This window comes from Oryza sativa, chromosome 1 (assembly GCF_034140825.1).
Source record: "Oryza sativa Japonica Group chromosome 1, ASM3414082v1".
Classification (NCBI taxonomy): Eukaryota; Viridiplantae; Streptophyta; class Magnoliopsida; order Poales; family Poaceae; genus Oryza; species Oryza sativa.
The window spans coordinates 27,381,780-27,453,499 of NC_089035.1; the positions used below are offsets into that span (position 1 = coordinate 27,381,780).

At 46.1% G+C, this 71,720-nt stretch overlaps 3 protein-coding genes and 1 long non-coding RNA gene across 5 annotated transcripts; 2 read left to right on the plus strand and 2 right to left on the minus strand.

Moving 5' to 3' along the window:
* Positions 1–747: 747 nt before the first annotated feature.
* LOC4327165 (common plant regulatory factor 1) lies at positions 748–6,163 on the minus strand. Of its 2 annotated transcripts, none has more exons than XM_015794975.3 (12): positions 6,016–6,163; positions 4,190–4,265; positions 3,903–3,947; positions 3,715–3,807; positions 3,552–3,635; positions 2,925–3,052; positions 2,767–2,812; positions 2,628–2,676; positions 2,255–2,412; positions 1,656–1,733; positions 1,407–1,532; positions 748–1,305 (listed from the first exon to the last, which is right to left on the minus strand). In XM_015794975.3, exons 2-12 carry the CDS (start codon positions 4,247–4,249, stop codon positions 1,090–1,092), a joined length of 1,083 nt encoding a protein of 360 aa, XP_015650461.1. In that variant the 5' UTR covers positions 4,250–4,265; positions 6,016–6,163; the 3' UTR covers positions 748–1,089. The 2 variants fall into 2 exon arrangements, with proteins under 2 accessions (XP_015650461.1, XP_015650471.1); XM_015794985.3 differs by lacking the exon at positions 6,016–6,163 and adding an exon at positions 4,441–4,557.
* A 6,323-nt stretch (positions 6,164–12,486) lies between these two features.
* On the plus strand, positions 12,487–17,177 carry LOC4327166 (V-type proton ATPase subunit E). Its single transcript, XM_015766313.2, has 6 exons — positions 12,487–12,827; positions 14,527–14,627; positions 15,273–15,429; positions 15,783–15,979; positions 16,585–16,684; positions 16,898–17,177. The coding sequence occupies exons 1-6, from the start codon at positions 12,726–12,728 to the stop codon at positions 16,931–16,933; spliced, it is 693 nt and encodes a 230-aa protein (XP_015621799.1). The 5' UTR covers positions 12,487–12,725; the 3' UTR covers positions 16,934–17,177.
* Positions 17,178–22,982: 5,805 nt separating this feature from the next.
* Positions 22,983–24,631, minus strand: LOC136357209 (uncharacterized). The gene is made up of 2 exons (XR_010742397.1): positions 24,346–24,631; positions 22,983–23,953 (listed from the first exon to the last, which is right to left on the minus strand). It is a non-coding gene; the product is annotated as an uncharacterized lncRNA (long non-coding RNA).
* Positions 24,632–62,909: 38,278 nt separating this feature from the next.
* Positions 62,910–64,111, plus strand: LOC4327168 (uncharacterized). Its single transcript, XM_015780076.3, has one exon. It carries the CDS (start codon positions 62,991–62,993, stop codon positions 63,879–63,881), a length of 891 nt encoding a protein of 296 aa, XP_015635562.3. The 5' UTR covers positions 62,910–62,990; the 3' UTR covers positions 63,882–64,111.
* Positions 64,112–71,720: the final 7,609 nt, after the last annotated feature.

A 71,720-nucleotide genomic window follows, 5' to 3' on the forward strand; every position in this document is an offset into this window, starting at 1 on the left:
GAGCTAGCGGCCGACCCGTTTGCAGCAATTGGATGCATCGATATTACCAATTCAGTCAAGGGTCACGCGGGTGCTAGTCGAGTCAAAAGAAAGCCGGCCTAATACCGTGCAGGGCCCAAGCTAACAGCACAGCACTGGACCATGCGTCAATCCAACCACGCAGTCAGATCAGCTCATCAGCACCGTACAAGTACGACCTCACCAAAACCATCACGAAATTCACGCACCTCTCTCTCGAGCCTGAATTTGCTGGCACAAACCATGGCACTTGAGTCACTCTGCCATACTGATACCGTTTTAAACGTAGGAGTAGTTAGAATGCCCAAGTTGTTTCAAGCCTGAATTTGCTGTCACAGTGTTGTCTCACACATGCCCATAGTCATGGCAACAGCATGGCGGATGTTTGGGAGGTGCAGGAGCAGCAACCGGAGATTCCCTTGCCTCTGTTCTCGCTTTCAACGGAGTACAGCGCTTCCGTCGACAAGACGAATGGCATAGGACGCCGGCGAGTAATTGCCCACCGGCCACCGCATAGTGATCATCGCTGATGCAACCGTGTGATCTTATCGATCATCAATAGAGAGCCGTATCAACAGAAAGCCGTAAAGAACATGTCGTACGCCAAGGACAGAAGCGAACAACCACCGGTGTTGATCGCATCGGCTACAATGTTATGTGTCGAACTAACCAAAGAAAAAGACGACGTTTACACCCGTAGGAGAGAAAAATGGATCATCCAAAAGCAGGTAAAGGTAAAAGATCAAAGTTAGAAGGCTTTCTGTCAGTGTTACAGTATTTACAGAGATCAGTTTGATATGAACAACGCGAGCCAGCACTGATGTTACAGATCTACGAGAGTAGAGTAAAAACTCAGGGAAGAACTGACGGCCAGGGGGGCATTCATATCCCGGTGGAGCGGTTGGAATGCTCGTCTAAAAGGCAGCTACTAGTAATTTACAAGGGCGAATACAGTGACAAAATCGTACCTAATACTTCGATGTTAATCGTGCGGGCAGGTTGAGCTTATAAAATTCACCAGGCCACATGCTGCGTTTGAGCACGAACGGCGGGAGGGTCAAGTCGTTAAGATTACCTTGCGGCTACAGCATCAGTCGCCAGACCAGAGCCCAGGAGTTGACGAAGCTTGGGCGTGGCAATGGCATGATCCATGTGCCCGCTGCTTCTCGGCGTGCCAGTCTTGTCTATCATTGACAGGAAATTTTCGACGCCTCGAGCTTGCTGTGCTTTTGTTTTGACTGGAGGCACTTCTTGTGCTTCATCAGGCCCGGTTTCCGTTAGTTTCTCCTGTTAAACAAGGCGCATTTGAGAGAAGAAAAAAAAGGACTAGTGCTCAATGAAAATAGCTCCAATACTCCAATGATCATATTGTTAGAAAAGATGTTTACCATTAGAGCAGAATTCTCTAATCTAAGTTTCTTGGAGCTTTCCGTTAGCCTGCTTATTTCACGTCTAAGGGATGTGTTCTCCGCAGTCAATAGCTCAACTTTTCTAGCCAGTTCCTCAGTCTCGGCCTGTTAGAATGAAAGAATATCATTATTGTACAAGTATGGTTTAAATTTCTACTAGAGTATGGAATACTGAAGGGGATACCACAAAACATTACAAGTTAAAACTAGCTAAGCATCTTATTATACCTGCTTCCTCAACCTTGACCTCCGAGCAGACTCCCTGTTTGATTGCTTCCTTCTCTCGCGCTTCGATTCCTTATCATCCTGACAATTTATTAAGGATTATAGGTCTATAGTTTAATTCAAGAAGAAACGATCCCATGAATCGAAAGCTGAAAATTCCTGATCTCAAGAGTGAATCTCATTTTTTATTGAGTATCTAGGTACTTTGCATTTAGGTGTCCTGACAGTGGTGTTTGGTGAGGTGTTTTGTTGCTATCTCAGGGTGTCCTTCTGGGACGGGTCTTGTTCTGTTTCTCTCTGGAATGAATGTGTAGTTCTTTTTTAAAAGAAAAAGAATGCAAAGAGCTCCAGCAATCTATTTAGCAAAACCATACTAGCGACTCGAGAATTAATCCCAAAAAATAACAGCAGTAATAAATAAGGGATGTTGTATTCTCAAAAAAAAAAGGATGTTCTACTGAAGTCGTGGTAGTGGAAACATTAAGAAATTTGATTGCTTCGTCCAAGTATGGATCATGGTTCACTCCACGAAGTTAGTGGCGCCTTTTCTAAATGATAATTTGCTGGCACTTTAACAAGAAAAAAAACTGCAACTGGCATACCTTAGTTGGCACTTCAGTTACTGGGGTGGCAATAACTCTGAAGTCACTAGCAGTGCTCACGTCTGGTTTGATTGCTGTAACCGGAATGCATAGATTTGGCAAAGCTGCTTGTTCGCTAGGTCTATCATTAGGTGTTAAAGCTCCACCAGTTTCCACGCCTGGAGAAAAGGAAAAACAAAAACCAAATCACCTCTTAGTGTTGCTTAGTGCTCAGAATATATGGCCTTCTTATCATCTGAAAACTTAAACAGAGGATTATATTATGTTTCAGTTATCAATTAGAGAAATAACAAGAAATGCCGCAAAATTCACGATGAGTCATTGAACTGGATATTATAAAAATCAAGTACCAGATGATACCAAGATTGAGTACCTGATTTAGGCCTATCATCTATGCTCCTTTTCTTGGGAGTTCCACTTGCCTGAATAATGATGAAATATATCAGCATGTTAAGTATAAGCTTGCTGGCTCAGAACATCTTCAATGGCATTAAATAACTACAGAACAATACCTTCTGGTTGTTTCCATCACTGGATCCTTCTAAGCTGCAATCTCCACTGCATTGGCAGCATCAGATGCACATGAAATCAGTTTGTCACTCATAATAGTTGTATATAAGTTGAACTATCAATCTGGTTATCGTTTTCATTTTGTAAAATCCTGTATCACCTTGTTTTTTCACTGTTGCCACTGCCAGTTGACACAGCCGCACCATCAATTTCCTTCATTTTCTTATTTGAACAGCTATCCTTGCTGTTGACAGACTTTGCTGGCTCCATGCTCAATGGGCTCACCATCTTGATAAAAAATATAAGATAAACAATCAATAACAGAAGCATAATTAAGATACTAGCAAAACGATTAGCAATTCAGCACAGAACGTTCACACAAGTGAAGCAAGAAAGACATTAAAGAAAAGAACAATTGAACAAATGATTTAAAAATACATATATACTTCCACAGAAGAAAAAAAAATAAAAAATCCAGCTTCCTTCTACAGAAAAAATGGCAATATATGAATGAATTTATTTTCATGTAGAGATAATTCGTCTGCAAGGATAGGTTTTCCAAGTTCCAACTACATATCATGAATACTTCGAACGGCAGAAATCATTCGTGTTAGTTCTGCTCATAGAGAAGTTTCCATGTTAACATGGCTTTATGCAAGCATTTTAACAAATTGGATATCGCTTTAATTCCAAAGCGTGATAGTTGACTCAAATCCATGGTGCCTTCCATGTTTAGTTAAATGCAATGTTCTGAAAAATAGATAGGTGAACAAAATGAAATGCTTACTAGGGGCATGAACGGATGTGAAAAAGCTCCACCAGGAGGATAAATTGCGGCATATGGCTTCCCAAAAGCGGATGGCACCAGAGGCTGTAGAGGCACAGGGAAATAACTTAGAACTCTTAAAGATAAGAATGACACCTGATACATGGAGAGTAAAGTCAAAAACCTGAGGACCCAAGATAAATGGAGGAGGGGTATGACCAGCGGCTATTCCAGGGCTAAAAAATGTTGGTGGCAAGATCCCTGGGCCGTAATATGCCTGTGTTGATTATGATACCTTAAATTTAGTTACTCAGTTCAAAGGAAAATCCAAACTTCAGTTATCAGGAAAATATAGATTGTCAGACACCTAACCTGCATATTTGACCAATCAAGGTATGGACTAAGGGCTGGATGATCCTGCAAAGTAATACAGTTGCTACTTAGGCACCTTTAAGGATTCCACCCCTTGTCAATAATGTGGCTAATTGACAAAATCATGCTTCGCAGCTGTTTGATGCAGCCCTAGCACATCTAAAACCTCAAAGCGGATTTATGTTGTCAAATAAAAGAAGAAATGCCAATAATCAATTTGACATCTTGCTCGTGCAATGTTGTCTGTGCCCATATTTGGCCTTGGTTATCTACTTATATGCGTTTACCTTAGGGGGCGATGGTGCTTTCCCCATCTTCTGAGTAACTACAGCTTCGTCATTTCCCATGACTTTTTATGAGTTCCTGCATATTTTCATCGTACAGATTGGTCATATGCTAAACCATATCATAAGTACTGAAAATAGTCACACAAAAAAGTATGTTTCAGTAAAAAATATAATTCACTAAATGCACAGATATGAAACTCTTGCAGGCCCATAGATATCGCACAATCATGTACAAAAACCACTAGACACACCTAGCTTGTGCAGGCATTCCTGTACAGCAATCCGACACTTAAAATTCCTCCTTTCCAGTGAGCCATCACGGCGTCACTGCTTCATCGTCTTACTCATCTCTAGTCTCTCCTACGCCATCCTCCTTCTTCGCCTCTAGCGGGATTGGGTGACATAGGGTAGACATGTCACAAGGTGACATAGGGTGAATCTTGGCCCTCCAAAACAAATCCAACGGCTGAGATTCGTCCACGTCATCACGAGTAAAAATTTTACTCGCAGATTTACTCAGGAGTAAAAATTTTACTAGGAGTAAAATTCCTGGAGTAAAAGTTTTACTGGGAATAAAATTTTTACTCATGATGACGTGGACGAATCTAAGCTGTTGGATTTGTTTTGGAGGGTCGAGATTCACCCTATGTCACCCAATCTGAATCCCTACTCCCCCTCCCCCCACAACCCACTCCCAACACCAACACCACCGTATACACCCCCTTGCCAACCCCCGCCTACCACCAGCGTAGGGCGCCACCTCTCCACACCAACCCACACTAATATACATTGTTGTGAGAGATTAGTGTGCCGGAGAAAGAACCGGAGTACCAATCCCTGCAACAAATTGGAGGGATGGAAATTCAAGCCCTCTAGCAATTTTCAAAAATATATAGTACAGAAATAAACTGGCCGTAGCTATGTTCAGTCATTTGACATGGTCCAGAAGTGCTTCACCATCCTCACATAAAAATCTAGTCGTGCTTTCAATACTGATAACAAGAGTACAGCACACTATCTCCAAGAAAATTAAATTAATCTAAGATTACGACAGCCACCATCCCCCCCCCCCCCCCCCCCAAAGCACTCCACAAACCGGACAGGATTAACCAGTTGAAAGCAATTCCAACCAAAAGCTGACTAGACTAGGTGAAAGCTCCGGTATCCAACGTATGCACAAGGCCAAGTGACACCTGACTACCTGAGACTGAGATGACAAGGGCAGCCAGGGCGGGCACCAATTTTACAGTCTTCCAAACCGCACAAACCAGGGGTCCTATGGAGCGCAATAATTTTACACGTAACAGTCCACTTGTTACCTAACAAATAGTGAAACCGGGAAAATCGGCGTTCCAATTACTCAACTCTCACCTTTTCCCATAAATAATTTCATTTCTGTTTGAAATAACGAAAAATATACTAGTAGTAAACTTAAGAAACGTGTACACGCTTCCTACGTGTGGCCATAGGATTCGCTTTTAAACCCAACAGGAAGCAAAAGAAAGCCGAACCAATGCATTTGAATCACTGCTACTACGACAGTTTTGTTTTTTTTTTTGGAGGTGAATTGCTACTACGACGACAGTAGAAGTATGATAATATACTCGCTACAAGATCGAACAGAGGATCTTCCGGAGTCCGGACGAAACGCGTTAAAATTTCAGGGACGAACGAGGGAGGGCTTGGGCTTCCTGGCTCCTGCTCTCCGCTACTACAAACCTTCACCCTCGCGGCGAAGTGCTAAAACGAAAGAGAAGACGAACCAGGGGCCGGGCATTGCGCGTGAACACGGAGAGGGAGGCAGAGATCGGCCGCGCCGCGCGTACCTTGGATGGATCGACGCCCGCGTACGGTGCAGATCGGTGCGGCGGCGCAGGAGCACGAAGCCGACGGCGCGAGCGTGGAGGTGGTGGGTACTGAGGCTGAGGCGCGCTTCCTTTCTCGTCTGCGTGCGGCGGGGTGCTTTGATTTGACGGGAGGGAGAAGGCCTTGCGGGGAAGGGGATGAGTGGGGAGGCGGCGCGGAAGGAAAGGGTACCACGTCAGGAGACACGTGTCGGCTCGTGATACACGGGGTAGGCCCGAGCGCGGGCTGTTTCGCTACGAGGCACCCGGTTCGTGTACCCACAGAGTTGGGTGCAGTTTCGTTAACAAAATCTGTTATTATACAGGTAAACAGATTCACAGATATGCGTCGATTTAGCAAATACTTTTTTAGTCGCTATCTCTAAATTGTAACTGTGAGACCTTAATAAAAAAATCACGCATTCTCTCATATGTCTATATTTCTTTATTCACTTTTAATAATTGTAATAGTTATTATCATCGTCATCATCATTATTCTCCGAGAAAAATAAAATATCATTGTTAGAGTACATGAGGATGACATGTGGGCCATCCTATGAATAATGGCGTTCGTTGGGTCCCTTGCGGAAGCGCCGGTGTAGAGTGGGTGGGTGAGCCGGGCAACGTGGCGGATAGTTTAATTTCTTGAGTCACGCTGTCACCCGTTGCTTCCGGCACACGTGTCTCTACCGGAGCGGCTCTACGCGTCCACCCGCGCCTCCCACGAGGGCCAGCTGGGTAGCCTAGTCATGTGGGTGACGTGGTTTGCTGCTCCGCCCCCTCCTGGGCCCCACCAACCCGGGGGCCGAAGGTTCTCCCCTGCGTACACGCACGCAGGAAAGGGTTCGGCGCCGTGGCATCTCGGTGATCAGCTGCATGCGGATTTGGCTTAACTAAAGTCAGCAGATCTGCTTTATCAGCACATAGAGTATAGAATTAGTTTTTTTTTCTATCGTTTCATTAGCAATGGTTATAGTATATTTGATAAAAATTCACGGGCCGGTTCGTGACATAGTCGTGGGCGGCAATTTGCAAAAAGTGTGCTCTTCTAGTGACAAATACGAACTAGTACTCGTGTTCTGTGTGTAGCTAAAAATATTACTAACTCTAGCTACTACGTGTTCCTTAGTTTTGATACACGTAGATCGCTAGCACGAGTGGCTGGTTGATCCCGTGCTTGATTTCGGTGGCACACGCTGCAACCAAGCTGGAAGTGCAACAGATTTCGAGATCACCATCTAACGTGCAATTGGAGCTCGGAGATGCCGTGCACGGCGCGCCACGTTGCACGGTAGCTAGGCCCTAGCTCGCGCGTGCGCGCAGCTGCAGCTGCGTCGCGATCGGGTTGCCTTCTGGCCACGTAGCCCGCTATTCGCGTGCCTGCGTGCGTGTTGCCCGTGGGGCCCAGAGGTAGCGTGCAAAAAGATTAGAGAAGAGCCAACGACAAGGCGCCAGATCGCGGGGCCTCCACATTATCAGCTTATCCTGTGCCGTGCCCGTCTCAGGATGGGAATGGGTAGGACATGGATCGAGTCTAAACCGTTTTAAATAAAATAAGTTTATTGTACTATGGTTTAATACGGTCAATCCATTATAAGTTCATTAGATCAATAGATTATCTATGAATATATAAATAGATCATCTACGCTCCTAATAGATAAAAAAAGAAGCTCTTATTGCATGCTTGTAAAACTTGGGCCTGAAATTTTTAGACTCACATTCACATTATAAAAACATATCAAATTTAGTTGAATTTTATAGAGATGATTTATTATATGGAGAAGCAACTTTGTTCAAATTTTAAGTCATTTAGACATACGGGGCCCACGAGCATTACTAAGATTTAAAAATTCTAGTTACATGCGTGTAAAACTCGAACACAAAATTTTTAAACTCACGTTCACACTATAAAAACTTGTTAAATTTAGTTGAATTTTATAGGAATGATTTATTATATAGAGAAGCAACTTTGTACAAATTTTTAAAATATTTATACATGTGAAGTTATTTTGGGTCGAACCTCTTAAACCTTAGGTTCTAATGCTTTGAGCCATTTGATCCATTTATATTTTTTGGACCGACCTTAAAATCCGTTAGGACAAATTTACGAATAGATTTAATGGATAAATGGATCGACTCTACCCATTCCCATCCTGATGCCCGTCTGACCGGCTATCATCGCCGGCGACACCTAATCACCTGCCCTGAAACGGCGGTATATACTAATTGGTGAAGGAGACGTGATGCTGCGCCACTCCACGGTGGCACACTTGAAGATTCCGTAAGAAGGCAGAGGCAAGATGCGATCTGGGCTCTTTCATACTTTTATGTAGACTCCCTCCTTTCCCTTTTTATCAGCGCCTAAACAAGATGAAACTATTCTCATTTAGAAAAGTAAGAATTAACCTCGCGAACTATCGCGGTCGATCGAATTAACCTCTTAACCCGAAAAACCAGACATTGCTCATCTTGAACTTTCAATACCGGACGAATTACCCCCTCAACCCAATCCAGAATGGTTTTGTTCTACGTAGCCTATGCGTGGCAATCTAGTTAGCCGTTCTCTTTTAAAAAAAATAATGGGACCCACTTATCATACCTCCTCTTCACCTATTCCTAATCTCTCTCTCCCTCTCTCTCTCCCCCCTTCTCTCTCTCTCTCGGAAGCACGTGCGCAAGACGAGGAGGGGGAACCGGTCAGCGGGCTCCGGTCGGTGGCAAGTAGCGGCGAGCGGTAGGGCACGAGCGGCGGCAGCGTTTTCGGGAAGAAAATGGTCGACGATGGGCGGCGCTTGGCAGTGCGATAGGCAACGATGGCGTGCGGCCTAGAGGTGGTGGTATTTGTGGTCAACGACGAGCGCTTCAGTTCTGTCGCGACAATGGAGCCAGCACTGGCGACCCCGGGGGCACCCTCCTTGAGTTCCTCCGCTCCCGCACCTAATTCACCAACGCCAAGCTTCACGGGTGTGCTGCTATCGGTGTCGGTCGCCCGACGACATCTTCACTACCTCCCACCTCCTCCTCGCCTCTCCGCCAGATCTGGATGAGACGGTGGATGCCCTCCATGAGCTAGCAGAGACGTCCCCCGAGCAAACTCGAGCTCCTACGCACGGGATCGACGAGCCCCCGCCTCAAGCCCACCTCACCGTTGCTCTGCTGTCTTCAACGCCCTCCTCGCCAATGGCCCACCATCTCCAACCCCTACCACGCCATCCCCGTCGCGCCCCACCATATCCTCCCAGCTATCGGCCGTCGACCGCCTACTCGCCATGCTAGGGATAGGCGAGCTCGTGCAGCCCCCTTCCTCCCCTTCCATTCGGACTGGACCTCGCCGCCGACGCTATGTCCTCCTCTCGCCGAGAAGCAAAGAAGGGGGACAATGGGGATATAGAAAAAACAACGCTGACAAGCGGGTTCCACTGGTTTTTATTTATTTTTGCTGACCGTATCGCCACGTGTCTGCCACGTAGGCTGAAAACCACTTTGATTTTTGTTAGGGGGATAATTAACCTGGATTCAAAAGTTTATGGTGTCAAATATCCCGTATTGCAGTTATGGGGGTAATTCAATCGACCTCCATAATTGAGGGGGTAATTCGTTCTTTTTTTTTTCTTTCATCAATGTATAAGCTTGATGGCTGTTCGGTTCATACACTGATTGTTTGATCTGCATGCAGTAATTGCTTTCACATGCATGGTTTGGTAGCTCTCCAGTTTACATGGCCAATTGGTTCGTATGCAAAGGAACACAGGGACAGTCTTTGCGCCCTGGAGTAAAATGGGTTACGGGGTTATGCCTCTTTTTTTTTTATCTTGTTGTCAGAACTCAAAACAAAAATACTGATTATCAGAAGAAAATAGAGGGAGTATATAGTTTGTTTTTCACCGGGACAGCCAATAATACGTTGTATAATTTTTATTAGACATGTACAATGGGATGTGAATGGGATGTGAGTGTTGTAAATAAAACAAGACATGTTTAATTTTCGCTAAGGTATATGAGAGAGATCGAAGAGAGAGAATGAAACTACTTCCTCCATTTTAAAATAAGTATACTCATCTATATCATATTGGTTTTAAATTAAGTGTACTATTTTGATACGAATAGAGCATATAAGGCATGTTTTTTCAGAAAAAAGATTTTTTTTTAGAAATGTAAATGGTTTTTTCTGGAATGTGGGACCGGTAAGAACGGGAGGAGGATATGACTCTCTTTTCATAGTACTAGTAGGAGAGAGATTTCAAGAATTAATGCCATACAAAGGATAAAAATGGGTTATTCGTTGGCTCGAATAGCTATCCAAACGACACCCAGGCTAAGCGTTCCAACATGTGCACAGGAAGTCAGAAACTACTCTAAAAACCAACCACCATACATGCATTAGGCTGTGTTCGCATGAGCTGGATAGGAACTTATTCCCTCCGCACGGAAAACGGAGCGGTCCATTAGCGTGTGATTAATGAGAGCAGTCCATTAGCGTGTGATTAATACTATTAACTCATTAATCACATGCTAATAGACCGCTCTATTTTTCGTGCGGGAAGGATTAGTTCCCATCCGTTGAATCCGAACACAGCCTTAGTTTGGATGCCTGAAGACCTCCATGCCGCCCTCTTCTCATAGAACACCTCCAGTTTAGTGATGAAGTTTAGTGATGTTCATAGAGATAGGGTGTGCGTCTATACATTCACAGGCGCGCTATGAGCACCTACGTGTATTCTGTGATTTTTTAGAAAAATGGTTATGATAGTTGATGATAATAAGTGAAATTGGGTTTATGATAATTATTCAATAGTATAAACGAGATATATAAATATTATAAAGTTGATAAGTTGATTTTAAAAGGTTTTGTAGTAAATACCGATGAAGAGTCCTTTCTTTCAAAGTAATTCACATCATTTAGAAGTTTATAAAATATATCCACGATAATTTATAATCTATAAAGAAATTGAACAAGCCCATTATCATGGTTGGTAGGTTGTGGAAGCTCTGGGTAAAAGCCTTGCTCAACCTCTAGCTATTGCTTGCATCGCCGATGCCTGCATGCGCCAGATCCCTATTTGGAGGTGTCGTTTAGAAGATAATACTCTATATTTTGGTGCTCACTGACTTGTGGTGGTGCATGTTTCGTTTCTTGTGGGTTTTATGACTTTTGTCGGTTCCCTTATAAATAATCATGATGTCGTAAGGTTTTTACCCGGTTTAAAAATAAAAACCATGCTAACTCCCTTGGTCTGAATTTTTTAAAAAAGAACTCATGCCTTGCCTAAAAGTAAAAAGAAGAGGATGCCCAATTAATCAACGATTTCAACAAAAAAATTATATTTAATTGACCGAGAGGATCTTGCATTTTGGTATAGTACGAAGCTAACATCTGTAGTATCATTTCTTGTTTTAACATATAGTAAAGGCCGTATTTCTTTAAAAAATACTTATCATCCATTCCCACACACAGCACTAAAGATGTATACTAGAGTCAAAATGGTTAAATCTAGTAAGAAATGATTGTCCGGTTTTATGTACTCTAGTCAAGTCAAGGGGAAAAAAAAAGGGGAGTGTTTATTTTGCCTTGCCTAATAAGCAATTGCAACAATAAGACAACCGAGAAAATAGGTACACGACTCATCCATTTTGCATGGTGAATGCGAGCTACAAATAGATAGACACTATGACCTAGTTCATTTCTTGTAAAGATAAAGATTTTACCTTAGTTTTTATTATCACGCTTTTTAAACTATTAAACGACTTGTTTTGAGTGAAAACTTTTTATATTAAAGTTGCTTCAAAATATTAAATGTATCCATTTTTCAAGTTTGTAATAATTAAAACTTAATTAATCATATGCTAATAGCTTTTTTTTTGCATGCCCATATTTAATCTGAATCTTTATAAGATTCGAACACAATCTATGTTTACAATGAATATGGAAAGGTACCTGTTCAAATTCGTTTGGACTAAACTCCATATTATATAACATCCCCAACTATGCTGTTTTTTTAAAAAGAGGGAATACCTTTTTACCAATATTTTTTCTTTTTATTATTTAAATAATCATGTCCAGATTCGTTAAACTATTGTGTCTCATTTTTAACTAGGTTGAGTTTTTTCTTTTACAAAAGGAGTACCCTTTTACGAACCATATATATATTTTTTCTGTCTCCCTTAATAGAGCCTTTTATTATCTAAAGGTTATATCCATGTACAACCCATCTCATTATGAATAAACATAAATATGTATACACCCTTTTGCAGCTCAGTATAACCTGCTATTAATACCAAAGTTGCCAAACGGAAATACTTATTCTGCGAAATTCTTTACTAAACCACACCTATCAAAGATGTTGTAACAGTGGCGCTCAACTTAACGAAAAAACAGCTGTCGACAAAGCCACAGCGCCACAGACAGCGACCGAAAACGAGAGAGAAAAGATCACGGACCCATGGACCGCGTCCACGGAATGATCGACAGGGCAGCGGCAACCAAGGGCGGCACGTTGCCCCGCGCGGCTAGACCGCTAGTAGACTAGTCCCACGACTCCCCATCCCTCCTCCCTCTCTCGACCACTCCCGTGGACTCCTCTCTCCTCCCCTTCCCTCCCCTCCCCCGCGCGCGGTGGTGGTTCGCCGGAGCGCAGCAGCAGCAGCAGCAAAAGGCCGCGAGGGCCGCCGTCGGGATCCCCGCCGCCGCCAAGATGAACGACGCCGATGTCGCCAAGCAGATCCAGCAGATGGTGCGGTTCATCCGCCAGGAGGCCGAGGAGAAGGCCAGCGAGATCTCCGTCTCCGCCGAGGAGGTCAGTACTTACCCCTCCCCTCGCCTCGCCTCTCCCCCGCGCGTCGAAGCTTCGGGAAGCCTCTCGATCCGCGCCTCCGAAGCTTTTCACCCGCCCGATCTGCCTGGTGCCCCCCCGTGATCTCGAAGCGTCGAGAGCTAGAAGTTGATACTTGATCCTACCTTGTTTCCGAGGATCCGAGCGGTTTGACTGTTAGGTTTCGGTTTCTGGGACGAGAATTTTGTAGTCGAAGCGTCTAGGCAATAGGCTCCCTGGTTCCGAGGTAGATCGAGAGGAATCGGGATCCGGGGTGTGTCGCTTGAGCAGATCTCGGTGCGTGGATCTAGAAGCTTCCAGATCACGAGTTTCTAGTCCAATAAAGCTCGTTTTCTTACTTTGGACTAGGAAGTACTGCCACACTGGATGGTCAATTGTTCCGTTTCCGCCCTTCTCTGCTACTGGTTAGTCCGTACCTGAATCCAGTTGTGGCTTGAATTGCGATAAGAGAGGCTAGTCTAATCCAAAGGTCTCTAGATCATTCTAGAAGCGAGATTTGGGCTTAAGATGAACTGAAACTTGAATAGGGTATGCTTGATCTGTTCACTCTCCCATTTCGCTTCTAGATTGTGCTAGAAGCACAATTGGAGGATAAGGTTAACAATGAGAAGACGGAAAGAGGTACTAATACATGGTTAAAGGAAATCCTTGCAACAACTGGTCACCACCCTCCATCACCTGCCAACTTATGAGCTGTAGTTATCCATTACCATTAACCAGCCATAAACTTTTTTATTCCTTTTTTTTATGTCAATGCAATCATAATGGAGATAGGATGCATGAACACCTCTATTGCTTGTTGGCATGATGGGTTGGCCATGATGAATGTCAAGCAACATACTTGCTGAGTGGGCTGCTACTGTTATGATCATTTTTACTTGCTCTAGCTTGTCATTTCAGCTGAATACAACTGATCCACCTGCATGGTTTGATCGATCACCCCTTGGTGTGCATGATTGGCAATCATGTTTGCTACCAACAAGCATCATCAATTGTGCAATCATGTATCACGCCTTTTACTATCATAAGGTCCAGCGGACATGAACATGTTTAATATGCTTTCTGACTACAACTGTGCTGGAAGTATGATTTATTCTTGAAGCAACAGGGGCATCCTCATGTTTGTAATAAAAGAAAGTTTCATTACAATGAGTTATTAATCTTCTGGAAATACATGCTTGTTTTGTTTGCGTGTCCATTCTTTTCAACCCCACCTTTTATCAATACCAATGACTGACAACAGGTACTTGTTTGACGAGTCAGTTGTTCAGATTTTAGTAGGCTGTTTGGCTTTAGAAACCAAACCATCCAGTATGTCTTGATAAATCATGGGATGATCCCATGAATTTTCGTGGGATGATCCTTTCCTCACTTCTCCACTAAGTGTGTTTTTGAGGGATAGGTGATGATGGTCAAACCCATTCCGTTCCTCAAAGTAAACAAGTCATATAGGACTGAGTTGTCAATTAGCTCCTTAGTTGGCTGTGTGCATCCTTATTTGATGCAAGGCAGAGTTATACTTCCATCATCCGAAAAAAAAGGCTCAATTAACCATCTCATTCCTCAAACCAGATAAACCACTATGCCTTTATCATTGCTGACAGTTGGTTAACCATTCTGATTTCCTTCCATATGTTAACTTATTTGTATAATGTGTTTGCAGGAGTTCAATATTGAGAAGCTTCAACTTGTTGAAGCTGAGAAAAAGAAGATCAGGCAAGAATATGAACGGAAAGAGAAGCAAGTCGAAGTTAGAAAGAAAATGTGAGACTTCGATTCCTCAAATTATTTATGTTTTCCTGTGTTCTCCGTATGGTCCCATTAACAGCATTTCATGTTGAGGATTTCTGCAGCATACAGTACATTACATCAATGCCTCAATACATTTTAGATACAGCTGGAATGCTGGATTCTCATTTGTGTGCAACATTAGTAGTAAAAGCTAGCTACAAACTACTTCAGCCACATGGTTAAATTGGCAGTAATCGTAATTTGACTGCACTGGTTGTTGAGACACTTAAAAATCAAATTCGGATGTGTAGTTCAGTGCAGTAAACTTCACTGATGAGTCGACTGTATTTTATTTTTTAGACAAAATTGTGTGAACTGCTGCTTGCAGTTCAATGTCTGTTGAAGTGAGAGTATGTATCAATCATGATCTGGATGTAATAAAAGTTGTACATTAACAATCTTACGATGGAAAAAGTTAGAGAACTATTTGACAAAATGGTAATACAAAGTACAAACTGACATAACATGCATACTCAAACATTGTTTACCTTCCTTGCGTATTACATTTAATATGGTACTGATTGCTTGTTAGCATAGGTTTCATAGAATCCACCTGTATCACTATTTCTGGGTTTATCCATTTGTTAACTGATGAGGCCTTGTTTTCTCCTTTATCAGTGAGTACTCTATGCAGCTGAATGCTTCTCGCATCAAAGTGCTTCAAGCTCAGGATGATTTGGTTAATTCCATGAAAGAGGATGCTACAAAGCAACTCCTGCGTGTCAGCCACAACCACCATGAATACAAGAACCTTTTGAAAGAACTCGTCGTTCAGGTTTGTATGAAATGTTGAATACATCATCTGCTAGATTCTTATCCATTAAGCCTTTTTGAGCGATCCTTCTGATAATTGTGGACCCCAAGAGGGTTTCACCTATATAGTTAAGTTCGATACGCAGAACTGAATTATTGGATATTGAAGTGTTAAATCACATTGTAGTTTTGCAACTCTAACTGCATGCACAAAAGAGCTAGTGCTAAAAGAACATCTGTTTATGATTCACCTTTAAACTTCTCTTATGGACGTGTCAATTTAATTGATGGAATTAAGTTTGAAATGCCATCTCCTTGTTTGTTCACTACTGTTATTAACAAAATAATCATTCATCATATTGACTGGAAATACAGGGTTTGCTTCGGTTGAAAGAGCCAGCGGTACTTCTCCGTTGCCGCAAAGAAGACCATCATCATGTGGAATCTGTACTGCATTCAGCAAAGAATGAATATGCGTCAAAAGCAGAAGTTCATCACCCAGAGATACTTGTTGACCACGATGTGTACCTACCGCCTTCTCCAAGCTCTCATGATTCCCATGAGAGGTTTTGGTAATAAATAGTTTCTTACCCTTGCAGCCTGCCAATTTGCTACTGTATATCTGTACTACTAGTAACAGTCTAGCAAATATACTAAAAGAAAGAAAGCTATCTTTTGGACTAACAGATAATCTGCTCAGTAACTCTACAAACATGTATAATTTGGAAAATAACATCAATATGAGTATACAGGTCGGTCTTGGGCCTGTTAATCAGAAGTTTAGTGCTGAAGACTTTAACTCTACCCTGACCTGGACAATCAGCTCTTATCTGGCTATTGCTTTGGCATACATTATGACATTTATTGAACAGTTGATATGCTGAATAGTGTAATACTGCACTAGGTTAAGCCACAAATACATCCGTCTACCTTAAAACTGATTGAATATGGGAAGAGAGCACTACAGCTCCTGATATAGCATAATGAAGTGATCATTGGCCTGTTGCAGCTCTCTCTCTCTCTCTCTCTCTCTCTCTCTCTCTCTCTGCATGTTCTAGTATAGGACAGCAGTTGGGATTTGAAATCCATAGCTTCGTTTCAATTTCAATACTTTTACTGTAGTTCTTAATCCTGATATGGATCCTGCTGTTTATGCTAATATAATGTGTTTATGCAGCTCTGGAGGTGTTGTGCTGGCTTCTCGAGATGGAAAGATTGTGTGTGAGAACACACTTGATGCCAGGCTGGAAGTTGTCTTCCGCAAGAAATTACCGGAGGTGCCTTCGTTTAGCTCGATTTTAATATTCATTTTGTTCCACCAATTCCAAAGTTTCAACCATGTATACAAGTAGTTCAGTACCACTAGAACATTTAAACATGATTTGCATGTTCTTATTTGTCAATTTAACAATGACCCTGATAGGCTACAGCACATGCAGAGCAAATGGTTATACCTTCATATTTTCATTCTTCTTCCCGTTTCCTTGCAGATCCGGAAGCTTCTTTTTGGTCAGGTGACGGCATAATCTGTGCATGTAATTTCAGCTGCGGTATAGCTGCTTCCATGTAATTAGCTGCAGGTTCGAACCTGCAGCTGCAAGGAATTTCACCTGTTTGTGCCAAATTGATTGTTTAAAGTATTCATCCGCTATGTAAAACACTACCTATTTGTTCATTATTATCGCCGAGCACCAACTATTCGCACGCTTGTTTGCTCAGAGGTATAATAATAATAATAAAGGACGGTCAAACGTTCCATTGCTGTGTAAACCTATTTGCCTGTTGTCCCTGGCCTGTTGGTCTGTAATTCCGTATAGTTTGTGTAACTCTGGTGTGGGCCTATTTGATTCTCTACCCTACCTATTTATTGGTAGTGCTAAAATCTAGGCATATTGTGGCACTACCAATTTTTTGGTAGGGTAAAGTTAATTAGCCTACTTTTAGTTTGATACCAATATGGAGCCAAATTTTAGTACTATGATGAAGAATATGGCCAAATTGAGTATCGGCCTTATCAATTGTTTGGCTTCAAACCAAACTAACATATTTACTATTTAAATTACCAAAATTTTGGTAGGGCACCGTTTTAGCTTTAATCCAAAACGGCCTATAGTTCTTAACTGTACTATCCGCCGCCGCCAGTTATACATTGCTGCTGCTGTTCAGCTGCAAATACTCACCAGCCCCAGAAGTTCTACAGAACTCTTGAGGCTTCAGATTTCAGAAGAGTCCAGTAACTATGGGTGGTTATTGTTTTCTACACCCCAACACTAGCGCTTAGTACTACTCAAGGGCTGAAGTCCTGGAAGTGCATTGAGCAAATACACTAGCAGTCCACCTGCGACATGACTGGCGGAAGCCACGGTCCTCGCCGCTCAGCACGAAACAAGCCGGCGGGTCGGGCCGGATGACGGTAAGGCCACTCTGGCGACCAGCGATGCGAAAGGGCGGCCGGCGGCAGACGAGACGAGTGAATCGAGCGGCGCAATGCTATCGATCTAAAGAAAGGAAAACGAACCATGTGGTCTCTCGTTGTCCTTGGTTGGGCAAACGCTCCTACCAGCACACCAGGCCTTCTTGCTTCTGGTCCTTGTCTAATAGGCCGATGGACAAGAACGTATAGGCCACGTATATGGGCCTAGGGAGCTTGGAAAACGGGGCCCTGCGAGAGCGCGCAGGCTGCACGCCCCGGGGACGGGCCTGAGGGTAGGGTGCTACGTACACCTTCCATTAAAAAAATCAACTTTGAAGATGAATATGGATATATGTTTATCCAATTTTGTCCTTAGAAATTGGCTCTCTATTAAAAAAAATAAATCTAAGATTGAATGTGGTGTAAGTGTTCCGATTTATTATACTAATTTATATCACATTTAATTTTAGACATGTTTTTCAAGGGACGGAAGGAGTACAGTGCACTGGTGTACCCACCAATCTGGCCTCCATTGTTAATTCGCTATGCTGTGGCAAATATGGAGTTCATCCATGACGCAAGAATATGGAATCTTGTAGTAACAGCACCTCCACGGCTCTACTATTGCCTGACACAGCGATTGGTGGTTTGTTTTGCGCGTATCTGAACAGGATTAGCATTTGGATTAACAGAAACTAATCTGAAGCTAGGAACGCTCCACCTGAGCTCCTCGATCTCGACCAATATCAAAGTCTTTTCAGTCTGATGGTCGTCTCTCTCTCCATCCCTCTCTCTTGACTGATTGATGCTGGTTAGATTAATCGAAGTGAGACCTGAGAGCGAGCACTATTTTATTGTTAGAAAACTATGGGACAAATTACTTATTTTCAGACCACGGTTCTTCCTCTGCAAGATTTCTATTTTATTACTGTTTTTGTGGGCGTCTGACATTAGTTAATTAGTTTCAAGTTGATACAGATTGCGTTTGACCATCTGCCTATCTAAAGATACGAATAAAACAGAATCGATGAAGATTTGTTGCGTTCAACAGTTAAATATGCAATAACATGGATTCAGCAGGTTGGTTCTGACCGATTCTATTCATGTAGGTGTGCGCATCTTCCGTGCAGTGACTTAAAAAAAAAACGTCTACTAATCGTGGACGTTGATTGAGAGAAGGATGATCTAGATCTTTTACGACAAACCTAGCCGTTGAAACGGGAAATACATATGATACGAATCCGTATCGGAAGTATGACCAGGGTATAAAAACAGTTTGGTCAGGTTTTTCTTTTGTTTTCTTTAGAACAAGTTTAATAGTATAGGTCACTACTAACTCCAAATCATCTATAATTAATGTAATAGCTAATTCATATAATATTTGCTTACTATACTATTAATATCTGGTCCCACCTGTCATACACACATTACGTCTTGGAGTCCGTGTTGCAGCTGGCTACAGATCTGTAGCCCGTTGCTCATCGCTCTTCCTTTATCTCTTTATAATATGTTTATAGCTGGTTTATAGTATGCTATTGTACTTGTTCTTATGCGACCTACTACTTCGAACGGTTGATATCAAAATCTCAATGGTGTGCTGCCCACCTGCAACAGTTAGCGGGTAAAGTCACTATTCTTAACAAACGGAAAGCGATCTCAGCGCCGCCATGATCTTACTAAAGTACAACAGTAAGCAACAGCTGCAAGCTCGCTACTCCGAGTAATAAAGCAGAGTTTGTGCGGCACACGTGATCACTTCGCTCGCCGTCGCTCCACACATCCACCGACGTGCATGCAGAGCATGGAATGCATCAGAGAGCGCCATGGCAGCTTTTGAACAAGGCAATTGTTGCCTACTGGAGTACTATTAGCTAGAATACGACCCACCCCACGCAGCACCTGCGCTGCGATGGTTGGATGGAGCGAATCTGGCCGCCCACCATGCAACCCCCCCGTGCATGGCTGGAAGCGCGCCATGTCACGCCCAGCTTTTCTTTAATCTCTCATCACTGGTCTGCTCACCATCACCCTTGGCAGCTTGCTTGCTCATGGTTCCGAACAAATTTATGGTGTTGTAAACAAGTTTAATGGCGTACACTTGTTCGAACTCCTCGGGAAAGCATGCATGGTGGCGGTGTGTGAGGAGGAGAGAGAGAGAGAGGCAACAACAACGTACAACAACGGGGGCATCGAACCGTGGAGAGCATGGCATGGGGAGGAGTAAACAATCTCGTGGGGGCAGCATATATAGGAATTGAAAAGAGGCAGCATACATAGGAAAAGACCACCACCACACGGTCCACACACCATACGTACCCCTCGTGCAGCGGTGGAGGAATTTTAGCCGAGCGAGAGCATCGATCCAACTCGCGTGGCGCAGCATCTGGGCGCGCGGGGGGAGCGGGAGCGGAGGGAGATTCGCCTTGGCGCTGGCTTAATTTGGCGCTAGCTGGCGGTGGTGGTGGCGCCGCGCGCGCGGGTGGCCATGGGCGGCGGCGCGCGGCAACGGCAGATGCGCGTCGGGATCGGCGCGGCAACGGCCGCGGGGCGGCACGTGTTACAAAACCGGCCGTGCGCCCGCGGATCATTGGCACCTGCCACCCCCCCTATCGACCGCGCGCGCGCAAGATCGGTCGATCTATCGGCTGCTTTATTAGGGTTTTCTCCGATCAGGCCGGGAGCTATGCACGTGGGACGCCGTACTTTTCCGCGGTGGCGGTGTTAGAAATTTTTTTAAGTACAGTCAAACCTAGCTATAACTTTTATTTGCTACAAAAATTTCATCACCAATTTATTCAAAAATATTAAAATCTAATAGAGTTTTCGCCGGTGAGACTGGGCTAACCGGAGCGGTGGCTCTGCACATGCTTTTCCGCTTCTACGGTATAGCGGGGACAGACAGGCGAGTTTTTTTTTTCTCTTTTAGAAAAGCTGAATTGATGTCGATAGTTTTATAGGGGAAATTTTCGATTAATAGACAATTATATTGGCTCTAAGATCAGTGCAAACAGGGATGAAAAAAAATCAAAACTTACTTGCGCTTATGATGGATCAAAACCGTGACCTTGCCTTCCTGCTAGGAGTGCGCTAACACTGCACTACGTGATTTTTGTGATGGAAATATGCCATACATGCAAGTTACAATATTATTACATCTAATTAATTACACTATAATTACATTTAAAAAGTTTTCAACCACCCCCCCCCCCCCCCAAAAAAATGTTTTCAACCAAAAATTTGTTGAATGTTTTCTAGATACTCCCTTTCCTTTTTTTTTTCTAATAACTAGCTGAATGTCCATGCTTTATGATGGATAAAAGAAATTATAATATTATCTAAAGCTTGTATATAAAATATATTTTAAATGTGTTACTCGTGTTTTTCCGTCTTAATTTGATTTTATACACGACTATCCATTCATATATTTAATTGAGGAGTAAAGATAAAGATTCACAATAATCACATGATGTTTCTGCAGAATGTGGAAAGGCTTATATGAAATAAGAGAACGAAGCACGCCCATCTACAGGACTATAGATTTGGCAGCTGCGGAAATGGTATATGATTTATGACAGAAGTTGTACAGCTATTGTCTCTGTTCAGCTCATTACGTTTGTTGAATTCTACGTTTCAATGTTGTGCTAATAAATTTAAGACCAGATACATGTAGATGCTTGATTTATTTCTCACACTATACATATATACATAAGAGGTTTCTTCATCCTCGCATATGTATATATTTTCACACTATTTGCAAGCTAGTAAAAAAATTAAGGGTGTGTTTAGTTCATGCTAAAATTGAAAGTTTGGTTGAAATTGGAACGATGTGAAGGAAAAGTTGGAAGTTTATGTGTGTAGAAAAGTTTTGATGTGATAACAAAAGTTGAAAGTTTGAAGAAAAAATTTGGAACTAAACTCGGCCTAAACCTTGAGGAACCGATTAATTAGATGAAGAAAGTCGACAATGTCATCTCAGGACTTCTCTAATACATTGAAGGAACTAATTAATAGAGAGGGATGCATACATACATACACTAAATATCTATTCCTGTTTTATATATATATATATATATATATATATATATATATATATATATATATATATATATATATATATATATATATATATATATATATATATATATATATATATATATATATATATATATATATATATATATATATATATATATATATATATATATATATATATATATATATATATATATATATATATATATATATATATATATATATATATATATATATATATATATATAACAAGAACAAGTGTAAAAGTGACTTTCCGATTATGTTCTCACTTGTGATATTAGTTTGTTTACCTTTCTTTATGAAGTGATATCGCTTAAATAACAAGGATGTGCACTCTCAAAACTGGTTTATACAATTACAGTACATTCCAAGTATGCTAATCTCATAATTTGGGATGGAGAGGACGGTAGCGAAGCTTATTGCTGAAGTCCCACCCTACAAGGCTTTTGCAGATGTTGCACGTACGGCTCTGTAATTTTTCCTTCTTTTTTCCCAGCCGTAACAGGCCGTACACATTTCTTTTCCTTCATTTATAAAAAGCCTGGATAAGATGGTTCGTCCCACACACACACACACACACACACACACACACACAACAAAAAATAATTCCACACCAGCAGAAACTGGGTCTTCTCGTGGACAGGCAAACAGCAACTACAGCTAGCAGTACATCTTGGACTGTGTTGAACACAATGTATGCCCTGCGACGGTTTACAATATTGCCATAACGTAATCACCCCGCTCTAAAAAAATAATAATCACGTAATCACTTGGTACTTCGAATATTAACTAAAACACATGCGCTTGAAATATGTATACTTATTATCATGAAAAAGGATTTAAGTCTCCCATTCCAGTAATTTCTGTTCATACGTTGTATCAGCTGGTAATCTGGAATCTCACATTCCAGCGTTACAGGAATTTCAGTTCATACGTTATATTCAAACGTTTCCAAATTCCAACACAGACCGGTAGTCGTCCTTGACTCCTCTCGCCATTTTTCGAGTATGCCTTTGAGTCATAACTGCAGCATACTGATACGAGAGGATACATTGACAAAATGAATTTGTCAGATGCCTGATACACAGAGAATATAATTGTGATGGAGATGCAAAAGAAAAATACTACATGATTGCTAATTTGATATATATGTTCCGGGAAAGCCATCCTTAACCATATAGTACTAGTATATGTCCTCTGGGTTTACATCCTCCTCTGATGATGTATACAACAGATCAATCTCAATGTGTCCAATGTGCATGCATGCATGTAAGCACCACTAATCCTTGAAGTTGCGTTTAATTCCCTACAACAGATCCTAGAGATAGTAGATCCAATCACTCTTTACACAAATATAACTCATCGATCTCTACCCAAATAGTAAATTAAATATAGGTCTTAATTTATACAATAGCTAGCTAGTTACAGAATGCCGTAAGAGAATTCATTAACAAACTGCCAACTTCTGAATTAACTGACCTGAAGAATCTGAGTAACAGAAAGTCAATGTTTAGCTGGCTAGCTGCCCCTGAAAGTGGATTTCGGCAATGATCTCAGTAAAACCTTCTAGGCCTCGTGGTAATCTGAGCACTTATGCAATATGTACGGGCCGCAGGATGTGAATAAAGAGATTTCCATGCATAGACACATTTACAATAATGTTAACGTTGACATTTTTAACTAATAATGCTTTACATGCCTGTAGTTTTGAACTGAGGCCGAGTTTACTTTCAAACTTTTTCTTCAAACTTCCAACTTTTCTATCACATTAAAACTTTCTTACACACAAACTTTCAACTTTTCCATCACATCGTTCCAATTTTAACTAAACTTTAAGTTTTAGCGTGAACTAAACACACCCTGAATATTGTATGTACAATAACAGCATACAGTTGGGGACATATATTCCTTCCTCACCAGTATAGTAAAAACACAAACCGAATCAAATCATACTTCAGTAGATACAGCTTAAGAATGATGATAAAGCACTGTTGATGACAAGCCATATCCAGACAGGCTTGGATAGTCTAGTCAATGCTTCAGTAGATTTCTGTCTGTAGATTTCCCAGGTCATTGACCACTGATATAAAAAAAAAGTCCAAATCTTGAAACTGAACACACTGGACATAAAACTCATATAGAAATCTGAAGATTATTATTAACATTAGGGCATGATTTTATGCACGAGTGCTTGAGCAAGGGAGCACCCTTCAGTCCAACCACAAACGGCGCAGAGCTAAATTTTAGCTCCCGCGTCATCCAGTCCGCTACCAAGAGATACACTCCTGCAACTTTCTTGGTAGGTGAATGGATGATTCGGCAGCTAATAAAACCCTACAGCCATCTGAGAGTGGACTGAAGAGAGCTCTCTTCTTACACATGTAGTCAAAGCCACAATCTTGGAGCACCAAATGAATTGCAAAACAAGAAATACAATGGAAATCTTAAACAACGCGGCAAAGAAAAGGAAACCTGGTAAATCTGCATCTGCTAATCCAATGGAGACGAGAATAGTGAGGGTGTTCATAAAGAACTTGTTTACTTCAGATTATTATCGCAAAGAACACCAATTAAGAAACTAACTAGGTCACGAAGATGACAGGAATAAAACATAAATGGAATGAGGGGGGCAAAGCATTGAGAGAAGCTACGCTGTAACCGGGCAAAAGAAAGAGCAGATGTATATTTGGGTTTAACTGGCTATCGGCCTGGAACTGAAGGAGAAGCTGGAAGGAGGCAAGGAGCAATGCCATGGCTCAGGAATCTGCACACAAGAGCTGCCTTAAATAGTCCGAAAGGATGGCTGAATCATTACGGTCAGTACAGCCTGTAGAGCTACTAGCCTATAGATGACTATGGCCTATACTGTACTCCCATGGTCCTAAAAATACTTAGAGAACCCGCAATAGTAAAGTAAGGTGTTCTCTATAAAACATATACATCTTAGCAATAGACTAGATTAACAGTAAACCACCTCAATAGTATGTCTACATGGGTATCTATAGCTCTCTAATACATTGCCTCGTTTTTCTCTATAAATTATCACCAGGTTAGTAGATAGTTTTGCTCTCTCACTTCATTTAATCTCTTCCAAATAGAAAAATATGCTGACATGGATCTTTTTTAAATAGCTATAGATAACCATTGCGGGTGCCCTTAGAGGGTGTTTGGGTTTGCCCCTCCCAAACACCCTCTTAACCTCAAAGAAAATGTGACCTTCTAGCGTAACAAATCTTGATAAAGAGCAGTCTAGATTTATAATCATAGAAGAGGTCATATTTCTTTCTGGATTAGATTTTTTTTAGACAGAAGGATGGATTAGATTGTTTTTAGACAGAAGGAGGAATATTATAGTGGTTCATGGTCGCCTTCAGAATTTTCTTTTTAAAATTTTATACCAAATTTTAAAATTAAATATCCCAACATTCTTACCGTGTTGAAAATACCGTTATACGATAGTAATATTTAGACAGTAACAACGATTATCCCATGTAATGATCACATACATTACCACAATATCTTAGATTGTTTTATTTTGAAAATATACTGGAAAATGGTTTTTCATGCTTTATCACTCCAAAGAATCCCTTCGTGATCACTGCAGCTGGGTACCGCTGTTTGACTAATATTTTCTACACGGAACTTGAAAAAATGTATTCTGTGTCCTACATAGCCCCATCCCCTTGTCAGCTTTCAGTTTAGCCGATTTTAAAGTACTTCTTGAAGCACAACAGTTCCGAGATGAATATATTAATCTCTTTAGTCTTCTTTTCACGCGGAGCTTTATATTAGTTAATTATACATAAAAGATCCTTATTGTGTGGTTAATTAAGTGTTTTCATGGAATATACTCGTAAACAAATGTTATAGCTAGTACTAGCTTACAACCATGGGGCACAAAAACTAAGGAAAGATCATGTAAAATTACAAAGGATGAAATATAATTTGTTTTTTTGAATGAATTTGCTTTGGTCCACTTCTGTTACCAAAGATTTAGTCCGGATCACATTTATCAAACTTTTTCACTTTGAACAATGTAATATTATCCCTTTCTTATTGCTTTGGATCATCCTAACCCCCTTTATCTCTTGATATCAGGCGCATCCCATATATAAAGGTGTGGCCTACATATAGCTTGACAAGTTTACTGGTATGCAAGACTGATGTAATTAAGGCAGAGTTAGGAGCGGTCTATGTACAACAAAAGTATTTTTTTATTTAATTATCTAAAGTGAAAACATTAATAATAAAGCGTGTGGTTCAAAGCGGAACTTTTATAACAAAAGAAAATCCAAACCATAATTTACTCATTCTTTTAATTGCATTTTTGGGCTTCAAGCACGTGTAAGAGCAAATTTAATAGTATAGCTAACTACTAGCTCTAATTTATTTATAGCAAATCTAATACTCCATCCGTCCTGTAATATAAGGGATTTTAGGGCGATGTGCCTGTCCAGATTTGTAGTCCTAGAAAGTATCACATCCCCAAAATCCCTTGTATTATGGGACGGAGGAAGTAGCTCATTCATACAATAGTTACATATAAACATATACTATAGTATTAATATATTGTCACACCTCTCATACTCACACAACGTATTAGAGTCCGTATTGCAGCTGGCTACAAATCTGTAGCCCGCTTTTCTTCTCTCTCTTGTCTTCTCTCCTCCACATGTGTTTACAGCAGACTTGTATATGCTACTGTACTCGCTCTAATTGTAACATGCTGTTGATGTGCTTTATGTTTTCAGACCAATTGTTCACCCTTGTCGCACTTTCCAATCTAAAAAAAGCTTGGCCTGTGCTCGATCTATCATTAAAGTTGTCATGTGTCTAATTTTGAATTTTAGAACTAGTTTTTTTTAAAGAAACATTTAACCACTTTGGCTCTAGAACCTTGAGTAGAAATTTGTTTTCATTTAATTTATTTTCGATGGATGACATACTACTATAGGCAAAATTTGCTACAGGACACATAAAATTTGTATAATTAGCTGAGGGACACCGTAAAAACGTGACATTGCTCTAGGACACTAAAAAACTGTGAAATTTACCGACCGGACGCATTATTTTATTATTTTCCAGCTAAAAGTGATGAGATTTTTTTCGAAATGCCCAGATTGCCCCCGCATGTCACCACACACCAAAAAAAAATCTCCATCGTCCGGAGGGGTGTGGCGAGCGGCAGCGGCACACCCGTGCGGCGGGGCGCGACCTGGCGGCGGCAGCGCCGGTGCGACGGGGGCGCGGCCGGGCGTCGGCACTAGGCGTGACGGACCGAGGATGGCGCGACGTAGCGGCGGGGCTAGGATAGTGCGGCGCGGCGATGCCAGCGGCTGGGCGGAGGTAGCGCGGCGTTTGCGGGATGTGTGGCTATGGAGGCGGCGTGGTGGCCCTACGGCGGCCGGCGACCTGGCCAGACAAGATGCCGGTGTCGCTGGGGAGCTCTTACGATGCGTCATGCCTAGCTGTCGTGGCACCCTCGCTGGCCGGCAGCTCAGCGCGGCACATCCCGCACCACAAGAAGACGCAACCGGCGTGGTACCACTTCCCGCCGGGCCGAAGCAGCTCCCTCGCAGCTGCAGCTGCCCCAACATCGGGCTGAGCAAGCTCCCACCTTCTTCGTGAGCCCCAGCCAAGGTGGTGGTCGCGTCGCTGCCAGACGAGCTCGCGGAGTTCTGTGGGGGCTTCAATAGCACGAGCGTTGCAGCATGAGGAGGTCTAGCATCAGCGCGTCCGACGTGATGCGGATAACCCCGTTGAGCTCCGCCTTACCTGCGCGCCGCCGACGCCCAACCGCGCCGGTACCACCTCCCATCCTGTTCTAGCGCCACCTCCACCGCGTCGAGCCAACCCCAACCCCTGCGCATGACCGCGCAGCGCCTCCCCGTCCGAGGCGCCACACTGGCCCACGCCTCGCTGTGCAGCCGTCCTCGGTTGAAGAAAGAGCAGGGAGAAAGAGAGAAAGAATGAGAGAGAAGATAAGGAAGAATAAAGAAAAAAAATTGAAGGTAAAACTATAGTTATACATGTGTTTATCTCTCCAATTTATTCGGATATAATAAAATAATCTGACAAGTGTCCAGCAGCTAATTACCGATTTTCTGTGGTGTCCTTCAACAAATTCATGTTTTTACTGTGTCTCTTAGCTAATTACACGTTTTTTTATGTCCCATAGTAAATATTGTCTACTATATATACACACCCTCTATCCTCAAGTGAATCAGCTTCTGGGGGTAAATCAGAAGATGATTCATTTTGTGGAGAAGGGAGTAGGTACGATTTTTTCGACAACACGTAATTAGTTTTACTTGTAACCCCCAAAAGTTAGTGTATTTAATCCTTTTAGAGCCCCTGTGAGAATTAGGCATAGGTGATCTTTGATCAGCGTAGGGACATGCATATCTTCCTGGTTGGTAGCTCGTTTCCAATCCTAGATTCTTTAGCAAGTTCCAACAAAAGCACATCATTCTAAGCAAACTCGTCGCGATTCAAACTACTACTACTGGTTGTCAATATTAATATATATGTGCGCGCCCTTAAAAGTTTATTTATGTTTTCTGGTTAGACAAAGAAATACCGCGATTCATGTTATTCGTACGAGTTATAGTACTTTGCTACTCCTATATCCTTTTGAAAGAAAAACGAGAGGCTGTATATTGTGTAATTGAAGAGACGATGATGATTAGATGTGCATGATGACGAAGAGCGTGTGCAGAGTACGGAGTGGAGTACTTCTAGTAGGAGTACAGTACGTGAGAGTAGTATATACTGTAGTGTACGTGAGAGCAGGTACACTAGCAGGCTATAAGCCAGCTATAAATATATTTTAAAAAGATAAAGAAAGAAAGAAGAGCAGCGAGCTACAGATCTGTAGCCAGCTACAACACGGACTTCAAGATGTAATGTGTATGACAGGTAGAACCATATATTAATAGTATAGTTAGTAACTATTGTATGAATTAACTATTACATTAGCTATAAATAATTTTAATCTAGTAGTGGACTGTACTATTGACCTTGCTATGAGAGTACTCCTACTAGGAGTAGTATACTGATCGTATTTCAGCAGAGCGGAATCAAATCAATATGAATCCAAAGTTCAGAATAGATTTTGTCGGGGAGAAAAGACAGCGCAACATGAGATTCATGACACCGCGGTTCGCAGCTGTCTTCATTTTCTTTGTTGATATGATAACCTCCTAGCTAGAGCATCAATTTTCACGACGTTCATCTCAGTCACTGTCGTTTGACCGATCATATATTCTGTTACAAGTAATGGATGCATTTCTATTACTCCTTCCGTACCATAATATAAGATATTTTAAGTTTTTATTTGCAATGTTTAACCACTCGTCTTATTTAATTTTTTTTAAAATTATTATTTATTTTATTTGTGACTTATTTTATTATCCACAGTACTTTAAGCACAACTTTTCGTTTTTTATATTTGCAAAAAAAATTTAAATAGGAAGAGTAGTTAAACATTGTAAACAAAAACTCAAAATACATTATATTGTGAAACAGAGGGAGTATAAGGTAAGATACATTATAAAAATGGTATAAACTACTACTATCAGGTATTAGCATTTTTATATATGGTGGGTCTCATCTATCATTTTAATTGTGGTATGATTCATGTTTGAAAGAAAATTTTAGATGAATCCCAACTTATTATCTAACATAAATACATTATGGTACGTGTCTCTCTAAACTACTATTACTACTTAATCAACAAGGCTTCGTTTTACTATATGCTACCTCCGTCTTAAGTTAGTGGTCGCTTTAACTTTTTCTTACAACATTTGACCATTCATTTTATTTAGAAATTAGTGCAAATATAAAAAAGATAAGACATACTTAAAGTATTTTTTAATAATAAAGTAAGTCAAAAAAAATAATTCCATATTTTTGAATAAGACGAATGGCTAAAAGTTACAAATAAAAACTCAAAGGACGGAGTTAGTAGTTTTGTAATAAATATTAAAGATACTCTGAGATTCCAAAGTCCCTGAGGGCTGAAATGGTTCGATCTTGACGGGATATGGGACCTGAAATCAAACATGTGATCGTGATGGACAGGATTTGCAATCGTACCAGATCGAACAGATTGTTCAAGAAAAACAAGAGAGAGAGAGAAAGAGAGAAAGAAAAGGGAGTACGAAGTATTCCAGTGACAATAATATTGCTCAGAAGTACAGTACTACTGTAGAAATTACTCCTCTCTTCATTCCAAAAATATAAAGAATTGTTGGATGAATGTGACACATTCTAATATGTGTTTAGTTCACGTCAAAATTAGAAGTTTGTTTGAAATTAAAACGATGTAACGAAAAAATGAAAGTTTATGTGTGTAGGAAAGTTTTGATGTGACAGAAAAGTTAAAAGTTTGAAGAAAAACTTTGGACCTAAACTAGGCCTAAGTTTGATTCGGTTAGAGGGAGTAGTACTCCTAAATGGCAACAGCATTATAAGTTACCGTGATATGTAATGTCCCTGTCGCTGATAAGATTCGAGCACTTGACAATCAATTTGTCCCCTAACCTTTCTCTGTAAAACTGATGGACCACCAACCATTTTGACAAGCGCAGCAAGAAAGAAGAAAAGCTGGTGGAAATCATACCAAACACGTACTCCAGCTTTTCGCCTTTGTAGCAGTTCAAAGCTTTAAAATACACCAAGCTACTCCACATTGCTGCAGCTAGGCGCTTTGCAACGAGCCTATCTCGCTGCAAACAAGTTCCATGCAATGCAAGTTCCCATGCAGCCACATGCACGTCCATCTACAGGCAAAGTTCATTGCATCGGTAGTGGGCTGTCCCCGTGAAACCCTCAGGCAACACTACAGCTGGTTTTGTCCCTAGTCTCTACCCTTATTTTTTTTATCTTTCCAAACTTTGATTAGCTAGAGTAGCTCTCTACTCCTTGCCGACAACTTCTTCGAAATGGTGGCAATGCAATCACCTGAGCCTGACATCCGGGACCTTTCTTTGGACGATGCATGGTCCTTGCAACTATCGGCTACTGTATGACCGGATTAAGTTTTTTCATGCGTGTATATGGCTGCATTTTGCACAGAGCCCGCAACTGCTTTCGGAGAGATGATCTAGGGCGTTCACGTGGAATATATTCGGCCTTTGTTCGGCAGGATAATTATGTCATCAGGATATAGAATGGCCCAACTGGGGTAGTAGTAGAGATGATGAGAAGATCTGTCTAGGGCCTTTTCAACAGCGGAGCATGTATATATGGTTGAGTTCAGTTACAAACTTTTTCTTCAAAATTCTAATTTTTTTATCGCATCAAAACTTTCGTACAACATAAACTTTCAATATTTTCATCACATCATTTTAATTTCAACCAAACTTTTAATTTTGACGTGAACTAAACACACCCTACATCAAACACTATAAAAAAAAAAGAAAATCGAGACATCCCATGCACGCAATTGTCTCAAATTACCAGGCTATTTTCTTCGCATATTCCGGCTCGCTTCAGACCTTCAGTTACCACGAATCTAAACAGATGAGCAGAACCGCAGATGCTCTGCACTCTGTAGTACATATAGTACTATGGATGCTTAGCGGAGAGGCCTGAACTTTGGAGCATTTCTTGTACACTTGGATCAGTTGGGGAAGTTACTGAATCATATAAGCTTGAACACACATGTTCGACGTGTTCAACAACTGGTGACCGGTTCTATTTTATACTGTACTATTATTATATTGCAGAAGTAACAGGAGTATGTTTTCTTCCCATTCCTAGTAGCTTCCTTCCCTGATAACACAAGGACTCCACAGTTCACACCATGCGAACATGTTCCATGCTGTCGACTGCAACATCAAATCCCACGATCTGTTTCCAATACTGTCTACTTACTGTAAGCAGGTCATGGCAGTAGACAGCCATTGTTGGCTCTGTGGTGCACAATAGTTGATGGCTACAAAACGGCTGCAATAGTCTCTTGCGGGAAGTAAATAAAATCCCAGCTAGCTGTGACTTGTAACACTGCGGTGGATGATACAAACCAGAGGCATCAAGGTAAAGTTATCACAAGCCACAACGGTCAACATAGCAGCAGAACTGATGGAATTAGATGAGGATATAAACGTAGCACTGAACCCTTCAAATAAACGTATAGCACTGAAGAGGGGAGCGCATGCAGCCACATGTGATGTACTTGAGTTTGTTCCAAGGCATTTCAATGGACAGGCAGTGTATTATTTGGTAGTATAGTTGGTTTTGAACTTGGCATCGCCAATGTTTACATAAATGGAACTTCCTCTATACAGTGTGTACTGTGCAAGATTTTTGCATTTCCTGTAATGAAAAATATATTTCAACTCCGACCTTTGCACATATATAGCTAGGGCACCCAGCTAAATTTCCAGATCAAATAAAAGGATTGTTGCATATGTGCACGAACGCCAACATTCTCGACTATCACACACAGAAGAAATGGCATATGTAAAGTAACTCTAAACATGAGAGGTAGACCAAAGATTAATTAACATGGTGCCTAAGATAAGTAATCGTGGCCTCTGTACCGTAATATAAAAGATTTTCTTTCTTTTATTTATTTTATAATATAAATAATTTTGGTGTACTATTTGTCACATCCATAAACACTAATTCAAATTTCTACCTATTTTAACCACCAATATATTATCCAATCACCCATAACCAAATCTCATTTAATGTGTATATTCTAGTTTTTTCTTGCTATCATTAGTATTATAAAAAAAGAGAATAATCTCTTATATTATGGGACAAAACGAGTAATAAAAAACCACATCCAAGCCTAAAAATTAGTAAATCTAAGAGAACTATGTCATCTAGAGAGAAAGTGAAACAAAAAAAAATCCTAATTAACACATTCCATTACACATAAATCTTTTCCCTTCAGTCGTAGCATCATATACCAGAAAAGAAACCAATGGGAACACACATAGATAATCTGTAATGAATTAGAAAACTACCCATTATCAAACAATATCATTTTGGCAACGTCATACCGACCAACAATCCTCTCTAATCTCCACAATATCGTTGTTCCGCCAAATCATGGTTCAATAAGGTGCTATATATCTAGACAGTAAGGTAGGCCACAACCTGGCCCGGTGGCCCCTATCTAGCGCACTACTAACCCCTCCGTCAATTCATGGTTAGTCTTATTGCCCAACTGTAGCACCCCTCTCAAACTATGCCCCTCCTTCCTCCGTCACTTTAGCCTGATTTAACTTCTTCTCCTTATCTGTTATTTCCCCTTCTCATAGGTGCCCCTACATTGTTCTTCTTCTATCACCGCCGAACGGCCCTTAACTGAGGTTTTCTTGATTCCCCTATTGCCCGCCATTGGGCCGTCATTGCACTGACCTCCCTCTAACCACCCCCACGTCCTACACTAGCTTTACCTGTAAAATCTTATTGTCATGTTTCGTTGTTGAAGGAATCACGAGAGTTAAAGGAGAAGATGGGTCCAGCGCATAAATCTGCAAAGTCCATCGGATATATCACTATAAGATTTCTTCATCAGTTTTCTCAATTTTCTATCACAAAGTAGTTACCAAATTGGTATGATATTAACTTATTATCATGATATATATTCGGCGGGGATGTGTGAACCCATCTCCCACATGCATAGGTTGAAAAAATATCCTTGAATTTACTCTCTTTTGGAATACAAGATTCTAGAACAACGAAAATAGGAAAAACTTTAGAACAGAATGTGACACTGTGAAATCCTATGGTATTCTAAAACATGTGAATACTAAAGTTTGTTCCTATAGATAGTTGTCAAGAAATAAATATATGAATTTCAAAGGAACTTGCTTGTGATAGAGACGGAAACTAAAGAGGTAAAGGAAGAGAGTTCACGAAGGAAAATAAAACATGAAGTTTGACTCATGTGTATTTTTCTATGGAATTGGGTTGGGTTGGGGTTGGGGGGGGGGCAAAGGAGGGCAATTTATAGGAATTCCAACATCCTATTCCTTTGCAATAAAGGGTTCAACAAAAAAATTCCCAAGGATTTGAATCCTCCATAAAGTCCATTAAAATTCCTTCAATCCAAAAGAGCCCCGCACGTCATATCACTACAGCATGCATGTTTCCTACATTAGTATGTACTCCCTTTGTTTCATATTAACTGTTATTTCAGCATTATTTTTTTGAAAAAATATTTATCGTTCTCACATCCCAAATCATTTATAGGTTGTGTAGGTTACCAACATCTCCTCCCTCGTTTTTCGCACGCACATTTTTAAAATTGCTAAATGTTAACCTTTTTTTGGCAAAAAAAAAACTTCTATAGGAAAGTTCTCCTAAAAATCATATTAATATATCTTTCAAGTTTTTTAGCTAATAATTAATTAATCATTCGCTAAACCACGGCTCTATTTTGCATGCTGTGAGGGAGGGGTTCGCAATCCCTGCAATCGAACACTGTCTCAGGGAATTCCCAACCCTATACCTCATCTAGTTTCCATAGCTTTAAGTACATTGTCATATAAGCCAAAAGGTTGAGTTGGCAATAGAGTTAACTAGGAGAGAGAGAGAGAGAGAAAAAAAAAAGATGAATAAACTATTTCTTATGCAGGAAACTAGCTCTACACATAAACAAGAATAAAAACAATGTGATAAATAGATAAAAGGAGAGAGGAGAGGTGAACGGATGAAAAATTGTTTTGAAGAAACCATCCGTTGAGTATATAGTTTCTACACGTAGCGACTATATGACATAGCAGATATAGAAATTACTTGCAGTTTATAGGTTGGAATTATCTTTCCTACCCATCTTTCATCAATTAATACAATCATATATTAATAATCACACAACTCTCATTCACTTGTGTCTCACGAAAAAATAATTATGGTTTACTTATGAAGTTAACAATGTAATTTACCATTTCTTCATGGTTTATGTAGAAATTTTACTGTAATGACAAGGAATTTGAATTAGAGGAAGTACTAATAGTAGGTTGTAGTAGTATTAATTTACTCACGACTCGTAATGACATTTTATTTAGGCTAAGTTCGAGCCTGTTTGGTAGAGTTTTAACTCTTAAATTTAGCTCTAGGAGTTGGGTCTGAAGATGAGTTGTAGAGCTGCCTAAACCCAGCTTCACCTCCTTAGTTTATTTTGTGAGAGAGTTCCACCTAAATCCACTCTCATTTTAGATGGAGGTAAAACTGTTTGGTTGAGCTCCAACTTCAGTAGAGATGGAGCTGGAGTTGTGCAAAACAGGCCCTTCGTTGCAATGTCCTACTACACCTTAAGCATGCAGGGAGAGATTCCTGTAGGCTACCCGCTACCATGTCAAGAAACACGTCACGTGTGGTAACGCGAAATCTGCCGCTCGTACGTACTTGAGCCCCTGTAGCCTGGCGCAGCAGGTTAGATGGAGTACTACCCGCGAACACGTCGACGTATTCTGCCACAAGCAATACACATGTACACACCTGCACGCGCGAGGACGTGCGGTACAGTAAACGCGCACTGTTCGGCACGGGCCGGTCGTACGCGTACGTTGATCAGTACGACGCGCGACGGCCTGCCTCTGACTGATGATGAGGTGACGGGAGCCAAAGCAGCGTGCGGTGCCTGCGGGGCGCAGCGCTGGCCTCGCCGCACTGGCAAATCAAAAGGGAGCAGCAGTGGCACGCGACGCAGCGTGTCGGCCGATCGCCTGCGTAGTCCCGGGTGGAAACGGGTGTTCGATCTCCCGGTGCATCGGCCGTGAAGGCCGTGGGGGGTGGTATGGTGGGGGAAGAGGAGGAGGAGTTGTCGACTCCAGCGGACAGGGGCGTGCAGGTGCAGATCCGTAGGGTGGCGATGGGACGTTGGAAGGGACGGGAGCTGGCGCTCGTGCCGTGTGGCGTGTTGAGTGGCTGGGCAGCGGGCGGGCTCAGCTCACACGTCCCATCGGGTCGACGGGTCGTGCCGTGCCGCGGTAGGCTGCAGCGGATCGCAAGCCTTGGTGCATCTCAATGGATACGGGACGCCAGGAGGTGGTAAATCCGTGAAGGAGCAGTGATAGTGTTTGAGAGATATTTAACTATTTATCACTCTTACAACTGATAGTTAAGAATTTATTATTGGACCCATATATTATAGATTATGTTGTAATTCTTAATTTTCACATCTTAAAAATAACAAACAGTTAAATGTCTCAGTATTTGATTTAGTTAGTTGGAAATTATAATAATTAACCTCAGCGTACCTCATATCTTTTGGAAAAGGTCAAATGGGAAAACCTTTGCATGAGAAAACCTTTTAGCAGTCTTACCCGAGACTCCTGCTTCCGGAAAAGACGGCCAAAACATAGGATCCGTCTGCTGAAATTTTTCACTGTTTGTGCAAAGCACTCTGCTAGTACCAATGCGAGGAACACGAACACCTTGAGAAAAAGTAACGACATTATGTAACTAGTCTGCGTTACAAGTGAACAGCACTAGAGCAGCATGCCACCTCCCACTTCCAGTAAAAGTTCGTCTTGGGACTTGGAGGTCGGGGAGATGCAGCCGTTGAATTTTTTTTATTTATAATTTTTTTTATTAAAAGTTTTACAAAAATAATTTTCCATTTTGAAAATTGACGGAAATAGTCGCCTACCGCCCTCTGGGAGGGCGATTTTTAAAAATCGCCCTCCCAGAGGGCGGCGAAAATGACGTGGCAGACGGCCGTTCGCTCTCGGGCGACGGCCGTCAACGAAATTTGCAGGCGGCCCCCTTGCCGCCCTCCGCGAGGGCGATTTTCTACTGTGCGGGGGGCCGCCTGCAAATGGGCGGCGAGGGGGGGCATGGAATTTTGCAGGCGGCCCCCTTGCCGCCCTCCGCTAGGGCGATTTTGCACTGTGCTGGGGGGCCGCCTGCAAATGGGCGGCGAGGGGGCATGGAATTTTGCAGGCGGCCCCCTTGCCGCCCTGGGGGAGGGCGATTTTTGCCTCCCCCCTATAAACCCCAGCCCCTCCCCTGTGAAATTTCATTATATTCACTAAAAATCCAAAAAAACGAAAGAGAGAGAGAGGGGAGGGCAGCAGAAGGGGAGCGGCGAAGCCCTGCTGGTTCGCTCACTTCATCACAGGTATGCTCCCATACATCTTTTGCATTTGTACTAATATATTACGTTTGAGTACATATGTTGCGTTTTAGTTTTAGTTCCATATATTTTAGCAGATCTGTAGCACACAGCACATATGTGTAGATCCAGAGCATAGAATATAATAGTATGAATTGAGACATAGACAGTAGTGTTAATTGTAAGATGTAGTTTAGTTTGATCTGGAGAATGTAACCTACTTTTAGAAATTTAGAGAACAGTATTGTAGAGAATGTAACTTAGGGCGTAGTACAGAAATGCGAGGTTAACGCAGTTATTGTTTTCATCAGGCACAATGTCAAGTAAGGTCACATTTCAGATAGTTCACGGTGAAGGAAATATTAGATTTGGTCCAGATGGTGTTGATCTGTCAGATTTTGTAATGACATCTAAGGGCATCGATAGGCCTGCGGAGAGAACATTTGAGTCAATTTATAGTTGGTTGTTGAGAGGATTTAGAATAGACCAAGAAGTCTACACAATGTCAGTATCTGTTGTAGTGAGTCGTGCAATAGAAGGTTATTTTTGGGAACTAATGCCGATGGACAGCACTGCTGCTTGGAGACGGTATGTGGAAATGGCTTTTGAACGGTCATGGCCCCTCATTATATTTGTGTCGGTACAAGAGAAAGATACAAATGTTTCAATGCAAACCGAAGATGTGGAGGGTCCTAGCAATGCAGGGGATGTTGTTGGACCATCGATGCAAAATGAGGAAAATCAACCAAGGGAGGAGCAGGCCATGGGCATGGCGGATGAGGGGGAGAGAGTCGGTATAATTGTTGATGAAATGGAGAGGGAAGATTCGGATAATGAGCAAGCGGAGGACGACGCATCATCCGATGAGGAAGGTGATGTAATGGCCACTGATTGGGCAAATGAGGACTTCTCTGGTCTTGTTATATCAGAGGGTGATCATGTACCCTGGGAGTATAAGGAGAACGAGATAATTGAGGGTGCAAGGTATGCTCATAAGGATGAGATGAAGGAGGCGGTGAAGCATTGGGCAGTTTCATTGCAGAGAGAGTTTAGGGTGGTCAAGTCAACAAATTATGTGTATGAAGTGAGGTGCATGAAGGAAGAATGTCCGTGGCGTGTCCATGCATATAAGGGTAAATGGAATGATTATTGGAAAGTTAGCATTGTGACCGAGCACAAGTGCTACTTACAAGGGGTGGAGAAGTATCACCGAAACATCACTTCAGTTTTTGTGGCAAGTGAGATGTACAGCAGTGTTGTTGGTAACATTGGCTTTGAACCAAAATCAATTATTAGGCACATCGAGAACAAATTCAAGTACACCATAAGCTATGCAAAGGCCTGGAGAGCCAAACAAAAGATCATTGAGATGAGGTATGGCACATTTGAAGCTTCTTATGATAATTTGCCTCGTTTGTTAGCCACCATTGCCCAGAGGAATAATAATACTTACTATGACCTACATACATTTACATCGGTTGAAGATCGAACAAAGAGTGTGCTGCAAAGAGCCTTTTTCTCATTGGGTGCTTGCATCAATGCTTTTGTGCATTGTCGACCTGTTCTATGCATAGATGGAACTTTTATGACAGGTAAATACCGAGGTCAGATATTGACAGCAATTGGGTGTGATGGGAACAACCAGGTTCTACCTATGGCTTTCGCATTTGTAGAGAGTGAGAACACTGAAAGCTGGTACTGGTTCCTAGAGAGAGTGCACATTGCAGTGGTGCGTATGAGGCCCAACGTTTGCCTTATACATGATCGTCATGCGGGTATGTTGCGGGCTATTGACTACTTGCAGAACGGTTGGGATGAGAAGGGACTTCCAGCTAAGTGGCCTGATGTTCGGAGTCGGTGGTGCATGCGTCACATGGGTGCAAATTTCTACAAGCAATTCAAGAACAAGCATCTTATGGATCTCTTTAAGAGGCTCTGTGCACAGAACCAAGAGAAGAAATTTAATGAGTTGTGGGACAAGTTGGATGAGTTGACAACGAAGCAAACAGATGAGCAATCTCGCAGACCACAAGTTGAAGGTGACGAGCCTCCCATACCTCTTGGTGCATTACATGATGACCCACCAACAATGAGAAGGAGGTCAGGTTCGGCCATCAGAAATTTCTCTCAGTGGATTGAGAATGAGCCTAAGGAGAAGTGGGCTCTATTGTTCGACACCGATGGATCTCGGTATGGCATAATGACAACCAATTTGGCAGAGGTGTACAACTGGGTAATGCGAGGAGTTCGGGTACTTCCATTGGTTGCTATTGTTGAATTCATCCTTCACGGCACGCAAGCCTACTTTAGGGATCGATACAAGAAAATTGGTCCGTCCATGGCCGATAACAACATAGTGTTTGGCAACGTAGTGACAAAGTACATGGAAGATAAAATCAAAAAGGCACGGAGACATAGAGTTGTTGCTCAAGGCACACAAGTGCATCGGTATGAAATAATGTGTGTTGATAGGAGCAGGCGTGGTATCTATCGCAAGCAAGCCGTGCAGGAATGTTTCTTGAAGGCGGATGGTGGATGTACCTGCAGTTGTATGAAGCCGAAGCTTCATCACCTTCCTTGCTCACACGTTCTTGCTGCTGCCGGTGATTGTGGCATATCTCCCAATGTGTACGTCTCAAATTATTTCAGGAAAGAAGCAATCTTTCATACATGGAGTAAGGAGATATATGGGTTCGGGATCTCAGGATCTTACACAACGCTGAGTGCCCAAGTTTTTTATATTCCAGATCCATCTAAGTTAAGGGTGAAAAAGGGTCGACGCCAAACTAGACGCATCAGAAATGATATGGATGAGTCAGAAGCAGGTGGGAGGACTTTACGCTGCAGCAAGTGTGATCTGCGCGGCCATACTTACAAGAAATGCCCGAAGAATGCAGAAGTTCCAAGCGGCGCTGATGCTAGTCCATCTGGACAGGCAAGTGATGGTAGGCGACCACCTGGTGAAGGAACAACAAGCAGGCGCGCAAGGCCAAGGCGTCGTCGCGCAGCAGGCGATTCCATGGTGTAACAATGCTTTCGATTTAGGAAATAAAATGATGTAATGAGTGTTCGGACTAAATACTTCTATCGTGTAATTTCAATTCAATCTTGTTGTAATGAGTACCTCCGACTATTGTTGTACTAGTAGTATTGCGAACTATTCGGTGTTGTGTCATAATGTTATCGTGATTAGTGTTCGGACTAAACACTTTTGTTTGTTTGTACTTTTGTTTAATATGTGTTAGTAATTCGCTTATGAACATTTATTACTTATGTTGAACTAATTATTTATATGTTTCTGATCAACCTATTTGATGCAGGTATGGCGTACGACACACCGGCGCTATTGAACCGTGGGATTGACAGGAACCACCGCTCGTTCCTGTCAGCAGTCGAGGGTGCACAGCTCGGCACCTTCCGTCCACGCACGTCGCGCGAGTGGTTGCGTGTCGACCCCCGTCACGTTCCTTGGTACGCGTATGTTCACATTTGAACTCAACTTTGCTTTGTTTTGCACTGATGTTTGAAGTTTGCTCTATACAGGTTGCGTGCGGCAGGCCTTCTACCACTTTGTAGGCTTGTTGAGGCGGCGGCGGACGACCGTGACCCAGCGAAGCGGTGGGATGCAGACCGGTCACTCCTTGCCGCTCTTGTAGACCGCTGGAGACCTGAGACGCACACGTTCCACCTTCCCTGTGGGGAGATGGCTCCGACACTGCAGGACGTGTCGTACCTGCTCGGGCTACCGCTGGCGGGAGCACCAGTTGGTCCCGTCGACGGTGTTTTTGGGTGGAAGGAGGATATCACTGCGCGCTTCGAGCAGGTGATGCGCCTTCCACACCTAGGACCGACCACCACCCTTCCTCCGTACTCTACAGTCGGGCCTAGCAAGGCTTGGTTGCTCCAGTTCACTGTAAGTAAATAAGTTGTTATTATCATACATGCTTATTTGCGACCGGATGAGTGTTTTGTACTAACATTTCATTCTTAACTGTAGGCGGACCTTCTGCACCCTGACGCTGATGATTACTCGGTCCGACGCTCCCTTGAGGCGTACCTGTTGTGGTTGTTCGGGTGGGTGATGTTCACTAGCACCCACGGGCACGCTGTGGACTTCCGGCTGGTCCACTACGCACGGTCCATCGCGGATGCTCAGCCACAGGACGTGCCGCAGTGGAGCTGGGGTTCTGCCGTGCTAGCAGCCACGTACCGTGCCCTCTGTGAGGCGTGCACGAAGACTGACGCGGGAGCGATCATCGCTGGCTGTCCTATGTTGCTTCAGCTTTGGGCAGCCGAGAGGTTTGCCATAGGGCGACCAGTGGTGGACAGCGCACCCTACGGGGTTGGTCGCAGCGCGCAGTGGCCAGAGGACGGTCCCACGATGGGGACTTACTGGTGTCGACGTGGGGTTAGTGCAACTTCGCTGCGTTATAAGTTTATCAGTCCTCTTCTTTTTTTTTCCTTCACATAACATGTCTAATTCCGATCATGTTTATTGCAGCGTCGTTACGCTCACGTCCAGGTGAGACGTGGTTACCCGGACTTCGTGTTCGAGTTTGACCGTCTCCAGCCGAGCGACGTCATCTGGGAGCCGTACACAGAAGAGGCCGTCGCTGCGAGAGCACCGCTAGGACTTTCGTCCTTGTGCACACGCGACCAGGCTTACTGGCTCACCATCCTGCCGATGGTGTTCGACATTTTCGTTGAGCCTCACTGCCCGCAGCGTGTGATGAGACAGTTCGGACTTAGGCAGGTGTTTCCGGGCAACGTGCAGCCGACCGTCCCCCCTGCCGACCACTCGTGAGTTCGGATTGTTCATTTCTAAATTTTTATGATAATTACATCATCGAGCCCTACAATTTACCTCTCTTCACAGGTTGACTCGACGGGGACAGCTAGCAGGCGCACTTTGGGCTCCACGTGTACAGCAGTACGTTGACGACTGGGTGTTAGCTACAGAGGAGGTGATCAACGAGCTCTTCCCACACACGGAGGAGAACTACCGTGACTACCTTCGCTGGTACCTTCCTCGCACTCGTGCGCGTGTGACCTTCACTCCAGACGCCCCAGAGCCGCACGTTGCCGCTGTCACGGACGCGTATCCCACGCACCGTGACCGAGACTACTTCGTGGCGGTACGTCCAATTTGTATTACTTTCAACAATTATGTCATTTATCTTGCATAATATAGGACAACTACTGAATTTTTTATTTCCATCTTGCATAGGCTGATGCGGCACGGGATATCAGTGCCGATATCACCGCAGTCCAGGTGAGGTTGAGCAGAGGTTTGCACTTGACTGACGTTGAGCAGAGGTCGACCTTCGACCGGATGCAGGAGAAGATGCGTGCGGTCATGCGCGTCTTCTCCTGTCGCAGCGCCGTGGACGTCGTACCTCCAGCTGGTCCGGTACACCCACGGCCTCGCGGTCCTACCGTCGGAGCAGGACCTCGTTTGTCTTCGAGCGCCCCTAGCTTCGGAGCAGTGCGACCTACAGCACCGGTTTCGCACGGTACAGTTCAGCCCAGATATTAGTTCATTTTTGTTTCAGCTTTTGCACGAATGTGTCACCATGTTTTAACTGCACGTTTCCTCATCGCAGGACCTCGTATGCCTTCGAGCGCGTTCGCAGGCACGACCGGCCCTTCCGCGAGCTCCGCAGGGGCGTTCGCCACCTCTTCGGGCGCGTTCGCCAGCTCTTCCTCTCACGGAGCGTCGATCCCTCACCCACACGGTACTTTACTTTTTATTAATACTGTTAAATACCTGTACGAAACTGATGGTCCTTGTCCAGCAGGATTTGCAGCCGGGATCTTCGGTACTGGGGCCTCTTCGTCTCACGCCGGTAGGACTGGTCCTACTAGCCAGTTCTACGACAACGACTTGCACGGTGCAGACCACCAGGACGTACTAGGCTCCTCTCAGCTTGGAGGAGCTCCAGAGGCGCACACTCAGGAGCAGCCAGAGGTCACACCTGTACAGGCAGGACGGGTTGGCCGTGCCGTACCCCCGGACCGACTCACGTACTCCCAGGGGCACATTAGGGCGCAGGGTAGGAGGGACAGGGGTAAGAGGCCTCGTCAGTAGTGTTCTACCTCTTCAGTCCTTATGTGACCGTTTCTTTTGGCTTACAAACTTGTAAAGCAGTACTACTTTTGCTATTACTACTGCAGTACTACTTGTGTTTGTCTCGTCTACGTAGTTCTTTTCATTCGTATGGTGCTTGAACAACTTATGCTCACAACAACACACTTTCGGCGCTTCACGGTAGTGCCATATCCAGTAGCGCGCACAGTCAACAACAGCACACATGAAAAGCGGCAGCTCGAGTTATCACTATCAACTTTCGGCGCTGCCTGTTGACATAAAGTGAATCACGCCCACGCGTGATCGTCTTGTCACATCTAATGAATAATGTATCTCATTGAGTTCACATATATTGCAGTGAAAACGACGCTATATAATTGACAATCTGAAGGCAACCTCTTCATATCTTCTTTCCCACTACCACACCACACACGAAAATGGAAGCCTATTAATTGGTAATACGTAATCTAGAATTGAGATTATGTACAACATTCTTCACTACAATTTTACATTTTGGCAGCAAACCAAATATGATCAAATGCAATTTTACCTTACCAAATATTTGGTAGTGCCAAAACTTGCTTATATTTTGGCATTAACAAAATATTTGTACGGTAACATTCCAAATATGCCCTAAAAAATAATAAAATTGTATTTTACCAGTCTTGGAGATTTTAATCTTGTATAGTTTTCAATATAAAAAGATTTGATAACTATTGATATTTATATAAAAAAAATATAGAGCACAGTACAAAATCGCCCTCCCCCAGGGCGGCAAGGGGGCCGCCTGCAAAATTCCATGCCCCCTCGCCGCCCATTTGCAGGCGGCCCCCCCGCACAGTGCAAAATCGCCCTAGCGGAGGGCGGCAAGGGGGCCGCCTGCAAAATTCCATGCCCCCCCTCGCCGCCCATTTGCAGGCGGCCCCCCGCACAGTAGAAAATCGCCCTCGCGGAGGGCGGCAAGGGGGCCGCCTGCAAATTTCGTTGACGGCCGTCGCCCGAGAGCGAACGGCCGTCTGCCACGTCATTTTCGCCGCCCTCTGGGAGGGCGATTTTTGGGCGGTAGGCGACTATTTCCGTTAATTTTCAAAATGGAAAATTATTTTTGTAAAACTTTTAATAAAAAAAATTATAAATAAAAAAAATTCTGCAGCCGTTGGAGTTTCGGTCACGGTTTTGTGGCCCGCGTACGGCGTACAAGCTGTCTTGCCGATAGAGATAAATCAGTTAAGGGCCCCTTTTAATCGCAGAATCAGGGCTGGCCCGGGGGGTCGAGCAGTGCAGCCGATCTGGGCCCCCAGGTCGTAGGGGCCCCGACCTGACCTCCCCCCTCCCTTGGCCCAGTACGTAGAAAGGCAGCACACACGAAGAGGCATCGTATCATATAGGTCACAGGCTCACAGCGCCGCAGCACGTCGTTCCCAATTCCACCATACACAAGCGAGATTGCCGCCGCGCGTGTTGTTGACATTAGCACCTGCCTGCCGTTTATCCCGTTCGTTCCCCATCCAGGAATCCCATCCACTACATTCCAATCGCCGCCGCATCCACGCGCCTTCCATCGGCAGTCGGCTGTCGCCTGCCGCGACGACGCTGCCGCCGGCGGAAGTGCAAAACTTTAAATCGATCTTCAACACTGAATATTGAAGAGGTTGCTTTCTACTGCACTACATGTGAAAGAGGAGGTGAGCAGTAGCAACACCACCACGTTCTTGTGGTACTCTCGTTTGTTGCAAATTAAATTTCCATGCTATCTGTTTGTCATCTGTAATTTGGCTATGTTGGATTAATAGCTTTCTAATTCTGCTTGTTAATTAGATGTGTATAGTACAGAGGTTGCGCTTGAGTGACCCGCACATCCGGCCACCCACGCTCAATTAATTAGTAAGATTTTACATTTAGGTTTATTGTTTTGTAGTGAAATTTAGAAATTGATATTGGTAGATCATCAATACTTGCATCTAGAAATACATACGTACCCAAAAACAAATTTAAGGTTATACATATGAGGTTTTTCATATAAATATTATTTCTCCATGTAATTTAGGTATTTATCAGCAGCATATCATATATATAGATCTATTAATAATTATTTAGATAATATATTAAGGGATAATATATTAAGGGCCCCTATGTTTATTTTCGCACCGGGCCTTTGGAAACTCAGGACCGGCCCTGCGCAGAATTGAGAAAACATAGGAATAGGAAAAACGTAGGATTTTAATAGAAATATAAGTATGAAACAGAGGATTGCAAAACACAGGAATAACTGTTTGATTGAACCACATGAAAAACACAGGAATTGGATGAGAGAGATAGACTCAAAAGGAAAGTTAGCAAGAGATTGAAGCTCTTGCTAAATTTCCTCCAAAATCTCTATAGGATTATCCATTCCATAGGAATTTCAAAGGATTAGATAGGATTCAATTCTTTGTTTCAAAGGGCTTCATAGGAAATTTTTCTATAGGATTAAAATCCTCTAAAATTACTATGTTTTTCCTCCAAATCAAAGGGGCTAAAGCTACCATTGCAAGGCAATTTTCCTTGCTAGGCAACGGTGCCTCTGTCCTTCCCATTGGTTGATAGCCCAGAACTAGCGCGTGCAACCTGGTAAGCCTGGTATTTTGGCCCAAGAAGGATGCGATGGGCTCACCGTTGCAACCAAGGGGCCTTGACTTCCCAATTAAACGGTACCCCCAAAGTCCATATGTCCTCCGCAATCCGCCCTCAGCGTGCATATTTTACCACGTTCTGTATGCTGAATTCTTTGTGTTTTTTTCCCCGATACAGTATGATCGTACCAAGTTCTTTAAATAGGGATGCAAGTAAGAAAATCCGTTACCTGAAAAAACCCCGGCTTTGATATCATTTTCTATTCGCCAATACATAATTTAGAAGAAAACAATAACCATTATTGTAATAAACAGGAAAAAGAAACCCGCTAACACATGCCTAATTTAACTCCTAATCTCAACATTTTAGTTTTTTCTTAAAAGATGATTTCAATTTTTTTTTCTAATTTTCCAAAGTACCTTCTTAAAATTGGAATCTCTTTCTCCGTCCTTCTTGCTCTCCACCAACAAGGGAGCACATCGGCTACCAGTAACACACACGTACATCGGAGGGGAGAGTGATCTCTATTGGTAGTTTAGTGTGGACCCACTTTTATTTTCTAGAATCAGATTTTTAAGATATTTATGAATCTATTCATATCTCAAAATATGATTAGGAATCTTAAAAACAAAATTGCGAGGGTAGATTTTTAGCATCTGTTGGTGATGCTCTTATCCGTCCCACTCGCATCCATATTTTTAAACATGCCAGTGACATTGTTTTGTTGTTCTTTTTAAATCCATCTACGTATAATATCTGGCACTCGGTTATAGACAAGATCATTAGCGACGCCTGGCCAACTTATTTGTTCTAAACTACCGAATCACCCTCTTGAATTAAATTTGAAAATATACTGTTCATTTATTTTTTTTAAAAAAATATTAGGGATACAATTTTTTTTTATAGAAATATATTGTCGGTCTCGCACAACCGTTGCGCGAAAATGATGTGGGAGTGACGTCGAGGGCGATATCGCGCGGTGAAAAGGCGAGACCACGCATGAACAGTGTGAGAGTGCGCGGTCTCGTGGAAAGAAAGACTGAGACCATTTGGTCTCGCTGAAGCAATGAGCGATACCGTGGCATGCCGATTTAATTAGCGATCAATTATTCTGGATTAATTAATCGCTAATCAAGATAATTAGTCATTAATTATTATTAATTAATTGTTAATTGAGTAATTAATCACTAATAAAATGAAGCCATTGGACAGTGTCGCTGTTTGATTTGGCGGGATCGTTCGGTCTCGCTCTTCCATTCCGCAAGACCGCACGGTCTTGCGTCATTGCTGCGCGAGACCGCGGTCTCGCGCTTATACCTCGCGATACCGCGCCCTCGACGTTACGTCCAACGGTTGTATAAAATCGACGGTATATTTTCAAAATAAATTGTATCCCAAATATTTCTGAGAAAAAATTGAATGAACAATATATTTTCAAATTTAATTCTCATTCTCTTTCAAGTGATCTTAGAGTTGTTCTAATATCACAATTAATATATCTTTATATAATTAATTGCACTATCACATAAAAAAATTTTAGCCTGATACTTACTTAGAGGAGGGAGAAAAGAGAGGGAAATTTGAAGAAATTAGGTCTCATGCAAGAGCTATCATGGGCGATAAGACCAAAATTGTTAGACCCAACAAAATGCAATAGAGCAAGCCAGTGATTTTTTGTTTACCGGTCTCAATGTAAATATTTATTATTTGCTCCCTTTATGAAAACTGCCTAAAGAAACTATACAACGTTGTGATGGTCAGGTCTAGACAAACATTTACTACCCTCTCTCTCAGAGACTCACAGACACTATATTTAGAGCGTCTCCAACAGACTATCCAAGTTAAATTTGACAAGTTTAGCATAAAATCGCACTCCAATAGCCTTTCTACTCGGATGGCCAAGTTAAATGACTAGCCAAACTCCTCCCTCACTAGCCAAATTTGGCCAACCAAAAAAGACATGCTAAACATTGCCCCACCATCTCTCTCCTCTCTCACGCTCAACCTCCCTCCTTGTCCGATGCCGCCGGGACATGCCGCCTCCCCTCTGCAGCGCCATCACGCTGGATCTGCGCAGAGCTCGCCGTCGTCGTCCCCATCTCCGCCCGTGCCCACCGCCGGCTGAAGTCGTTGCAGCGTCGCCAGCCGTTGCGCCTGCATTGTCGAGATTGCCATCGCCATCCGCCACTACTGCCAAGATCTTCGTCGCCAGCTGACACTGTCGTTGTTTGCTCTGTCGCCAACCATCGTCATCCGCTGTCATTGTCGTCGAGGTCATCGTCGCCAGCCACTGCCATCGTTGCCGAGGTCGTCATCACCAGCCGTCATATGTGCCATCCGGTCGGTCTCCACTACCTTCGTCCTTGTTGGATTAGGCCTACGCGGTGTGGATTCAGGGAGGCACGCGGCCTCCGCCCCCACCGGATTCGGCCAGCGAGACGTGGATTCGGGGAGGGTGCGACCTCTGCTGCTTCCGCGCGATTTTTGTCACCTTCGCGTGGGGCTGCAGTTGCCATCTACCGTCATCGTCACCATCTGCTGCGGCAGCTGCCGCCACTGTAGTATGCGCCGCCACCACCGTTGAAGGGCGAAGATCAGAAGAGGAAGGGGTGGATAAAATCAGAAGATGAAGAGGGGGAGGAAGAGGAGGAAGAAGGGATAGTAGAGACTGACATATAGGTCCTAATGTCAGAGGCTCAAAATACTAAGGGTATATGGAGAGGCTGTTTGAGTAAGTAACAAGTTTGACTGTCCAAATTAGTTGGAGAGCTGGCTATATAGATATTTAAAGAGCCTAATTTGGCCGTTCCGTTGGGATGCTCACCACCACTGTGATGGCTCTCTAGGAGGGAGATTTACTCTCGCTATGATTGCACACGTGGATTTGCATGTTGACGGAACTAAGGCTCGATGGTCTCACGACTCATGAGAACTATTAGTCTACCAAACCACTGCAATACAATAGGTACATAACATCACCAAATTTTAATCACATGAAGTCATGAACTATACCAATCAATATGTATATTTCTTAGGTTTTAGAAATGTTTTTCATCTGTCAAATAAATCTGATAGACTCCTAAGTCTGGGCATGTCTAACAATGATGACAACTAATCAGAGCGTATACAATGATTATTCATGGTGGCTGCCTAGAACAAATTTAATGTAAAACGATGTTCAATTTACATGAATATCCTGATCATGAAAGAGTCAACATAACCATAAGGTAAGAAAGAAAAATCTCTGACAACAATCCATAAGCATCAAAAGTATAAAAGAACACCTCGTTGCCATGAAAGATTGTGGATTTACCCACATCACTTAGAGCAGATACAATAGCAGACTATTAGCTAACTATAAACATATTTTAATGAGATAAAAGATGAGAGAGAAGAGCAGCGAGCTACAGATCTGTAGCTAGCTGTAGCACGGACTTCAAGACGCAATGTGTGTATGAGAGGTGGGACCATATATTAATAGTATAGAAAGCAACTATTGTATGAATTGGCTATTAGATCGGCTATAGATGAATTGGAGTTAGTAGTGGGCTATACTGTTAAACTTACTCTTAGGATGAGTTTGACAAACTGAGTTGGAAATCATTCGTCACGCACGTAAAACGGAGTGACTTATTCGTACATGATTAATTAACTATTAGCTTTGTTTGAAAAATAAATTAATATGATTTTTTAAAGCAATTTTCCTAAAGTTTCTTTTTGTAAAAAATACATTGTTTTGCGGTTTAGAAAGCATGCGCGTGGAAAACGAGTAGGGTGAAGTTGGGAACTGACGGAGCTCGTGGCTCCTCACCGGGAGACCGCGCAGGCCCCCCTTTGCCAGTTCGGCCGGGGGCTTAGGGTGAAATCTCAAGCTCTCACTCTCTCTGTATGTGGTCAGATTACTCGTCGGCAAGACACACGAGACACGACGATGTATACAGGTTCGGGCCGCCGCGAAGCGTAATACCCTACTCCTGTGTTTTGGTGGATCTGTGTATGAACGAGCTACAAAGTGTCCGCTGACTTCTCCCCCGTTCTCAGCTTTCAATCCGGGAAAAAAATCCCCCCTCTAAATGGGCAAGGTCCTCCTTTTATATCTCAAGGGGATACCACATGCACCTTTCTCTTTCCAAACTGGACTGTTCTTTTTCTCTTTAATGGGCGGAGATCGGTACGGTTTCCATCCGAATGACACTTCGATGGGACAGCCCACACCTACCTCCACTCCCGGCGGAGACGGGCGCAACGTGGGATCGTGGCTGCCCGTTGCTGACGCGACCAGTGTCAGACTGGTCATTCTTGTCCACCATGTGTCAGTTTAACAAGATGCATGTTTGCCCTTCTTCGTGTAACACCTTGCCTGTAATGGTTAGGATAAAGCCTGGTATAAATCTAACCAGGGCTAACGTGCCATCTCTAAGAGATAACACGCTAGCTCCGGCTTGAGACGAGTTGCCTAGAGGCTTTCGTCTTGACGGGATGGGGCAAGGCGTGCGTCAGACCGCCAGTCGCCACCTAACCCTTGATCTGACCGGTCTGTGACTGGTCACAGACCGGATAAAAGAGCGTGCTGTACTGCGTTACATGCAGCGTGACACGCTTGACCAGACTGTAATAAATGCTGTTAGGTGAGCACAGCTGTGCTCACTTATCCCATATATGTGGCGCAGACTTCTTTAAGGGGTCGGGGTGCCTCGGCCCTCGGGGCCGGGGCAAGCGTAACCCGACCCCCCCTCGGGGGAAATCAGGAGGAGGGCGGACACCTCACCCTCGGGCCCGACGTCCCCGAAGGTGCCAGGCCACGCGGGCGATTGCGTCTACCTCAAGCCTCTGGTCATGATACTCCCGGTCCCATATCACCGACAGTAGCCCCCGGCGTTATGCCAGAGCAATTTCCCTTCCCAAGGGAAGCGGTCAGGTGTGACGCCACCCCTAAAGCCTGGTGACGGGTGGGACCGGTCTCCGTAGTTGGGCAAAATACCCAACGGTCTCAATCCATGCACATTGGTATTGGTAACTTTGGTTGTCCATAATGGGCGGTCTATTCAAGACTGCCACACCACTTGAGCAGCGCGCGAATCTGGGCGAGCAGATTCGTCTCGCCCGGAGATACGGCAACGCCGCTTCGGTCGGCGAGCGTAATTAACGCGCGCACGATACAATCCGTTTCGATCGCCTCAACCGCATATCCACTTCATGCGTCGTAAGCGGGCGAATGGGATTAGTGGAAGCGTGGGCACGGGAAACGAGGGAGCGAGATAGCGAGATACGAGGGAGCGAGGTAGTGGGCGCGAGAAACGAGGAGCCAGGCCCAGCGATGGCAAGGGTATAAAAGCATCGAGAAAAGGATTTGCTTCCTTCCTTTCGCCATTGTTCCTCTTGCCTTCGCCGCCTGAGCTCTAACTCTTTCTCTGCTACGCCCTACTTTCGCCACACGCGCTCGTTCTCAATCATCTCTTCCTCCACCGCCATGGCACGGGGCTCTGCTCTGCTCGACGGCAGTGTACTACCGCCTTCCCGCATCGTGAACGAGAGGCACGCCGGACTGCCGCGCCGCTTCATGCCTGAGTCCGCCACCGGTCGGGAGATAGTGATGCTGGGCGAGGGGCGCCCGGCACCAGACTACCCGGGGCGGTCCATCTTCTTCCTCCCCTTCGCAATGGCTGGGCTGGTCCCGCCATTTTCTCATTTCTTCATGGATGTCCTGGAGTTCTACGATCTCCAGATGGCGCACCTCACCCCCAATGCGGTGATGACATTGGCCATCTTCGCGCACCTGTGCGAGATGTTCATTGGGGTGCGCCCCTCTCTTCAGCTGTTCCGGTGGTTCTTCACCGTGCAGTCGGTGTCACCGCCGTCGGTGGTCGGCGGCTGCTACTTCCAGCCGCGGGGGCCGGTGTTGAACCGCTACATCCCCTGCGTCCTCCGCAAGAAGTGGGACGACTGGAAGAGCGACTGGTTCTACACCCCCCTCGCCGACGAAGCGCGCCTCCGACTTCCGAGCCAGCCCCCGGCGCAGGTCTCCAGCTGGCGGGCGCCGGTAGATCTGGGGGAAGAGTACGACGCCGTCCTCGACCGCCTGGCGGGCCTGCGATCCCAGGGGCTCACCGGGGCCATGGTGTACGGCGATTACCTCCGTCGCCGGATTGCGCCGCTCCAACGGCGCGCCCGGAGCGCCTGGGAGTACACTGGGCCTGAAGACTACATGCGGACCCACCAGGGAGCCAGATGGGATTGGGCTCCCGAGGACTTCAAGATCGTGGTTCAAAGGGTGCTGAATCTTAGCTCCGCGGAGGCGTCTCGCATTCCTCAGGAGATCCTCCCCCTCTGCAGCGATCCCGACCGCGCCTCCATTCTAACCATTATGATGGGGGTCGGGGCCTCAGAGGAGAGAGCCCCTAAGGACCACGACGGCGCGAGCGAGCGCCGCCGGGGGGAACAATCTGCCCCAGGAGGGGGTCGCGCTTCTGGGCCCCGCGTCGGGGGCTCGGGGAGCAGCCGCCCTGCCGACGCCCAGGGGAAGAGGAAGCTGGGAGGAACACCTCCCACATCTCCTCCCCGAGGGGGCGGGGCGGCGCGTGCCAGCAGTCGGCGCCCGGAGGGGGCCGCGCCGACGTCGCAGCCCGAGGGGGTGCGCAAGAAGAAGCGGCTCCGCAAGACGGGGGAGACGGAACCATGCCGGGGAAACCTGATTTCCCCTCCAAGGTGGTCATTCAACCGACCCCCTCGCAGGTTCGTCTCACTCTCATTGCAACCATTTTCCTCCCAAAAAAGAAGTTTTTTCTTACTCATTTTGTTCGTCTTTCGGTTTTTTCTTCTGCTTCAGCGATGTCCCGTCGCATTCCTCCCGCCGCCCCAAATCTGGCCAGTCCGAGGCCGAAGATCCGGCGGCCGCAGAGGAGCGGAGGCGAGAGTCTGACCGGCGTGAAGCCGCAGCCCGCCTTCGGGAAGCTGAAGATGCCGCCCGGGAGGCCGCCCGGGTTCGCCAAGCGGAGGAAGCTGCTCGGGAGGAGGCCGCCCGGGCTCGCCAAGCCGAAGAAGCTGCCCGGGAGGAGGCCGCCCGGGCTCGCCAGGCTGAGGCGACAGCTGCTGCTGGCGCGTCACTTGGGCCCACTCCCTCGGGCGGTCCTCAGGTGACATCCTCCGAGGCGGCTCGCGACGAGGCCGCGGGCGCATCGCCTGGGCCTACCTCACCGGGCGACGCCCAGGATCAAACGGGCCCGGGGGACATCCCCGAGCCCAGCGCATCTTCCGGGGGGCCAAGCCGCGTCGCCTTTTCTCCAAGGCGACTTTTCTCCTCGTCTTCCGTTGCCCCGGTGAGCGCCGAGCCCATTATGCAGGCCTTAGCCGCCGCAAACACCGCGGTGCTAGATGGATTTAGCGCCCAGGTGGAGGCCTTGCGAGCGGAACGAGCGGAGCTCGAGGCCGCATGGGCGCGCGTCGAGGAGGGGCGGCGCTCGGTGGACGCCATGGTGGAGGTGGGCCGTAAGGCCCACCGCCGCCACATCTCGGAGCTCGAAGCCCGCAAGGCGGCGCTGGCGGAGATCGCCCGAGAGGTGGAGGAGGAGCGAGAGGCCGCCCTCGTCGCCACCACCGCGATGATCGAGGCGCAGGACTCCCTCCGCCTTCAACACGGGAGCTGGGAGGCGGAGCTGAAGAACAAGCTCGACGCCGCCCAGGGGGTCCTCGACGCCGCCGCCGCCCGAGAGCAGCGAGCAACAGAGGCTGAAGCGGCGTTGCGGCGGCGCGAAGAGGCCCTTGAGGCCCGTGCCATGGCGCTGGAAGAACACGCCGGCGCCGTGGAGAGGGGCTTGACGGGCCGCGAGGCCGCCGCTGGTCTCCGAGAGGCGACGCTGGTGGCGCATGAGGCCGCCTGCGCCGAGGAGGAGTCCGCGCTCCGCCTTCGCGAGGATGCACTCGCTGAGCGGGAGCGAGCTCTCGAGGAGGCCGAGGCCACGACGCAACGGCTGGCGAACAGCCTCTCCCTCCGCGAGGCGGCGCAAGAGGAGCAGGCGCGCCGCAACCTTGAATGCGTCCGTGCCGAGAGAGCCGCGCTGGAGCAGCGGGCTGCCAACCTCGAGGCACGGGAGAAAGAGCTGGCCGCGAGGGCGCCTATCGGCGGGGCAGCTGCGGGCGAAAGCGACTTAGCCGCTCGCCTCGCGGCTGCCGAACACACCGTCGCTGACATGCAGCGCGCGCTGGATTCTTCCATCGGGGAGGCCGAGGCCCTCCGCTTGGCGGGCGAGATAGGGCCCGACATGCTTTGGGACTCGGTCTCCCGCATGGATCGCGCCGGTCGGCAAGCGGGCCTCTGGAAAGGCCAGACGAGGACGCGCCCTAGCAACCTGGAAGGCCTCGCTCCGCACCTCAACAGGATGGCCTGGGTCCTCGAACGACTCCCCGAGGAGCTCGAGAAGACCATCAAGTCATCCTCGAGGGACCTCGCCCGGGGGGCGGTCGAACTCGTGCTAGCGAGTTACCAGGCCCGGGACCCCGATTTCTCTCCCTGGATGGCGCTGGAGGAGTTCCCTCCCGGGACCGAGGATGACGCGCGCGCGCGCGTCCGGGATGCTGCCGACCATATCGTCGACGGCTTCGAGGGGTCGGCCCCTTTGCTCGCGTTCGCCCCCAGCTCCGACGAGGAGGGCGACGCCAGCGATGAGGATGACGGCGGCGACGAGGCCGGCGACCCGGGCGCATATGAATGAGCCCCCAGGCCCCCGCCACTCTTATCTTTTTTCTTGTTCTTTCTTCTAAGGCCTTCATGCCTCTTTTTTGTACAATTTTAACTTAATCTGCAATGAGAAATGATGAAAAATTTTTGTGTTAGTTTTATTTTGCTATATATATGAGTTGAGGATGATCTGTGCCATGGTCCTTTTGCGACTTAGCTTGGAATAAGGGCTCGCGCCCAAGTCCCGGTCCTCGAATGGCTCGGGTCGGGGCTAGTGCCTGGGGAGATCCGCATGTCGAGACTGGCCAGGCCGGGAACGTGGTGACCGAGGGGTATGGGTGACCCGATTGTGGGTTTTTGCCGATTCCCCCCCGGAGTTCACCACGCCCCGGGGCACGGCTCGGTTCTGGGCCCCGTTTGGCGATTTTAGCCGACCGAACCGAGCCCCCGAGGGCAAGGTTGAGCACGAGTGACATTATTTCAAGTCAAGATTCTTCAAAAGGAAAAAACGGCACAGACACAACCTTTAGGAAATTGAAACTGCTTCTATTGAAATGCTGAAAGGAATATATATGCATGTGTGGTAGCCCCCGGCTAACCCTGCACACCCGAGGGGGGGTGCGGGGTTAGCCCGAGCCAAAACCTGACACCCGACCCCCCCCTTCAGGGGTAGAAGCGACGAAGGTGTTCGATGTTCCATGGGTTTGGCAGCTCCGTGCCGTCGCCCGTGGCCAGCCGTACCGAGCCCGGCCGGGGGACACCGATCACTCGATACGGACCCTCCCACATTGGTGAGAGTTTGCTCAATCCAGCACGCGTTTGGACGCGGCGTAGGACGAGGTCGTCGACGCAGAGTGATCGGGCCCGGACGTGGCGCTGATGGTAGCGCCGCAGGCTCTGCTGGTAGCGCGCAGCTCGGAGGGCCGCGCGCCGCCTTCGCTCTTCCAAGTAGTCGAGGTCATCTCTACGAAGCTGATCTTGATCAGCCTCGCAGTACATGGTGGCCCGAGGAGACCTCAGGGTGAGCTCAGATGGGAGAACCGCTTCTGCGCCGTAGACGAGGAAGAAAGGCGTTTCCCCGGTCGCTCGGCTTGGTGTGGTTCGGTTCGCCCAGAGCACCGCTGGCAACTCCTCGATCCATGAATCGCCGTGCTTCTTGAGAATATTGAAGGTCTTGGTTTTAAGGCCTTTGAGGATTTCTGCATTGGCGCGCTCCACTTGGCCATTGCTTCTGGGGTGGGCAGGTGAGGCGAAGCAGAGCTTGATGCCCATGTCTTCGCAGTAGTCGCCGAAGAGCTCACTAGTGAATTGGGTGCCATTATCCGTAATAATACGGTTAGGCACTCCAAAACGGGCCGTGATGCCCTTAATAAATTTAAGAGCAGAGTGCTTATCGATCTTGACAACCGGATAAGCCTCGGGCCACTTAGTGAACTTGTCGATCGCAACATACAGATACTCAAACCCGCCCGGGGCCCGTTTGAACGGTCCCAGGATATCAAGCCCCCAGACAGCAAATGGCCATGACAGTGGTATGATCTGCAGGGCCTGGGCCGGCTGATGAATTTGCTTGGCGTGGAACTGACACGCTCTGCATCGCCGGACCAGATCGACTGCGTCATTGAGAGCTGTCGGCCAATAAAATCCTTGACGAAAGGCCTTGCCAACCAGGGTGCGCGAGGCAGAATGGGCTCCGCACTCGCCCTCATGGATGTCAGCAAGAAGCTCAACGCCTTGTTCCTGAGGAATGCACTTCAGGAGGATTCCATTAGCCGCGCGCCGATAGAGGGTCCCTTCTACCAGCACATAGCGTTTGGAAATGCGTTGTACGCGTTCACTCCCTTCGCGGTCCTCAGGTAGAGTCTTATCTGTGAGGTATGTTTGGATCTCAGAGATCCAAGCAATCAATCTAAGGGAGCTTGGAACGCTCTCTTCGGGTCCCGAGGCCTGGACTCCGACGGGCCTCGGGTGCCGGTTAGGCGCATCCGTCTCCCCTAAGGGGTCGGGTTGCGCCGACGGCTGGGTAAGCCTTTCTTCAAAGGCGCCTGGTGGGGTCTGGGCTCGCGAGGACGCGAGCCTTGAGAGTTCATCGGCAATCATATTATCCCGTCTGGGCACATGCCGAAGCTCTATCCCGTCAAAATGGCGCTCCATACGCCGCACTTGGCGTACGTAGGCGTCCATCTGTGGGTCAGAGCACCGGTACTCCTTACAGACCTGGTTAACGACTAGCTGGGAGTCGCCTAATACCAAGAGGCGGCGGATCCCTAGTCCAGCCGCCACTCTGAGTCCGGCAAGGAGTCCCTCGTACTCTGCCATATTGTTAGTCGCTCGAAAGTCGAGACGGACCAAATATCTGAGGACGTCTCCGTTCGGAGAGGTCAACGTGACCCCTGCACCGGCGCCCTGAAGAGACAGAGAACCGTCGAATTGCATCACCCAGTGGGCGGCGTGAGGCAGCTGTGAGGGGTTCGTGCTGGCCTCGGGCATTGAGACGGTCTCTGGAGCCGGGGTCCACTCTGCCACAAAATCGGCGAGGGCCTGGCTCTTGATAGCGTGGCGTGGTTCAAAGTGCAGATCGAACTCAGAAAGCTCGATTGCCCATTTTACCACTCGTCCTGTACCCTCTCGATTATGCAAGATTTGACCGAGGGGGTAAGACGTAACCACAGTGACCCGATGCGCCTGGAAATAATGGCGCAGTTTCCTTGAGGCCATCAGAATAGCGTAAAGCATCTTCTGGGCCTGTGGGTATCGGGTCTTGGCGTCCCGGAGGGCCTCACTAACAAAGTAGACAGGCCGCTGCACCTTTCGGCGGGGCCGATCCTCCTCGTTAGGGGCCGTACCCCCGGGGCGTTCTTCGTCCAAGTGGCCCCTCGGGGCGCACTCGTCTTCTGCGCTGATGACCTCGGGGTCGGAGGATGACAGGAGCGGCCCTCCCACAGTGGCCTCGGGGCCGTCCTGGGGGTCGGGGACTCCTGGCATCGTCGGACAAGCGGGCAAAGGGCCAACTCCGGTCGTCAGGGGCCTCTGGCCTCCGTTCGGCTCGGGGGCCTCTTCTCCCTGCTCTTTCCCGGGTCGAGTCAGCACAGGGTTAGCCTCGGGGCCAAAGGGCTTTAAGTGCAGCCTTCCCTCAGTGGCCTCGGGGCCTTCCTGAGGGTCGGGGGCACCCAGCACCGTTTGACAAGCGGGTGGAGGGCCGCCTCCGGTCGTCGGGGGCCTTAGGCCACCGTTCGACTCGGGGGCCTCTCCTCCCTGCCTGCTCCCGGGCCAAGTCGGCACAGAGCGGGGGTGCGCAGAATGAGGATTGTCCTCATCGCGCTCCACAACCAACGCTGCACTAACTACTTGGGGGGTCGCCGCTAAGTAAAGTAGCAGGGACTCATTTGGCTCCGGGGCGACTAGAACCGGAGGAGAGCTAAGATACGCCTTCAACTGGGCGAGGGCATTTTCAGCTTCCTCCGTCCAAGTGAACGGCCCCGAGCGCTTGAGGAGCTTAAACAAGGGTAGCGCCTTCTCTCCCAGCCTTGATATGAAACGACTTAGGGCGGCCATGCAACCGGTGACGCATTGCACGTCCCTAAGTTTGCTGGGGGGGCGCATCCGCTCGATAGCTCGAATCTTCTCGGGGTTGGCCTCAATGCCTCGGGCAGAGACCAAGAACCCGAGAAGCTTACCCGCAGGTACACCAAACACACACTTATCGGGGTTCAGTTTTATGCGGGCGGAGCGGAGATTCTCAAAAGTTTCCGCTAGATCTGAAAGTAAGGTCTCTTGGTTGCGTGTTTTTACAACCAAGTCATCGACATACGCCTCAACATTACGTCCTATTTGACTACCCAAAGAAATTCGAGTAGTACGCTGAAAAGTAGGACCTGCATTCTTTAACCCGAAGGGCATTGATGTATAACAATAGGTTCCTACGGGGGTAATGAACGCAGTTTTTTCCTCATCCTCCCTAGCCATGCGAATCTGATGGTAACCAGAGTATGCATCTAGAAAACACAAAAGGTCGCACCCCGCAGTGGAGTCGACGATCTGATCTATGCGAGGCAGGGGGTAAGGATCCTTAGGACATGCCTTGTTAAGGTCGGTGTAGTCGATGCACATCCGAAGCTTGCCGTTCGCCTTGGGAACGACCACCGGGTTCGCCAGCCACTCCGGGTGGATGACCTCACGAATGAACCCGGCCTCCAAAAGTCTAGCCACCTCCTCGCGGATGAAAGCTTGACGTTCCGGGGCTTGCCGCCGCACTTTCTGCCGGACCGGCCTTGCGCCCGGCCGCACGGCGAGACGGTGCTCAATCACCTCCCTGGGGACCCCGGGCATGTCCGCTGGTCTCCATGCGAAGACGTCAGCGTTTGCCCGCAGGAAGGAGACGAGCGCGTCTTCCTATTTGCCATCCAGAAAACCACCGATCCGTGTGGTCTTGGATGGGCCGTCGCCCAAGGCAACCTCCTTGACCGGGACCTCGTCGCAAGTGGCCATCCGCTGCCTCGGGGCGGTGGGGGCAGAAGGGCCAAGCCTCTCGTCACCACCCTCGGGCTTGGACGCAGCAGCGAGGCGGTCCGCGCGCTGCTCAATGCAAGCAAGCGCGACTTTAAGGTCGCCACGGACAGAGATGGGGCCACCAGGGCCCGGCATCTTCATCTGGAGGTAGGCGTAGTGGACCGCCGCCATGAACTTCACCAACGCGGGTCTCCCTAGGACCGCGTTGTAGGGCAGACTGAGGTCCGCCACATCGAAGCTCACCCGCTCCGTGCGGAAGTTGGCGGGTCCACCGAAGGTGACCGGTAGGTCAATGTGACCTAATGGCCACGTGTGCCCCGGCGTCACACCGATGATCGGTTGAGACGGCTGGAGCACCATCCCCGGGGCCTTGATAGCATCAAAGGCCGCGGGGGAAAGGATGTTGAGAGCCGCTCCTCCATCTATGAGGACACGTCCCAACTTCACGTTGCAGATGGTGGGGGAAACCACCATCGCAACCTGCCCTCCCCGGGCAATGCACGGTGGGTGGTCAGTCTGGTCGAAAGTGAGAGCGACCTCCGACCACCGCGCCCGACGCATCGCCTCATGGGTAGGGGCCATGGCCAGAAGCTCTCGTTTCATAGCCTTGAAGCTCCGGCGAGAGACGTGAGCACACGCTCCTCCATCGACGGTGGCAATGGTGGCCCCAGGTTCTTGGAAACCTAGGTCATCATCACCATCATCGATGTCAACAGCGGGGGCCTTCTGCTTGGCCTCACCTCGCCGTTTGCCGGATGGAACCACCGGGGACTTGCCCTCACGGCGTTCCTGCCTCCTGTCCTCCTCCCACTTCCTCGTTCGCTCAGCCAGGTTTTTGACTGCACGACAGTCCGCGAGATCGTGGAGGGAGGTGTTGTGGACGGAGCACCACCTGCCGGCGGGGCGCTCCCTGCCGGGAGTTCCGGCCTCTTTCTTTTTGTCGCTCGCAGGCCTCCCCTTTCGGGTGGCCCGCGGAGCGCCCTCGACGGCGAGGACATGACCCTCGTCGCCGGAACGGTCCGTCCTCTTCTTCCTCCTCCTATCACGCCGCCCTGTCTGAGCGGCGGATCCGGGGGCGGCCGAAGCTGCCACTCCGGAACCGGAGGAGTTCCAGGTCCACGCTTCCTCCTTACGAGCCACTCGGTCCGCGAGCTGAAAAAGCTCCGCGGTAGTCTGGGGCTCTTTGGAAGCGATCTTTTCGAGCATGCGGTTGTGCCGCACGCCCCCCCTGAACGCGTAGATCACCGCGTGTGCAGGGATGCATGGTATAGTATTGCGGACTTGGCAAAACCGCTGAATGTACGAGCGAAGCGACTCATCATCGCCTCGCTGTACTGCATGCAAGTCCGCTTCTTCGCCTGGGCGCGGATACGTGCCTTGGAAGTTCATGGTGAACTGTTGGCACAAATCTTCCCAGGAGTGGACCGACGCGGGTGGCAGGTTCATTAGCCAACCCCGCGCCTGTCCTTTTAGGGCCATGGGAAAGAAGTTCGCCATGACCCTGTCGTCACCCCCAGCGGCCTCAATCCCGGTCGTATAGACCTGGAGAAACTCGGTGGGGTTGACGCTCCCGTCGTACTTCTCGGTGATGGTGGGCCGGAACCTTGGGGGCCAACGGACGTTCCGAAGACTCGCCACAAAGGCTCTACAGCCAACACCACCGGCCGGGGGCACGGAGGGCTGATCTTCACGTCCATGTCGAGGTGACACTCTGGACGAGGAGGCTCCCTCCGTTGCACGGGGAGTACGCCGGCTATTACACCGGCGCCCGATGTTGAGGCGGGCATCCGGCTCCCCATGCTGATCCTCCCGAGTCGACGGTGTAGACGAGGGAGTGGCAGCCGAATGACGTGCAGCCGCCGCCACTCGCCGCGCCCTCCGCCTTGATGATACGGAGCCGGTGGTAGCGGCGCCGGAGGTCTTGGTGGTGGTGGCGGACCGTCCACCAGCACCCAGGCGCTGCTGTGCCGTCATGACCAAGTTGGCCACGTCTTCCAGCCATCGTTGGGCTGGAGACTCCGGGTCATGGACGACAGGCGGGTGTCGTAGGAGCGCGCCAGCAGCTTGAAGCGCACCCTGAGGCGTGCTGCCGTCGCCGTAGACGAGGAGGCGACGCTCCCCGTCTCGCCGTTCTCCTGCATCACCTGCGGCCGGTGACGCTGCGGACTTGTCGACCCTCTCAAGCGCCTCCCCCTGCTTAGGGCTTTGGCGCGGAGGAGGTGGAGGAGTACGAGCTCGACGGCGTGGATTCGGCTCCCCGTCGTCGCCGCTCACACTCGGCGAGAGGTCGTGCGTTTTTCCTTGCTCGGCCATTAGGCTGAACAAGAAAAACTTGGGGCACACGGAAGAGTCTGAGAGCTCTGAAAGCACACGCTGAGCCCCCTACCTGGCGCGCCAGATGACGGAGCTCGTGGCTCCTCACCGGGAGACCGCGCAGGCCCCCCTTTGCCAGTTCGGCCGGGGGCTTAGGGTGAAATCTCAAGCTCTCACTCTCTCTGTATGTGGTCAGATTACTCGTCGGCAAGACACACGAGACACGACGATGTATACAGGTTCGGGCCGCCGCGAAGCGTAATACCCTACTCCTGTGTTTTGGTGGATCTGTGTATGAACGAGCTACAAAGTGTCCGCTGACTTCTCCCCCGTTCTCAGCTTTCAATCCGGGAAAAAAATCCCCCCTCTAAATGGGCAAGGTCCTCCTTTTATATCTCAAGGGGATACCACATGCACCTTTCTCTTTCCAAACTGGACTGTTCTTTTTCTCTTTAATGGGCGGAGATCGGTACGGTTTCCATCCGAATGACACTTCGATGGGACAGCCCACACCTACCTCCACTCCCGGCGGAGACGGGCGCAACGTGGGATCGTGGCTGCCCGTTGCTGACGCGACCAGTGTCAGACTGGTCATTCTTGTCCACCATGTGTCAGTTTAACAAGATGCATGTTTGCCCTTCTTCGTGTAACACCTTGCCTGTAATGGTTAGGATAAAGCCTGGTATAAATCTAACCAGGGCTAACGTGCCATCTCTAAGAGATAACACGCTAGCTCCGGCTTGAGACGAGTTGCCTAGAGGCTTTCGTCTTGACGGGATGGGGCAAGGCGTGCGTCAGACCGCCAGTCGCCACCTAACCCTTGATCTGACCGGTCTGTGACTGGTCACAGACCGGATAAAAGAGCGTGCTGTACTGCGTTACATGCAGCGTGACACGCTTGACCAGACTGTAATAAATGCTGTTAGGTGAGCACAGCTGTGCTCACTTATCCCATATATGTGGCGCAGACTTCTTTAAGGGGTCGGGGTGCCTCGGCCCTCGGGGCCGGGGCAAGCGTAACCCGACCCCCCCTCGGGGGAAATCAGGAGGAGGGCGGACACCTCACCCTCGGGCCCGACGTCCCCGAAGGTGCCAGGCCACGCGGGCGATTGCGTCTACCTCAAGCCTCTGGTCATGATACTCCCGGTCCCATATCACCGACAGGAACATTGAGCAAAGAACACAGACTTACGGAGCAAAGCAACTACACTATTGATTCAAACCATGGTGTTTATGCAGCTGCATAGGATTGCCAGGTCCTAATTGGCTGATTCTGCCACTAACTAGAAATACTATACTTATATTAGAACTCACGTTAGATAGATAGAGTAGAGCATATATAGGGGGTTTAGCCCCTCTCTCCTAAACACCCCCATAGTTGTGAACTCCCCCATTTAGATCCGAGTACCATCTTCTTATTGGCCTTGTTTAGATTCTAACTTTTTTTTCTTCAAATTTTAAACTTTTCTGTCGTATCGAATTTTCTTACACACACAAACTTTCAACTTTTCCGTCACATCGTTCTAATTTCTTCAAACTTCTAATTTTAGCGTGGAACTGAACACAGCCATTGGCTTGTGGCGTGTGTGAGATGCAATGTGATTGAATTTTTTGGAATACCCTCCTTTTTATTTGAGAATTTTTCGTGCAGCTGTCAAACGCTTTCAATCTGGCGGGGTTTATTTGTGACCCTCGATCGGTCAATGGCCAGTAGCAATCCATCCGTCCGTTCAAATCCCTCTCTGGGAAACGGACGAAACGGGAGAGGCGCGGAAAACCCCCACCCCCCAAATCGGAGCGCGGAGGCGCCGACCAAGAAACCCTACGCCGCTTGGGCGGCGATGATGGAGGCGGCGCCGGACGAGGAGGCCGGGCTGGCGCTCCCCGAGGGCGAGCGGATTCTGGAGGTCACCCTCATCTCCGCGCAGGGGCTGAAGCCTCCCTCCGGCCTGCGGCGGCGGCTGCTGCAGGCGTACGCCGTGGCGTGGGTGGACGCGGCGCGCAGGCTCCAGACGCGGCCGGACCGCGCGGGCGGGGTCGACCCGGAGTGGCACGAGCGCCTCCTCTTCCGCGTCCACGAGGCCGCGCTCGCCGACGACTCCCGCGCCGCCGTCACCGTCGAGATCTACGCCGCGCCCGCCGGCGGCTGGCACATCGGGGGGGACTCCCTGGTCGGCTCCGCCCGGTTCCTGCTCGGCGACCACGGCCTCCTGTCCCGGCCCGTCGGGTCCCCGTCGATGTTCGCCGTCGGTGTGCGCCGCCCCTCCGGCCGCGTCCACGGCCTCCTTAACGTGGCGGCCAGTCTCGTCGCCGCGCCGCCGTCCCCGGCAGCTGCCCACGCTCTCCGCTCATCCCCCGCCGTCTCCCTCAGCGGCCTCTCCACGGCGCCCATCCCAGCAGGCCGCGTGCTCCGCGTCCTCAACCGCTCGTTTCCGACGCCCCCACCCTCTCCGACGGTTCTTACGACCAAGAAGCAGCAGATTGCAGCCAAGCCGAACAAGAAGTGCGCTGACAAGCTGGACGTTGCGGTGAAGCTGAACAATGGCGCAGATGATCGGAGCGATGAGGAGCGTGAGGAGTTGAGAGAGATGGGCGGGGTGGTGTTTTGCGGGCCTTGTATCCTACCATTACCAAGAAAGATCCACATAAGCCCCTCTGACGAGAACCTGCAGGCCTTTGCTAGCATCTTCTCCGGCGGAGTTGGCATTACCAGACAGAGCCCTCGCCATTGAGGAGTCCAGGCATTTAATAGGTTCGGTTCTTTCAGTTGATTCCTTGTGGAGATAGCCTGTTTCTTCTTGTTGTGGAAAATTAGTTTCTTAACCATGAGGATATAGTGCTGAGTTGTATTATAGCATCTATTGTTGTTACTGCAAATATGTCTCACTGATTCTTTTTTGTGTGAATCAATGGAATTATAGAATTATAGTGCCACAATGAATAGCGCGGAATCATTTTGTTATCTGCTATGCTCAAAGAACCTCAATTTAAGGTTTGAAGATTTCGTTTGAAGCAATATAAGCCTGAATGCCTGAGTATTTCCACTCATCTTAATGGCATATGTGGATATTTTCTTGTTGCTCAATATCAAATTTATCGGTGATAGTGCTATTGTGAAGAATTGTCAAATTGGATTATTCCTGGGGCTGTTTGCTTTCTTGATGCTGCAGCTGCATTGCAAAATTGTTGCCTGGGTTGATTTGTAGTAGCATTGCAAACTTAGATGTTGTGAAAAGTTTTAATGACATCATATTATTTTCAAGTATTTTCATGTGAAATATGTAGCCACTGTTCTTTAAGGTTAACTTGGCCGTACATGGGTATTCATGTTTGTCTTACACTTTACCTGATGAATTATGTTATGTACAGACAATTCATAATAACTAGACATATATCTATCATTTCACTGCTTCTAATTAATGTCTTCTGTGGTCATGTGGAATTTAGTAACAGTTGAACCTTTAGTTTAATCTGAGGGACTATTGATAATTTTAATTCATATTCAGTGATCAAAAGTACTTAATCTTAGATTTAGTTTGAAAGGTGTGATTGTTTGGTTTAGAGGAAAGATCACACATTAATGATTGATCAGCATGCATAGAACAGTATTCTATGGTTTTTTTTTTACAGACTAGCTCTGTGGGATAGTTCTCAAGCCTTAATGGCCTTTGAATTATTCTGAATGATCCCTTAATGAAACATAAAATGAACAAATGATTATTATTATAATAGTGCTGGGAAGATTAATAAGCAGAAAGATACTTCAATGGTAGAACCAGAGGATTAGTGCACTAAAGGCCTGATGCAAACAAGTCCATAGTGATTTGTTTTCCCTTCTTTTCTGAGAACAAAAAATGATATCAGTACTAACTACTCTGTACTTGGTTTGACTTTTGAAAAGTCAAGTGTTTTGGAATGATTAGTGTGAGCTTTTTTATGTGGATATCATATTAGTTACCATATTTGTTGCAAAGGACAATAAGTCTTAAAAGGTTGAAGATGCAAGTGGCAGATTAAGTTCAGGATGATGCTATGAATGCCATCTGGTTCTCTCACAAGTCACAACTATCAGCTTAATTTCTGTAACTTTGTTTGTATTCTTTTGTTGAGATATGTTTACTGGGTTTAACTGATTTGCACGTTCTTTTATAGTTTATGTCATAATTCTTAACACACAAAGCTTCTTTATGATGATTTGGCATGTGATGGTTCCAAGTGTCCAACAGTTTTTTGTCCAAGTCAGTGATTGAATGCAGGGAATAAACATCACTTGTACTGTTGTAGCTAATTACTATCCCCTGAATGTAGTTGATATTGTTTCCTTCTAAGTTTACAATCTGAACTGCAAAATCTGATAGTATTGTATAGGAATGCTTTATGGACTGGGTTAAAATCTTGCAGGCCATGTTTAGGGCCCAAATTCGAAATAGTTTCTTTAGCCTGTGACTATTTATGTCTCGAGCCTGTTTGTGGCTTTTTTTTTCATAGCCTAGGCTTCTGGGGCTTTGTAGTCTGCTGATATCGTGGGACATCTAATTGTAACTTTGTTGTATTTGGCTTTTGTATTACCAATTTTCTTTGCATTGATTCTGAAATTACGTGCTTCCTCGTTTTCTATCTTACAAATGTCCATGTTCCTTTTCGATGTATCGGAGTAAGATAAAGACAGTTTTGGTTAATTGACAACTCATGGAAAAGTATCTGCAGACTGCAATGTTAAGTTATCTTCTAAAAACCAAATGGTATACTTGCTTAAATTGTTAGTGATTCTTAATGCTTCCAAAGTTCCATTGTAGGATCAAGGCAGATTTGGTGAAGCACTGAGAGATAAAGTGCTGTATTATAAAATTGTCTGGAGGATATCCAAAGCTCATATTGTGACCTTACGATCTAAGCATTGGGTGGACTATACATGTACAGTGATTTTTTAACCGTTTTGACAGCCCTTTCCATCTTGGTATTTTATATATTTTTTAGCAAACGGTAATTCAATGAACTATAGCGTCAAACTTTTGAGCATTTCAATGTAGTTTTGATATCTTTGACAATAATTTGTGGACTATTTCTATGTGATTAGTGGATGCTTTCTATATAAACAATCCTCTTGGTTCTGATGTAAAGCATTATGTGCCGTGTCACTTGAAAATGACAAAACAATATTCAGATTCTGAAAAACCATCTGCCTTCTTGACTTTGATGATTCAAGTATCCAGCAAGGGGATAGCAAGCAATAAACTCATGATGTTAGGTCATTTGAAGATCACATGTTTTAATAGTTTTGTCAGGATAGTTTGTCGGCTTTTTTTGGGTTTTGGCACATTTTTTAATTTTTTTTTCTGTACCTCGACTATTGAGTATATATTTTTTTGTCAAGAGCTGTGCTACAGTACTTATGATCCTGTATGACGTGCTGCCACCAAAACTATCAAAGATGCCATTTTCACTGTACACCTAAATGGTGGTTTCTTCACCATCACCATCGCCATCCTCCATTCTAAAGTCGTTATTATAGTTTCCATCAGTTGGGTCATATGTGCGATTTCTGCTCTCCAAAATCTGCCTGCTTTCTATGGTAGGATCCTATGTTCCGATTTAGCCTGTTCCCTCGTATAATTGTTTTCCTGTTCACTCATATTGCTTTACAATGACTTATCGACTAGGGTAAACTGTTTGACAGTTCAGAACTGGAAAGGGCCACTTGCGGCCGTCAGATTTACGTGGAACTCGCTGTTCCTTTGCTTATTGCGCTTATTGGACACTGCATAATTCTCCAAAAAGAGGCCATAAAGAAGTACTTGACGATTGTGACCTCACATCAATGGCCACATACAACCATGTACCATCTCCTTTGTTTTTTCCAGGACTTTTCCATCTCCCCCTTCTTCCAATTGCGATCCACACAATCCTGATTCAAGTTGCGCCACCGACGTAACATGCCGTCTTTTTCCTGGTCGATCCTTTGATTGCCTGAATTCTTTCTTCTTTTTTTTCTACGCCCCAACTGGTTGATTTGGATCCCATTCGTTCCCTCTCCTTTACCGGAAGAACCAGCCCACTTCTTTTTTTTTTCTCTGTCTTTGCAGCTTTTCAAGTGCAATGTTGGAGAAGATTTCTTCGACGGCGCGAGCTCCAAGAACCTCACAAATTGTTCCAATATTCCATTGCACACTCGGGGCATATTGGTTGGATCCTATTGTTTTAGATGCTGCCCATTTGCTAAACACGCCATGTTAGAGGTCTACTTGTCCTTTCTAGGTTCCTTTTCTTTTGATGCGTTTGCATATACGGTATATATGTACTAGATTCCATGGAGCATAGCAAAAGATAACCACTGTTGCTTTGCGGGCATCTCATAGAAGAGAGGAGCTTCGTTGAGTTGAAAATGTTTCAAGGACAAGTGATGCGAATTCTGTGTGATGCCACAAGTGGAAAGAATAGCGCAAATGTGGCAAGCAAAGCAATGCATATGCGCTGCTTTTCCTGGTAGGTATGTGGCATTGCTAGGTGCGGTGGTAGATGTCCAAGGGGAAGAAGCACAAGGAGGCAGCCGCCTCTAGTGGCCTCGCCACTCACTCACACTGCCCCCGGAGTCTTTTGCTCTCCACCACCTCCCATGTTTCAAGGTAAATTCGTCGTGGTGGTTTCATGCCTTGTGCATATCAAGAAAGATGTACTTAAAGTTCCTGATGCCTTGCAACGTACTCGAGTTTATATATATATATATATATATATATATATATATATATATATATATATATATATATATATATAGAGAGAGAGAGAGAGAGAGAGATTATGTGACGGTTGATTGTGTTTCTTCCTTAGAAGTTCATATGCTCACAGGTGCTAAAGTTTCGGACAGTCAAATGTATCGGCAATACCGTATAGAGGATGCACGTTCATTTTATTACTCCCTCCGTTCTATAATATAAAAATCTAGAACCAGATATGATATTTTATATTACAATGAATTGGACAGTGATCATTTTATTATTTTCTTCATTCCATAATATAAAAATCTAGAACCAGATATGACATTTCATAGTACAATAAATCTGAACAAGGAATGTCCTGATTCATTGTGCTATGAAATATCTCATCTGATGCTTACATTTCTATATCGTGGGACACGGAGGGAAAAACTCCAAAGTTTGTAAAGTAGACTGGTAGCTTCATAGGGTGTGGGTGTCCCTACATTCTGCTTATATACAATCACAAAGGGTATCATTGCTAGCTAAAAACAGTCACAGTACAAGGTAATCTCTCCGTCCCATAAAAAATCAATCTAGTACTAGATGTGACATATTCTAATACTACGAATCTAGACATACATATGTCCAGATTCATCATAGTAGATATACATATGTACATATTTATCGTACTAAAATATATCACATCCGGTCATATGTTTATTTTTTATGGGACGAAGAGAATAGATGAGCAACCGGGCTGATTTAGGGTGTGTTTGAGAAGAAAGAGATTGGGGAGATTGGGAAGATACGCAAAACGAGGTGAGCCATTAGCGCATGATTAATTGAGTATTAACTATTTTAAATTTCAAAAATGAATTAATATGATTTTTTAAAGCAACTTTTCTATAGAAAATTTTTATAAAAAATACACCGTTTAATAGTTTGGGAAGCGTGCGCGTGGAAAACGAGGTGCTTTCTCACCCTATATCACACCCAAGCGAACGCAGCCTTAATATACACCTAGCCAAAGCTACCCGACCACAACTGTTCTACTAGGGGTCAGTGATTCAGACATTCCGTACTCATTTGTTCATACCATCTTCATTTCAAAATATTCATTTCAAAATATATGATATGGTTTACTTTTCGTATAATATTTGATCATTCGTCTTATTAAAAAATTAATATAAATATGTTTAAAGAATAAGTTAAGTTTGTATTTTATTTGATGATAAAATAATTCACAATAAAATAAATAGGGACATATCCGATGAAATGAGCTAAGTGTTGGAAACTCATGAAAATCATACTTAAAAGTTTAGTAAATTCATGAAAAAAATACTAGAGATGGGTGTAGATATGAAATACATTCTCACCAAATCCCAGCTCCAAACTCAACTTCGTTTATTTATGAAACTTTCAGATACGATTTTTACGAGGTTTTAACATTTAGCTTGTTTTCACACTTTGAAGATGAGTGATTAAATGTTATGTAAAAAATCAACGACATTATAAATTTGGAATAGAGGGAGTATTTGCCTTGCACCCTTTCCGACAGTTGAGCAGACGAAAGTATCGCCGCGACGCCGCCTCGTTGCTTTTTACTCCTACGTGGCTACGTGGTCGTCTCCTTTGGCCTTGGCCGATTGATCGATATCAACATTGATCTTTTGACGCGCCGAATAAATAGGTCGCGACGTTCATGAGAAAATCCACCCGGTATTGGCTTTCTCCCTTCCGCGTACCGGATGCTCAAGTGCTCAACTTGGAAACACCGTGCTTGCCTGTTTACACATAATCTTTAATTTTCTGCGATGATTGCCTGTGCCCTGACACCTCGCTGCCCGTCCGTACTAGCTTTATAAGCCTTGTTTAGATAAAATTTTTTTAACAAAAACATCAATTACACAGTTTGCATGTAAATTACGAGACGAATCTTTTAAGTCTAATTACGTCATGATTTAACAATATGATGCTACAGTAAATATTTGCTAATGACAGATTAATTGGGTTTAATAAATTCGTCTTGCAGCAGGCGAAATCTGTAATTTGTTTTATTATTAGTCTATGTTTAATACTTTAAATGTGTATTCATATATTTAAAAATTTTACACACATAAAACTAAACACAACCACAGTGTAGTGTGCACCTAAAGCTGGGCCTCATGTCTTCAGGACAAGCAAGGTTCCATTGTTAGTCTGAAACAGAGATAAGTGAGGCAGGCAGCTGAGAGGTCACTGTTTTTAGCTCTCCAGGCGTCCAGCTAGTTACTGTGTTGGCGTTCAGAGAGTGACACACACACACACCGTGGAGCATCTGCATGCGTCGGGCTCGTCGCGTTGAACTTTCCTTTACATTTATTTTCAGAATCAATGCCTTGGCAAGTTGACATACAGTAGTATATCTGTGTAACTTGAATGTAGTAGATGCGCAAACTGTCCTCAGTGCGAGGTTATGTGGTTATTTGTTCCGTTGGACTGAGCTGTTTAGTCATTTTCAGGAGCATATGCTCGATCTCCATTCAACGTATCTAAAAGCAAAAAGGAAAGAAAGAGAGAGAGAGAAAAGTCAATCTATCGAGCTATGAACTTTGTTGTTTGCATCCTGGAGGACCAAGTGTCGGTAAGCCTGTATCTCGGTTGCTAGCATGCATGTACTGATGCACGCCTCCCTTGTGATTGCTTCGACTTTAAGCTCACTCATGTACTAGTATTTTTTTTTTGACACTCAAAGTGAGGAGGAGGAGGAAGAAGAAACAACAAGCAAAGGCAAAAGAAATCGAGCGTGTGAGTGAGTGAGCCCCCACGGACCGATACAAAAAAAACCCGTGTGCCACGACGTGCGATGCATTCATATGCATGCATCCATCCTCGTTTTTTTTTATTATTCCCTGTGTAATAATAATCGAGCCCGTCGACCAGTGCATCTGGATATATATATATATCCGGTGCTCCAGAGAAATTTTTCACGTGCCATTACACCGTACACGCATATGGAGTGTACACGACGCGCAAAACAAAATTTCGCCGGGGAGCAGCGAAAACGGCGTGCAGGACCAGCACAGTGAGAGGGCGACGGGTCGACCATGTGAGGAAGGACGGGAAAGAGAGAGAGAGAGAGCGAGCGCGTAGTACAGTACAGTACGTGCCTCGACCGGAAAAAAGGGGGCCGGCCAAAATAGCATGGAACTGCTAAACCGAGGCGCGCGGGCGCATGCATATGTGACCGTGATCCCGTGCTGCTACGATGACGCACGGCGAGCGCGGGGTGTATCGGCATCGGCCACGGCCATCAGGCCAGGCAGCAGGAGGGGGCAGGAGGCAGCTAGCTAGCTGTAGAGCCGTAGAGGTAGCAGCTAACTAGGTGGCCAGCCAGCCAGCGAGACAGACAGCGGCGCGGCATGCAGAGGAGGCAGGGCAGAGCTAGAGAGAGAGGGGGTCGGCTCGGCCCGGCCGCCGGGGGGGCCCCTCTCGCCACGGCGCGCGCCATGGCGTGGCTGGCCTGCCTGCGCTGAGACGCTGCACCGCACTGCATGCTACGCCTACGCGGGGGGGGGGAGGGGGGGGGGGGGCGGACAGCGGTGTGGGACGAAACCGAGCGTGCCGCCCGCCGCGCGCCGTAGGATGGTCCATCGAGACGCGCGCGGTCGAGAGGACGGACGCGGCACTGCACGGCATGGCACGTTGCTTTCGTTCGCGCCGCTGCCGCTACCACACCCACACCACGCGCCTACTATCCCCCCCCCCCCCCCCCCCGGCTGTGGAGGAGTCGCAACCTCCGCTCGCTCTAGGATCCGAGTGACTAGCTCCGGCCGCTGCCGCAGCGGCAGCACATGCAGATGCAGATCGACGCGCGGCTCGGGTCGCCGGGTCGCGCGC

Excerpts from the sequence above, each read along its gene's own strand:
- LOC4327165 (XM_015794975.3), bottom strand. The coding sequence starts at position 4,249 with ATGGGAAATGACGAAGCTGTAGTTACTCAGAAGATGGGGAAAGCACCA. Across the intron at positions 3,948-4,189 it reads AAGCACCATCGCCCCCTAAG|GATCATCCAGCCCTTAGTCC; the intron begins GTAAACGCATAT and ends ATTACTTTGCAG. Across the intron at positions 2,813-2,924 it reads GGCAACAGTGAAAAAACAAG|TGGAGATTGCAGCTTAGAAG; the intron begins GTGATACAGGAT and ends CTGCCAATGCAG.
- LOC4327166 (XM_015766313.2), top strand. The coding sequence starts at position 12,726 with ATGAACGACGCCGATGTCGCCAAGCAGATCCAGCAGATGGTGCGGTTC. Across the intron at positions 15,980-16,584 it reads GATTCCCATGAGAGGTTTTG|CTCTGGAGGTGTTGTGCTGG; the intron begins GTAATAAATAGT and ends GTGTTTATGCAG. Across the intron at positions 16,685-16,897 it reads TCCGCAAGAAATTACCGGAG|ATCCGGAAGCTTCTTTTTGG; the intron begins GTGCCTTCGTTT and ends GTTTCCTTGCAG.
- LOC4327168 (XM_015780076.3), top strand. The coding sequence starts at position 62,991 with ATGATGGAGGCGGCGCCGGACGAGGAGGCCGGGCTGGCGCTCCCCGAG.